Genomic DNA, 54,760 nt, shown 5'->3' on the forward strand with positions numbered 1-54,760 from the left:
ATACTTGGGGAAACAGGAATCCAAACTCCACCTTACTGGCGGAAAGGCATCAGAGGAGGACAGCATGGTATCAAGAGCTGCAAGTCGGTTGAGAACCATGAGGAGAAATAGCGGGCTCTCAGTTGTGACCATTGATAAGTGACCGTTCAGTACCAAAAGAGGAATGGAAGTTAGTTTGAAGCATGGAGCTGTGGGACAGATATGTTTTGATTTGGGTTGCAGAAGCATGTTCAAGGACTTCCAAAGAAGAGGGACTTTGCAGAGTATCTCTGGTGTGTCACATTCCTGGATTACCCCGGGTAGATCATCCAGGTTCCATTTCCTATCATTATGGCGCAATCTTAAAGCCACAATGACTACACAAAGATTAGGTTCAGTTTAGAACGTCAGAAATGCATTTGAACAATAGACCCTGTCGACTGCAAGAATTTACAACACTGTAAGAGTTTACACCATGGTGTGATGTTCAGCTCTCTGGCGTGCCTTTCAGTTTTCCGTGTGTGTGGGTGGTGGGGGTGAGTTGGCGTTTGAGGATTACCCTTATTTGGCTTCCTAATGACTGGTTTTGGCAGCCAGCCTTCCGAGAAGCACCTAATTCGGGTCTCTCAGGATTTCGTCAATTACGTGTTGAAATTACACTACTGTATCCAAGGAAAACTAGCCAATGGCAGCAAGGCGGCATCCCAATTGTTCAATCTCGGTAGATTATGAGTCGGAGTTTTCAATGAGGGGGTCGACGACAGCCTTTCAGAAGGGACAGATGGAAGAGATTGGTGCGTCGTGACACTGGTGGATGGCTAATTATATTATTACCAAACTCCAGATCTCTACCAGGTGGGGATAGCTATAAAGTCTGTTTACACAACGCTTCTCTGCAGCTAGTATATGACCCTGTTGTCAAATTAATTTTAACGTAAGCAATCTGTGTAGTATTTTTAAATACTAACTGCAAAATGCAAGGTAGGATGCTGCATTATTTTAAATTCGATTTAATGATTTTTATTACCTGATTTTAAAATGCAATTGATACCGGATTGCTCCGTGCGGTTGGGTCTGCGGGTTGGATTCGTGAAGAACCCAGACCTATTTTGATAATCTGTTTTCTGCAAATAAATCAAATGCACGGTGCGTGGATGAATCGACAGTGGCAAAGCATAGAGGGAAATCCAGGAAATTATCACATTAACCCTGGTCACCAGGAACGAGCGGAATAACACCAAAGGGCAAATAACCGAGCTGTAAATGGAATCATTTAGTTATGGTATGTTGATGTGTGCGAATGTATACTGTTGCAGTTCTGAGCATTAATTTAAATTGACTAGAGAGATGCGTTTCTTATTTTGCAGTGCTTCAAAAGTAATTCATTATCTTTTAGGCGCTTTGGGACGTCCCAAGATCATCTTGGGCACCGTTCCTGTTTATTTTTCTGATACAGCCCATTGGTAAAGCGGAGGGGGGGGGGGGGGAACTCTTGGGTATTTTTAAATTTACAATTTGCTCCGAAGGCGGGCATATCTAATTGGGCGACGTGTGTTTTTTTTTAAAAAACGCATCAAGATAAGGAGCCCCGCTAGGTTTTAGTGTAACAGGACGGGCATCTCTGGAGAATTGAACGCACCTTAAATGAAGGCAGTGCTGTGATTTGTATCTCAGGCGCCAGGGCGCCCGGACCCGCGACCCCCACCGATCGGCAGCAGGAGAACCACAACAACGGCGGGGATGGTCCAGGAGACGCGGGGAGCTTGGTCGGAGGTAACGTGCGGGGCTGTGCGGGCTGCTCACCATGGAGCTTGCTTCTTGTGGCAGAGCGGGGTAAGTGAGGGCGGGGACAAGAGATCCGCTTTGTAACAACGGCATACCGCTCAGAGTGAGTGAGTGGCCTGTTGTTCCGATCGAATGCACCATCGGGCGTGATCTCCCGTTAATAAGGTTTATTGGGACATTGGCGAGTTTGCTTCCAGAGTCAACTGCGAGACGCTAATGAGGCTTGGCATTCCGGTCACACACAAGCGGTGGGGCTGGCCCGGAGCTGCCGTGTGCGCACTGGGGCTAACCCGAAGTGTTTGTTGGCTCTGGATGAGACTGTTTTGCCATAATCTAGCGTGACTTTGTCTGTACGCACGAACAACAAAGCACTTGGGTTCTCCTGCAGCCGTGCCTTTTGGATGATGTGAATTCCACCGGGTTACAAGATCCACCGTTGAATGGCAGACTCTCAGTGCGTCCGGCGGACCTACAAGATAAATGTTGAGGTGTTGTTTCGAGGCAGTGCAGGCAATGGCGGTGTCTTTAATTGGTTCGAATTTCGCCGGGGATGTAGTTTCCGTGCAGGCTCTTGAAAGTTACCTCACTTAAAGGAGTCTTTAAGTGGAGCCATCGAGTCCCTCTTTGCAAGATACTTTGAGGGACGTAGTCGGGAGATTTTAAGGTTTAAGCAGTGTCTTCAGGATTCACTGCTACTGTGGTTAACCCAGGTAAAGCAGACCTCAGCCAAGACCACGTGGAAGACGGCTTTTCTTACACTCTGAATTCTGGTGCATTCCAATCCCCGGATATACTAACACCAAAGGTAATTCTGAGTGGCAGTGAAAGTGGTCTGTACATTAGCTCTCAGCAATACGAATTCATTCTTGGCATCCGAAAGATACTACCTCAATGCACTCTGTGCTAACTCAGTGTAACTGCACTGTGTAATGAATTGACCTGTACGATCGGTATGCAAGACAAGTTTTTCGCTGTACCTTGGTACAAGCGACAGTAATAAACCAATACCAGTAACAGCTATCACCAAGACCATCGGTGGATAATGTGGTACCAGTAATTTGCCATATCTCTGGACAAGAGATGAGCTCACAGACAGCTGGAAAAGTAGTTGTGTGCTATAAGTGTTCAAGATAAAATTGATTACACTCTGGTTAATTCATTACTCTGCTAGAGTATTGCCCCAGGGATGACAGTGCAGCTTTCCTGCCCAGAGCCATGTCTCCTCCATTACATGGATCACTGTCTTCCATATAGATAACATTGCCACCTTCCATCCTGAAGCTGCTGAGATCCATTCTAATCTCATTAGTCATCCACTGTCCTTTTCCAGCATTGGATTTCACCAGTAACCTTGGTCAGATAACTAGCATCAAAGTCAAGATGGCGTGGTGGGGATCTTTGATGATGGATGTTGCCTTCTTGAGGCAGCGCCTCCTGTAGATACTGCTGATGGTGGGGAGAATTGTGCTCGTGATGTATCGGGCAGGGTTCACTACTCTGCAGCTTCTTATGTTCTTGCATTATGGGGAGAAAAGTGCAGTAGTGGCAAGGAAAAAAGGTGATAAAGAGAGAAACCACAGCATCATAAAGTATTATTTTTTCTTCTTGTGCTAAGTCCAGAGTAGTACTTGAATCCACAGCTTATTGACTCTAGAGCAAGAGCTTTACCTTCTGAGTCACAGGTCCTCCCATTGGAGGAGTCAATAGTTTTAAGAGGTTTGACACAGTAGATGCTGAGTTGAAAGTGACTTTGCTGGAGTGTCTAGTACCAGGGGTCACAATCCCAAAATAATGGGACATCCATTCAGAAAAGATATCAGGAAAGACTTCTTCATCCAGGTGGTAGTGTATCTTTGGAATTCTCTATCCAAGATGCTCTGTCTGTGAGCTTATTGAAGGCAGAGATCAATAGATTTTAAGGGAATCAACAGATGTGAGGGTTATTGCAGGAAAGTGACTCTGAGATAAAAGATCAGCCATGATTTCACTGAATAGTTGAGCAAGAATGTGGGGGTGAATGTCCTACTCCTGCTTCTGCATCTTGTGTAACACTAAGACAGGTCTGACTGGGCCAGTGATGTTTCATTTACACTCAGAGTAGAGTATGAATAACATGTTGGCATGCTTTTCAGTGGGAAAGTAGTACAGTAATCTGCCATGCACAGGAATGCAAGATGGTGTTGCATCTAAACCTGTTGGTGAATTGTGCTGTGGCATCTGTGGTTTCAAAACAAAAGTAATGAAGTTGGGTTCAGGATTTTTTGGGGGATCGAATAACATTAGTTTGAATTTAGAATTTAATTTTATTGGAAATGGTCAGCAGGTCAGATAGAAACTAACATTTCATGTTTATAACTTTTCATCAAAACTGACAAAAGATAAATACTTGTGAAATGAGGGGAGAGGACAGAAGTTAATATCCATGATAGCATAGAATGCCAGAGAAAATAGATGTTATTATGCAAGGCAAAAAGGTATGGTACTCAAACAATAAAGGAAACAAAACTTGTTCAGGGTGAGTGTAAATGAAGGATATAGAATAGTGAATTAGAAACAGACTTGCTCACTCTCCGTGATGTGGTCATCTCTGTACTAGACAGAACAAATGCAGATTGGATGATTGTCTTATGGAACATCTTCATTTACGTGTAAATGTGACTTGAGCATCCAGCCAGTTGTCCCTTTGTTTCTCCATCCTTCTCTCTGTCCTCGGTTTCCTGCATTGTTTCATTGAAATTTAGCAAAAGCTCGGAATAGTACCACCTTCGACCACGCACACTTCAACCTTTTGGATTCACCAGTGAGTTCAGCGATTGCAAAAAGTGAGCTTTCCAGTATTTTCTATGTAATTTCAGGGTCCCAGCTTCTGAGGTATTTAGTTTTTGTAGCAAATGATGGAACTTGCCGCAAAAATTAATTTCCAAGATTCTACAACCAGGTACAATGGTAAGACAAGCAAACCATTCTCAAAGCCTCCGTCTAACCATTTTCAATGGTTTACAGTCTCGCTCCATGTTTTTCCCTTCCCTAGCTACTGCTGCCTCTCTCTGCAGACTCTACTCCCCTACCTTATTGCTTTTCCCCTTTGCTCCTTCTCTTAATTTGCCCTCTGCTCTTTCCTTCTGTCCTTCCCTGCTCGTATTAGTGCCGCTCCTTCAAACTGGCCATAATGCAAGACATTGACCAAGTCCACTGCTTTAAAGTGAGTTTGAAAAAAAATGTTGTTCCTTGTCACGTAATCCTAGTTTTATTGATATATTGGTTATTGCATTATATTTTTGTGTGATAACTGGAATCAAATAGCTTTGCATATAAACTATAAAACCAATAACTACAGTGGGGCACAAATCTATAGAATTCTATTCAAGATGCAGCTTGGGAGAGGTTCATATGAATCAGCATTAAAAGTGGACCACTTACTGACTTCAGAGTTCAAAAAACAAAACTGCAGGTATACAAAACTGCATGTATGCAAAACCTGAAATAAAACAGATTGCAGGTCAAACAGCATCTGTGGAGAATGGGTTAGAAAGGTTGTTGACCTGAAACTTTCATTCTGTTTCTCTCTCCATAAATGCCAATTGACCTGCTGAGCATTTGGAGGGCTTGTCAGACAATCAAAAACTTAGAGGTACAGACAATTTATCTTAAATCAACAATCATAATGAGAAGAATAAACATCAATAAAATAATTTTGTTAAGAATTAAATATAAAGAAGACGCAGGCACCGAAAAAGAAGTCAGAATTAGGACTGAGCTGCTCAAAAATAATTACTCAAAAGCATGAAACAGTAACATAAAAACATTATAATTTTTGAGTCCAATCTCTAAATCAGCTTCCATTTTCTACTTGAATGTATAATTTCAACCAACAAATATAGTAATTTATTTATAAGGTTTGGTACATAATGCTGATGCTTGTATTCATTATAATTGTATCTAGGTTTTTTCAAAAAGCTGATTTTTTTTGGGGGAGGGGGTCTGTTTGATTGAAATGTATTCAAGCCAGCAGGAAATTACTCCTATTTCTATTTTTGTGTGGTTTCTTTTTGATTCAGAAGTAAAAGAGGGGCTGATAAAATATCCACTAACTCAGGAAGAACATTGTGACAGCCATACACAAATATCTAATTAGTCAGGGCTTGCTGTGGGCACAAATCTGAACTGGTGGACAAATGGTCTGTTCTCAATATATCCAACTTGCATGCATTCCTCTTGGACTTGCTCTACTTTCCTGGTAGCTGTTGCTGTAAAGGAAATGGGGAAATACTGGAAGTCTGGAGATACTAAAGTTAATGGGCAGACCAGAGATGTCATGTCCAGGAGAAATCAAGTACTATACCCAAGCCATGTGTTGAGTGTGCATTGAAAAGTATAGGAAGCTAACTGTGTGGAAATTGGAGGGGGAAATTACAAAGGTGAACCACAAGGCGATAAAGGGAGAACAGAAGATTGACACTGATACTTTAATTATCATTTTCTTACCACACTGTAGAGATGGTTATGCTATGAACAGCAATAATGGCATTCTAAATTGGAGCAAGTGTTCTGTGTGATGAGCAGTTACCAATGCTGCTTCACAGGGATCAATGTTGGGACTGTGGGTCTTGGATTATCCAGAGAAGGCTAAAACAGTTGAAACGCTATGCTTTGGAGAACTGTAAGCTTTTGGCTGATCTGATAAAGGTTTTTTAATATTTATTTTCAAGTTCTGGGCCTGGCTAGCAAGGCCAGCAATTAATTACCTTCTTGAACTGCTGTAGACCTTCTGGTGAAAAGTACTCCCACAGTGCTATACGATAGGGAGTTCCAGGATTTAGACCCAGCAATGACGAAGGATTGGAGATGTATTTCCAAAACAGGATGGTGTGGGATTTGCAGTGAAACTACAGTTGCAGTGTATTCCCATGTGCTTGCTGCCCTTGTCTTTGAGTGGCAGAAGTCCTGGGTTTTTGTAACTGCAGTCCATTTTGTAGATGATAAATATCACAGTCACTGTGCACCAGTGGTACAGGTAATGAATGTGTACAGTGGTTGATGGAATGCAAACAAGTGGAGGTTTTGTCTTAATTGGTTATTGAGCTTCTTGAGAGTTGCTGATGCTGCACCCATCAGGGCAAAGGGAGATTATTACATCATGCTCCTAACTTGTGCCTTTTTAGATGGCAAAAAAGATCTTGTGGTGTCAGGAGGCGAATCATTCACTGCAGGATAGCCAACCCCTGACCTGCTCTTGTAGCAAGGGTATTTGAGGTTGACCCTGTTCCATTTCTGGCCATCCAACTAGACATTGATTGGCCTGGGTTTATAAAATAGCAAAGAGAACAATTTGTGTTCCAACTGATAGTTTGTCCAGTTAAATAGATTGGGGAAGATCCAGTGTCACAACTTCTAAGCTGTATGAGACTAAACTTTGCTTAACTATCAGGAAGTGGTTCTCTCACTAATGCATAGTGGACCCCAAAACGTGGTGGATGCTAACTGACCGCAGGTGATATTTTAGTGGCAAAGCTAATATCTTTGCTGTCAAAGGATTGGTACAGAAGCAAGTTTGGGACTGACTGATGCACAGATCACCCATGGAGTCAGAAAAGCAACTTTCTTCGTTTTTTTTGCCAAAATTGGCCTGGGTTTTTAATTTGGCATTACAATCTCCCAGATGATCAAATAATTTTAGGTGAATGGAGAATGTACACAATGTGTTGTAAGCAAACATAGAGAATGCTGGAACCCTTCAGCAAAGAGATAACACATGGAAAGAGAAACAAAGTTAATGCTTCAAGTCAACATGCAAAATTTCAATCTAGTGGGAGAGATTGGATAGACCAAAGGACTTTTACTTGCTCATTCTTGTTCATTAGTCTGGTGTTTGGGGCCTGGGCAGTAGTGGTAAGAGGTGATGGGAGAGGCATGTTGTGTTGCTCCAGATTCCCAGCACCTGCAGTCTTGCTGCTTTCAATGGTCATAACTCAGACTCTCAAAACTTGTCACTAAATATGACCATTCACCATGCAAATCTTTCTCAATTCATATAGAACACGTACAAATTCTTCACTACACAATTGGATGATTCATAACTTTTTCCCATGTTATTTTCATAACCAATAACTGAAGAGGTTTAAAGTAATTGAAAATAAAAACAAAAAATTCCTTCTGTTCTGAATATTGTTGTTCGCTGGGTATCACCAGCAAGCCCAACAGTGCCCAACACTAATTGTTCTTGAGAAGGCTACTGTAAATTACTCTTACATGGTAGGTGAATCAGGGTAGTGTTGATGGACATGTGACAGAATAGAATGAAGGGAAGTAAGTGGGGGAATGGGACTGATAGGATTGCTGAAAGTTAGCATTGACTCAATGGGCCAATTATCCCCCCCCCCCCCCCCCAATCTCATCAGAAAAACGAGAGTCAATGAGGGAATCTGCTTATGTCATAAAACCAACTGAAACAAGAGAACCAAAATAGTTATCAGAAAACATTAACCCATAATTCATTTATTACTAAGACAGGAAGCTGTTTTCTGTTGTACTTGTGAGAAATGTCACAGGACTGTTCTTCACTGGAACTCCTAATTAAGTCACTTTGTAAATCTGACTTTTTCCACTTGTTTTGTTCCTGATGTGATGTACTGTATTCTGATTTCTTAAGCACGAAGGTATAATATATGCCTGTGGTATAGTACTTTGTCATTACTACCTGTGCTTATATTGAATTTAACCAAACTAATTCTGGATAAAGAATATGATCATAGGACATAAAATGCAATATAAAAGTGGATATAAAATGCAATATAAAAGTGAGTCCCCATCTGTGCACTTATTGTGCATATCATATAAGCATATGAATTGGGAGCAGCAGTAGGCCACTCGACCTCTTGAGCTTGCTCTGTCATTTAATAAGATCGTGACTGATCTGATAGCTCACATTATCTTAATGTGCTAAACATTTCACTTCCCTGAATAAACCCAACTAGATCTTCCAGGCCACACTTCCCTGTCCAAAGATTGACACCTATGGTCTCTCCCTGCCTACATTTAACAAACTCGAGTCCCATAGTGAGGTTTCAACAGTGCCGCTGTTCAAGCAGCCCATTGAGTAGGCTCCCCGGCTGAAACAGCTGTAACCGACTTCAACAGGCAGTAAAACTGGGAAGGGGGCTTTGTCGGCTGTAAAAGCTTTAATGTTTTTTTAAATAGTTCTTGAGTATTGCTAACATTCAGAAGCATCTGGTGACAGCCTGGTCTGTTCATCTTCAACGTTCATCCCATTTTCAACTAAAAGTACAAGTCTTACCTGGCAAATATCCATAGCAAATGTTTGGTTTCTGTAGAAACAGAATCCACCAGTGGATACAATGCAGCAAACACATGTTCACCAAGGGAAGCAGTGACATAAATGGGTACAGCTCTGATAATTTGACAAAATTTGATCACAACTGAGTTCCATTTTCTTAAGTGAAAACCATTGGGTATATATTAGCTTCCATTAGTTTCTTCTTCTGTAGAAGACACAGAATAGCATGGTTTTATAAAAGGTCTTTTTATGTAAGTCCTGCCTATACTATTCTTTTTGTGGGATATGCAGAACATCTTACCTGCCAGTCCTATTCAACTACCTTCTCTCTCTTTTTCTGATAAGTGTTGAAGACATTATTGGTGCTGTTAATCCAGACTGGAACATTTCACTCAATTTCCCCCTGTTCTCTTCCCTTCCATCACATTTCCATCTGTATTTCTGGGGATATGCTATCAGTCAGTATCCAACATAAATCCATGGGCTCACAGCTAACTTCACTGCACTTGCTCCTATTCTGCTCTCTGCAAAGCCCCTTTTCCATTCCTCAAGTCTGTCTCTGTGCCAATGAAATTTTCCTTACTGGTGTTTTTCATGTGTATTCCTGTTTCCTCAATGAAAGCTTCCTCTATTTTGGTTGACAGTGGTCCTGACTGTCTCTGTTCCATTTTCTGCACTTGAATCACAATAGGATTACCCTTGTCCTCGCTTTCAACCTCAATAGCCTTCACATTCAATTGATCATCTATCATTTCACTCAATTCCTGCATGATTCTACCACCAAACCTATTTTCCCTCCATCCTTTTTCAATATTGTGAAGGGATTATTCCCTCCTGAACACCCTGCCACATATCTTGGTTGCCAAATAATTCCTCCTTCTCATAACACCATCCAGGCCCCAAATGTTTTGTAAATCAAAAACTGCAGATGCTGGAAACCTGAAATAAAAGCAGAAAATGCTGGAAACGCACAACATGCCAGACAGCAGCTGTGGAAAGAGAATCAGTTAACGTTTCAGGCCTAGAATCCTCCTTTAGAAATGGGAAAGAGGAAAAAAGTGTGAAAGATTTCACTACTTAAAACTAAATTGTCATTCTCCCCTTCTCAGTTCTGATGAAAGGTCCTGAACTTGAAACGTAACAGTTTTTCTTTCAACAGATGCTGCCTGATCTGTCAGATGTTTTCAGCATTTTCTGTTTTCACTCCAAGTATTTTTTTTCCAGGTGAATTAGAGATTTTCTTATTTTTTCAGTTTAGCAGACTACATTAGCTGTTCATGATGTGGTCTCCTCTGCATTGGTGAGGCAGGCAATCATTTTCCAAGACTCCTTAATTGGTCCATAAGTATGATGGTGAGTTTGCAGTTGCCTACCACTTTAATTCACACTTCACTCCCACCCTGACCTCTCTGAATTCCTCCTACAATGTTCCATTGAAGCTTAATGTAAATTTGAGAAGCAGTATCTCATCTTATGATTCATGATTTTACAGACCTCCAGACTGAATACTAAAGTCAATAATTTAATAACCAATGGCCTAACTTTTTCAGACATCAATATTAGTAATTCTCCTGTTGTCCCTCCTCTCGATACAGATCTTATAGAATTATAGATAGAGCCCAGAAACAGGCCCTTTGACCCACTAAGTCCATGCTGACCATCAAGCACCCATTTTTATGATACAAATCCTACCCTAACCCATTCTCTTCTTCTCCCACATCCCCCCCCCCCCCCCCCCCACCAATTCTACCATGTGCTTACATGCTAGGGAATATTTACAGTGACCAATTTACCTACCAATGAACCATTTTTGGGATGTGGGAGGAAGCCCTCGGTGTCATTGGGGAGAATGTGCAAACTCCACACAGACAGCACCCAAGGTCAGCATTGAACCCAGGTCTCTGGTGCTGTGAGACTGCGGCTCTATCTGCTGTGCCACTCTGCTGCCCTGTTTCATTTTGTTTCTTTACATTTCCTGTTACCACTTTTTATTTCTGCTCAGAAGATCATTCAAAAAATAATTAAGACATCCCTCACCTGCAGGGCATATTGGATAACATGTTTATCCTCCTAACAGGCATTCCCAATCTAAAGTAATTCAATTTAACAACAACCAATTTCAAAACCAGGATCAGTACAGTATAAATGCTGATCACCCCACCCATCTGATGAATTTGACTTGCAGGGCCTCACCACGAGGGAGTGAGCTGGCTCTAGGCCATTAGTTGCAGTGAGCTCTAATTGATTTCTGCAAATAATACCCTACAGCTATTGGGGCATTGGAGCTGGTACTTGCATTGCACCAAGTGACTGGCCTGGTCCTGCAGCTTATAATCAAAGCATTTGAGGCATTTTCTGAGGGGGGAACTGAGCTGAGGCGTGATGAATGGTGGTACCTTGGTCATCATGTCCCACTGCTGCTGCCTCTGCCTCTCCCTCTCCCTGCTGTGGCCTCTGTCTCCTCGCTTCCCTCTACTCCCATCTCTCCAGCAAACAACTGGAGTGAAGAGTCTCTTGTGGCTCTGGCACTGTGGGACAACTCTGGAAAAGTTTTGTCTACAGTCTTTTGAATTACAGGCAAAGCTGTCCAATTTAAGGATATTTTGACAATTATCACATGTTCTCCAGTGTTAAGCTAAATCTAAGGAATATTAAGTTAATGTCCCAGCAACCACCAAGTAGAATGTTGGGTGGTGCTTTGGAAGATTTACTTTTGGCCAGTCAGGTGCCTGATATACCATCAGTTGAAGGGCATCACCACAGACTTCCCTGTTTGAACAACAGAAGTTGTGTTTGGGAATGCTAGCAAACTTGTGAATATCTCACCAATCACTGACATTTGTTCTCCTCTTTCTGAAATTTCAGGAGGTCTAAACAATGGAACCAGTGGAGAAATGGCACAAAGACTTGTTCGTTCTCAAGCTTCTGGACAGAAAGTTGAACTCAAAGGAAAATGGGACCACAGGTAGGGATGTTCAATGTACTAGAATGCTATTAGAATAACCTTAATTTGAATAAAAATGTCAATAATATACAGTTTTTGGACTAATTTTAAAAATCGAGACTTAAATTATTTTTCACTGGTCCAAATTTCTCCCATCTTTTCATGAAGCCCTGACACTTCCTGAGTTGGGAAGTAGTAGGTGGTGGGAAGGGAATATCTGGTAGCTTCTTAGCTTCAAGGTGACAAGAGAAAGGATTCTGCTTGCTGAGTCAACTGAAATCAGCAGAGGGAGGAAAGAGGCAGAAATCCTTTTGGATTGAGTAGCTGAGAACAACACTGGGGGTGCATTGCCTCAGCGTACCAGGGATAAAGGGGAATTCAATTTGACTAAATACTGACTACGTAAATATGTGGGGTTGTTCAAGATCCTACTGTGCTGTTAATGAGGTCAGCAGTGAAGCAGCTGCATAATCCTGTCAGGGCTGCTCTATTGCAGGCCAAAGAATCAAACTGAATAAGATGCAGTGTCAAAAACTCGGATTATGGTGCTTTCAGGATAGAATTAATACATCTGTATTATTTTTAAGGCTTTTTTTTCCCTCAGTTTTTCTCTGCCACGTTATATTCAAAAATAAAGAATACCCAATGACCTGCTCTGAAGCCTCCTCTTTTAGATGGAGGTCCATATCAGATGTGAGGGAAGCATAGGAAAGCTTGGTGTTTTTTAAAAAGTGTTTCTCAACAATCAGGAAGCAAAAGGCTGTGAAAAATTCTAGTTTCTCTTCCTAGCTTGCGTACGATTAGCTGCATTTCATTGGTAGATCCTGATGGGTGCTACTTGACCTCAGTTACTGAGCCACATAGGAACAATTTTTTAAATTTCAGAAATAAACTTTATTCATAATAGAATATATATACAAAAAGAACAACATAGTGCAAAAATTATTTTACATTCTTAGTGTTATCTGGTCAATAGATTCAGTAGTGTCGATACTTTTTTTTAAACCATGGCCCCCTGGGGTGATACACCCTTTCCATGTTTGAGGGACTTCCTCCCATAGGAACAAGTGTGTAATTCCCAGGATTTCTTCTCCTGGACATTGCTGTAGAATAGCCACGAGAATAGAGCTTACTCAGAGGGACCACAATAAAGAAAGCAAGGAGAAAAATCAAAAGACAATGAATTTTCTTTTTGGAGCACTTTGACTTTGCCTAGGTGCTCCAATAAAACATTTTGGAATTAGATCTATGGAACAGTAAGCTTTAAGACCAAAACCCTGTCAATTCCAAGTAATCACTAGGAACTGCACTAAAGCATTAATATAATAGATGGTGAGGTATTTTCATATAATAAAAATAAAAGAAAATGCACATGCTCAACATCTGGAACAAAAGCTGGTCAGACAGCATCTGTGGAAGGAGAAACAGCCAAAGATTTTGCCTTAACATAATGCTATTTTGGTTATATTGTGAAGGGAGATGTAGGGAAGTAAATTCAACAGCCGCAAAAATGTGTGCAGTGATCAGATGCCCAGTTCCTGCCTGTTCAGTGCTCCGCATGATGCCTTTATGCTGCCAGCCAATTATAATGATTGAAGCACCCAGTCAGCACTGACCAAGCTATACATTGGTGGTCACTTCAACATGGATCAATATTGCGAGTGGTTAGCACCAGTAAATTCCTTCTGGTTAGTGTGCATCTCTTAAAGGAGAGATGCAATATGGCTGGAAAAGATGCTGCCAGCTGTCTAATGTGACGCTGAGATGATGTAAGAAATAGCACAATTTATTAGTGTAAGCCTTAATGGAAGAGGTAGTTAGGAGGAAGGGTGTTCTAAATCTACAGGGGCATAGGCCATCCTCCTGACACATGCTCAGAAAGTAATGGGATTTGGGTCAATCCAGGCATTTGAGCACCTACAGAAAAGCTCTGCTGCTAGAATTTGAATGACCTCATGGGCTTGATTGAGTCCAGTGAATGGATCTTCAGCGTGTCTTGCCCTGTCTCCCCTGGGTATGGTGTGTTGCAATTCAAATTCCTGCTGATGCATCCAAGGAGCACTGGTTTGTGTAGAAATCAACAGATAGCCATTCAGCACCTGGCATAACACAGCCATGTGTCTGCAACAATGTTAGAAAGCAACAAATGGTTGGAGAATCCCAGCCATTGTCTATTGTTGTGGAAGATTCCCTTTAAACTGTTGAGGTTGGCAATCCTTCCTGTTGAATATGTGCTCTACAATAGGAATGTAAAAGATGTTAGCTGTGACATTAAGCTCCAAAGTGGCAGAGTTGGCATCAATTAACACTCTCAGTTGATCAAACCAGTGCTCTGCCCAATTCTTGTGGTCATTCAGAGCGCACACACCAGCGCTCTCATTGTGAGCACCCTGACTTCAGCCAGAGATGTAGAAGTGCAAAATAGATCCCCAATTGGCTTCCATATTACCCAATTACTACCACCAATCAGAATTTATGTCCCGAGGTGTATAGTTTTGAGGATCAAATTTCATATACTTGGTCCAGTAACAAAAAAAGCACACATATGTATCACCTTTGCTGCCCCTTTCATGACATCCTAGGGGCTTTACAGACAATTAGATACTTCTGAAGTGTCGTCACTGTTGATTTGTAGGAAACACGGCAGCCATTTTCACATGGCAAACTCATTAAAAAAAATGAATATGATAATGACAAGAAAATCTGTTTTTGAAATATTGAGTAATGCTTTGACAAACACATCCAATGTATCTCACAAGGAAAAGGTATAAATAAACTGTTAACAATTACTGTTATCTTTGAGTGATGCATGACAATTTCATAATTGATCCATGCAGTATAATGATATAACAGCATTTCATTCATTGCTTACATTATAATAAGTACCCTTGTGCAAACTGCTCCTGCACTTTTCCAGCAGAATCTATCTTGTATCAATCTTTATCTGTGGCAGGGTGACAAGATGCCTTTGTGTTATGCAAATAAAAACTGCTGGAAACCCAATTAAAAGAAAACCAGAAAATGCTGGAAACACTCAGCAGGTCAGGCAGCATCTGTGGAAAGAGAAACAGTTAAAGTTTAAGGTCCATGATTGGATGATCTGACTAATCCCGAAGAAAGGTCTTATTCTGAGATGTTAACTCTTATTTCTCTTCCCACAGATGCTACCTGTGCTGCTAAGTGTTTCCAGCATATCATCTTTAATGTGTTTTGTTGATATGATATTTAATGACAGGGATATTATTGCACTATTATAGTGAGAAGTATCCACTTCTAATAGTGCAATAATGGCCCTACATTGCTGCATTGTCAATAAGTGGAATTAAGAAGAACACAATAAAGCATCTTGCTTTGCTGGGCAAATCTTCCTGTAATTTATATTCCTTTTGCCTGTTGCTGGTCTTCCTTTCTCAGTATGGGCCTACTCTGATCGAAGACTTCCACTAATGCCCTTGTTAAAAGCCCACTGGAGGTATGAGCCAGTTTCCAGGCAATACTTTCTTTCACTCTCTCATTTGTCCTCTGGCCACACTGCTGCCTCCTTGTTCAATATACCTCAATTCAGAATGAAGCAACTCAAAGCTCCCCTCTACAGTGTCTCCCAGTGACCATACCATGACTGTGAAATATTATTCACCAAGAGTATACATTCCTGATTTAGATCTGAGGTGCATGGCCTCATTGAGTATAGCCTGTGCTTAACATGCAGGCATTATGCTGAGCCAAGTTAGTGTTACCCAGACTGCATGGCAACAAAGTGGAAACACCATCCCCTCCTCCCGCCAGACCAGAAGGTGAATCTAAAACTGGTTAAACCTTAACAAATACAGCTGCGGTTTGGGGTTTAAGTTGAACACAACTGATTTTAAAGTAAGAAGTATAAATAATGATCACAAACTCAATTATTAACTTTAGTGCTTCTTCCTTTTTCAGGAATGATAGCTAAGCACCTCCTACAAGTACTTAAGATCCACGACTGTTTACCATTCTGCATTACTCGATCAGATCGTGGTACAGGTTCGTATTCTCTCTCACATACTGTTGCTTTAGAAAGAAACTGAGAGCCTTTGTTTTGGAGGGTAACTACTGCACAGAGGGTATTGGGCAAATCTATATCATTTCACAAAAGATGGGCTGGCAGTGTAAATATGTATGTATACTACCACAATCCCACTGCTCATGCTTTTAAACAGTTCCTAGGTTTTGTCTTCACTCTACAGCTGCTCCAAAGATGATCATCTATTGTATGAAGTACATCTGTTACTCATTCAAATATGACCCTTGTTATTTTATCAAGAGTTAACTCAAATTAATATTTTAAATTAGTGGATTTGACTCGATGGGCCAAATGGCCTAAATCTGTTCCTATATCTTGTTGTCTGAAGATATATTTCCTGTACCAAGTACTGCTGTATGTGGCCATCCTTCAAGGTTGAAAACTCAGTGTTTTCTTCATAAACCAATCTTATAAATGGACCTTGACAAAAACATTGAGGCTCTTTTCTACTTTCAGTGAAGTGTCCCTGTTTTGATGATAAATGCTATGCAATCTCTTGGTTGGGTTACATCTAAAGAACTGTAACTTGGTGGGGAATTATATCCTACAAGATTTGAAAACAAGTATAAAGTTTCCTTATTGGAGGAAGGCTAATTTTAGTGAGTTAAAGAATCTTGCCTGGGAGGTTTGGACTTAAAAATCAGTAGAAAAAAAGAATTTGAACAATGGGATGCCTTCAAAGAGGAGAGAGTTTTGGTCCAGACTAGACACATCCCACCAGGTGGATAAGAAGGAGGAACAAAGCTAAGGCTTCATGGAGGACTAAAGATATAAGGCAGAATATAGTCCTCACCCACAATTGTGAAAGCCACATATGGGCATTGAACCCTACTTCCAGATGTTCTATTTGGGTTGTAGAATCCTCCACATGGAAACAGGCCCTTCAGCCCACTGAGAAGCCCCAACTATCAACCACCCATTTACACTAATCCCATTTTATTACCCCAAATTCCCATCACCTGCCCTCCCTCCCCACCCAAGATTCTACCATTCATAAAGACATGGAGCAGTACAGCATAGAAACAGGCCCTTTGGCCCAACTTGTCATGCCTACTGAGTTGCACAGCTTGTCCCATTTGCCTGCATTGGCCCATATCCCTTAAACCTTTCCTATCCATGTTCCTGTCCAAATTCCTTTTAAGTGTTGCAATTGTTCCCACTTCTACCACTTCCTCTGGCAGCTTGTTCCACGCACCCACCATCCTCTGAGAAAATTTGTCCCTCATGTTACCTTTAAATTTTCCCCCTTCACCTTAAACCTATACCCTCTAGTTTTAGACTCCCCTACCCTGGGAGAAAGACTGTGACCATTCACCCTTTCTATGCCCCTCATGATTTTATATATCTCAATAAGATCACCCCTCAACCTCCTGCTCCGGGGGAAAAAAGACATAGCTTATCCAGTCCTTCCTTGTAACTCAAGCCCTCCAGTCCCAGTAATATCCTGGTGAATTTTCTGCATCCTTTCCAGCTCAGTGACATTTTTTTCTATAGCCCAATGACCAAAACTGCACACAATACTCCGTGTGGTCTCACCAACTACTTGTACAGTTGTAATATGATGTCCTGACTCTTGTACTCAGTGACCTGACTGATGAAGGTGAGTGTGCCAGGTGCTGCTTTTACCACCCTGTCCACTTTCAGGGAACTATGTGCTTGTACCCTGAGGTCTCTCTGCTCTATAACACTCTCCAGAGCCCTGCCATTTACTGTGCAGGTCCTGCCCTGGTGTAACTTACTAAAATACAACCCTTTGCACTTGTCCAAGTTAAATTCTATCTGCTATTCCTTTGCCTGCTTACACACTTGGGGCAAAATGCACTAGCCAAGTAACCTACCAATCAGCATGTGTTTGGGATGTGGGAGGTAACGGAGCACCCAGGGAAAATTACACGCATTCAGCACCAGAGGTCAGGATGAAATCTCAGGCTCAGTTGCTGGAGTTATGAGGCAGCAGCTCTATTAGCTGTGCCACTATGCTATTTAAATTGAAGGAGCTTAACTTTGTAGAGTACTACAACTTTATGCATCTTTTGCTTTCAACCAATTTTTACCCTGTGGAGGTTAAAACAGAAAAGTTAAAGGAAACTTGCTGTACAAATGGTTCATAATATAGTGGAGAACTAGGATGAAGATATCTTTTAAAAGCACTAACAGACAAACTGAGAAAATGAATATTAATGTCTAACATAAAAGGAAATCCAAGTATATAAACAATAAATTGATTGGTAAAGGAAAAGGGATTCTGATTCAGAGCTCAACAGAAGATCACCTTGTGGAAGCACCTGAGGTACTTTTGTATTTATCTTCACTTAAGAGGCTGCTGCCATTTTAGCAGTAAAGGGAGAAGTGGTTGCAACATTACAGAAGATGCACGTGGAAAGGAAAGATGTTGGCACTGAAAGCAGAAAAATCATCTGGTGTTTATTGGATAATTCTCAAATCATTGAGAGAAGTAAAATTAAAAATGTTAAGCTTGAAAATTGTTCCAATCCTCCTCAGATAAGGGAGCGGTGCTAGAGGTATGGAAGACAATAATTGGAGTCGAAATTAATTGGCAATTTATGGGCTAATAAATGAAAGCCAAATTCAACAAAATGCAAATTGGATTTAACCAACCTCATTGAGTTCTTCAATGAAGTAAGTGGGGGGGAAGGAAGCTTGCTTATATGTCTACATTTTCAGAAGATGTTAGCCAAAGTCCTGTAGCAGACAAAATTACAGATTGAGGTATGAAAGAGATACTGGCAGTGTGGATATGCAGTTGGAATTAGGGTGGAAGCCAGTGAATGGCCAAGCCTACAATTGTCCACCACCACTGCTAGACCACAACTCTTTTTGATGTGTTTATTATCAGAACTTGGGTGTACATTGCAGGAGATACAAAACTACAAAATTATTGTAAAAACTGAAGGATCACAATGGGCTTTAGAAGGAGATAAAATACAGAAGAAGTGAGCAGACAAGGGCAGATGAAGTTAAACAAAGAAATATGAAACAATGCAGCTTGCTGAGAAAAATGAAGACATTTTCTGTAAACTAAATGGTACAATCTTTGGAACATAGAGGCTGGGGCTGCATATACCCAAATATTTGTAGGTGGAGAAGATTACTGGGGGGGAAAAAAATTGGTTGGGGTCCTTGGTTTTGTTAATGAAGGCAAGAAGGTTATGGTAAATTGAGGCTTGAGCCAGAATTTTACCTCAGACTCACCTTAGGAAGGATGTTATGACAGAAGAGATCTTTAAGAATGGAACCAGGAATGAGGGAATTTAGTTCTGTGGAGGGACTGGAAAAGTCAGGGTTCTCCTATGTGCAGGGAAGGTCAAGTAGAGATTTGATGGAGACATTCAAAATCATGAAGGGTTTCAATAAGAGGAAGGAATTGTTTCCATTTCAGAAATGTTGTTGACCAAGTTTTACTGCATAGACGAAAGGAACAATTTGTAACCTGGAAATGTATTGCTCAAAATTGTACCAGAAATGGACTCAGTAGTAACTTTCAAAGGGGAAACAATTGCCAGACCCTGGGAAAAGATCAGGGGAATGGGAGTAGCTGTTAACCGATTTCAAAGAGCTGACCCATATATAATGGGTCAAATGTCTTGCTCCTTTGCCATGCCTTACACTGTACTCTATATGGATTGGTTATAATGTTCAGAATTCATTTAGTTGTTTGCTATTCCCAGAGCATACCTAGAAATTCATATTTGCTGGCTTCTGAAGGAGTACATAGAAGCATCCTAAATATTATGGGGTCATGGTGCGTATGTGCCCCATAACCTCTTATTTAAATCGTTATTGTGGCAGAAGTCTGTGCTTCTGCTTGCTACCCCACCAAGACCTTCCATCATTTCCCTCAACAACCTTCTGCACTTCCCTTGCTATTACACAGTAGCTGAACATGTTTTACAATTACCTTTAAATCACTTGCTTTTTTTTTACCTCATTACTTCACATTTACCATACTCATTCCAATTCACTATCGTCTACCACTTGTACAATTTATCTAATTCATTTTGTACATGCTTGGCTGTCTCTGATTTGACTGCTTCCTTAGGTTAGTATAGTTTGCAAATTTTAAGCTTCCATTAGTTTCTGAAGTCATTGATATGAATTTGGAAACAGCAGGAATCCCTGCAAGTGGCAATCCACTCAGTAATTCTCCCCACCAACATCACTCTTGTAACCAGCTTCTTGGCTAGTTTCACGCTCTCCCTTGGATTGGAGCCATTTTAAGCTTCTCTTGCAACTTTTTGTCATGGATCTGTAAAAGGCTTTTAAAGAAATTTGTATATTGTTAATTTATATATGTTCCATAGTCCACTTGAAAAATGGCCAGGAAGGGGTCACGAGTGTGGTATTTGCATTTTGAAGCCATGCTGTTACACAAATTTTCTCATAACGTTTATGGTCTTACTTTGCTGGAAATGGATAAGGCTGCGGTTCTTAAATCAGCTTTGTCAGTGTTTTTAATAAACCTGTTGTTAATTTGTTTCCAGTGATGTGTCCCTGCAACAATATCCAACAACGTTTATAAATTCATTCTCTCATTAAATCTGGGAGAACGTTGCGCATCTATAGAGCAAGTGAAAAATTGTTCTGCATCCCAAAAGGCACATTAAAGGGGGTTAATGTTTATTTTGTGCAAGTGACTCCTCAGCAATATTCGGTTGTTCATGAGGGCCCAAAGGGTTGTGCACAAAAGAGATTATCTTTGACTGACAACTCTCACTCTAGCTTGTCTATTGCAAGCTCCACCACATGTGTAGTTTTTGGGTTGTAGGATGGGGGTGGGGAGGTGTTTGCGGTTCAAAGAGGCCTGTAGTGGAGAGAAGATTACGTAAGGTGCATTGCAACATAAGTCTTGGGGGGTGGGTGAGGGAGTCGGAGGAGAATAGGAGTGGAATGGCTGGGGTGGGTCACTTGGGATCCTGAGCTCAGTTCAGGGTATTAGTGGGAGATGATGAGTTTTGAGGTCACAATTGGACTGGGGTCTAGTGGTGGAGGGTCCGAAGTGGACCTGCAGCACATGACTGGTAGCGGGTGTGGGAGTGAAATTGAGATCTTGCCCTTACTTATACGAGGATCCCTGGGCTAGACTCCACTCCTATGAACCTGGTCAGACTGGGCACGTTAAGAATATAACAAATAGAAGCAGGAATAAGATGTTCAACCCCCGTTTAATGTTATGGCTGATCTTTTAGTTTGGTGCCACCTTCCTGCACTGACCCTCTTATCCTTTGATTCCCTTAATATCAAACTACACATTGATCTGTCTCAAGCTGGATTGAAGTGGGCCTCACTGTCTTGTACGGCTGGAAGTGATGCTTAAATTGGCCAAGCTGGCATAAGTGGATTTTAAGACATTAAAACACAATTACATGCCATTTGATATCATCATGTGTGTCTGGGTGTGATCATTTATCTGCATGTCATATGCATGGAGACCAGGAATAAATTTGTCATTCTGCTCAAAGCGCACAGTAAGTTTCATTGTGCATTTAGCAGTTAGGTTCTTGATAAAATTCCTTCTTGTAGCCCAAAAAGCTTTGCACTGGGTGGAAGAATTTTGTACATTTTTTTGCTTTGAACCTGCTAAAACTTCAAGCTATTTAGATTAATAATAGGGTCCATTCTATTACCACTGTTTGTAGAAACAGACTTGTCCATGCTACCTATTTCAAATTGGCATCTGTGTTTAGGCCAGAGCTGGGTCTTCTGAAGATCTGCCTATTATTCTGCTCTAGACTCTGATTAATTGTCCCCTGATACAATATGGGAAAATAAACACTAGGATGTTTTCCCTGCCTACTGCAGCTCATGCTCTTCTTATCCTCCTTGGGCTGTGTGTTCCTGCTTATGTAAATAGTTATACCTGTGAAAGGAATGGTACTAACTTGACTATTCCTTTCACAAATATACCTGTTTGCAGGACACGTGGTTCTGAATGTTGTGGTCATCCTTCAGTAGACAAAAATAAGTGTCATTCATCATTGGCACCCTGTGCATCACAAAATGTTCACATGGTTCTGTGGATGTGCATATGCCCAGAGCATGTCAGGCACAAAATATTGTCATAACTTTCTGTGCATCACACATTTGATGTCTCTATGGCCATGTTAGTCTGTGCACATGCAACAAAGAAATAGTGTATGACATCCAGGCAGATCATAACAGAAGAAAGCAGCTTCATTCCTGGGCTACAGAAAGAAAGACACCAATACTTGCATCCTCACGGGGAAGTCTGTTTAAGCAGGCATAGATGGGGTCAATTGAGTGGCAATGATGTTAATTATTTGGATATAGCCACCTTTATTTTTTTGGATGCTGTGTTTATTGATCTACTCTCGATGTCTTCATCCCTTCCACCACAGTCACAAAGTAAGTGATGAAGAGGTATGGCCTCCTGCACATCTCCATTGTTGAACTTGTTTTTGCACGCAAGTAAATTTATACCTGAAAGTCTAGGCATTCAAATGCAATTTTTATAACCCCTCAAATTAGATTCTTTCCCTAGCCTGTGCCCAGTTCTTTCCCACTGGTTGCTGATTACTTCTGGTTTAGTGTCCTTGCCAATGATATCCCTTAATCAGTGTCACAGCAACAGGCATCCTTTTGGTGTTTCAGAGAGCTTTCTCATTGGTATTGGTTTATTATTGTCACTTGTACTGAGGTACAGTGAAAAGCTTGTCTTACAAACCGATCATACAGGTCAATTCATTACAAAGTGCAGTTACATTGAGTCAGTACAGAGTTCATTGATGTAGTACAGGTAAAAACAATAACAGTACAGAGTAAAGCGTCACAACTACAGAGAAAGTGCAGTGCAATAACGTGTGAGGTCACAACAAGCTAGATCGTGAGGTCATGGTCCATCTCATCTATAATTGCCTGCTGCATTTCTCTACAATGCAACAATAACAACGTTGAAAAGGGCTTTAAAATTTATGACCAACCCTTTAGACTATGCTATTCCTACCCCAAGCCCCCAAACATATTTCCCACAGCATCACCTGCATTTCCTGCAGCTGAGAGGAAATATTTAAGATAAGATACCTTTATTATTCACATGTACATCGAAACACACAGTGAAATTCAGGCTACCTGATCTTTGGCAACTGGGAGCCTGTTGGTCAACAAATATAAAGGAGGCACTGCCATTAGTATCAGCTGGGCTGCACAAGGAGATATCCAAGTCACCAGCCTTTCCTGACACCAAGGTACACAAATAGCATTGAAGCCCCTTTTAACTGTAGTTCCTGTTGCACTGTAGAGAATTGCACATTACTCTAGCATTTGGAATAGGCTTTAAAATTCCTATCAAATGCCTATTTTCTAGCTCATAACTACTGTCACTACTCCCCTCTGCTAAATCCAATGGAAAAGAAATCCTCAGATTATAAAACAGCTGCTTGAATGCTCATGCAGTATTCACACATGGTCTTGCTGTTCAGTTGTGTCTGCACATCTGTTAACTCCTCTATCACTCTTTCACTTCTAAGCACCACTCTAACACATTTGGAAAGGCTTCTCTATTCTGCCAGTGTTTTATCTTTCTGGCTGCAGGTTTTCCATTCTTTAAATATGAAAATGGAAAATACTGGAAACATTCAGAAGGTCAGACTGCATCTGTAGACAGAAAAGAATAGTTAACATGTTGAGTGGAAGAGACTTCTATCTTCTTTTCCCCTCTTGAGCTACTTAGGGTTATGCCTACGTTGTCTCAATGTACAAAGCATTGATATTTCTTATTATTTATTCTTAGCATGTGAGTCAGGTTGCCAAGGTCGTGTTTAAGTGGACCTCTCTTGTTGTTCTGGGAGGTTCTGGTGGATCTTAAGGGATCTGGAACAATAAGCTCAGTCACTTCCTTTCCTGCTTTGTTTCATCTATTAAGTTTCTATTAAATCCTCTTGTATTGAATTTCTTTCAGTTTACTCGCATTCTTATTGCATACAGTTTTCTGTTGCTATAACAGCCTTAAACTCAGACAACTTATTTCAAATACTTTAATACTCACAAACAGAAATCTCAGGATAAATGTAACTCTTTTTCTGTATGTTAGCGATTGCAGAATCCGGCATTTCTTCTTTAGACAATTTCATTGCCACCACATTACAGGAAGAGTGCACTGACCCAGAGAGGTTCCAGGGAGATTTATGAGCAAATTGGCAAAGCTATATAGATCTTAGAGAAAAGAGTGCACAGAATAAGATTATTTTCTGTAGAACAGGAGGGAGACCTAATTGAGGCATATAAAATTATGAGCAACTCATAGAGAAAGTAAATAAGTGACACAAGAAATTCTGCAGAAGCTGGATGTACCTGAAGCAATACACAAAAAGTGCTGGAGGAACTCAACAGGTCAGGCAGCATCTATGGAGGGAAATAAACAGTCGACGTATTGGGCTGAGACACTTCATCAGGACTGTATGTTAGCAATTGCAGAATAATAAGTACCTCTTTCCTTTAGCTGAGGGATCAAAAAAACAGGGCCATAGATTGAAGGTAATTGGTGGAAGAATTAGAGAGGAGGTGAGGAAAAATGTTTTTGCCCAGTGAATCTTAGCTTGAAAAACTGGCAGAGGCAAAAACCTTCACCACATTTAAAATGTACTTGGATGGTGCTTGAAGAGCCATGGAGCTATGGACCTGGTGCCATGGACAGGTGGGATTAGGTTGGGTGGCTCTTTTTTGACTGGTATGAAAATGATGAGGTGAATGGCCTCTCTCTGTGTCTTAAATTTTCTCCTAGGCATTGCCTTCCTTCCCATTCCCCTTCCTCCTTCCTGTGCACTTCCCTGGCGTATCTCGCATGCATACTTCCTCTTTCTATGTAACACACCTTGCTCCTATTTGCCATAGTGTGTGTATGTTTCATTCTCTCCCTCTCAGCTTTTACTCTTAGCCAATCTATTGCATTTTGTTGGTAACAATAATAAATCCTTTATTTGCAAAGGCAAATGTGACCTGCACAATTTAATACTGGATTCTGAGGTGCAGCCAATCAAGCTTCAAGCTGGAGATAGCTGTTGTTTATCTTGCTGACGGAGACATAGACAAGTGCTCGAAAGTAAATGGCCACATTTCAGGCAGATCACTTTGCTGCTTTTGTTCTGAGACACACACAGTACTCCTCGTGTTAATGTTTAGCCAGGAACTTTGTTATAGTGCTGAACACGTGCTGCATGGTTCTTAAAGTGAAAGGAAATACTCCGAATCACGGATGTTGCAGGGCTTGTGGCAGTGGGTTTGAATTGCCCAAAGTTTTGTTGCAAAAGTGAAGATGTGCATATTCTTTTCAAGACCTGGTGTTGGGCCAGAAATTACACTATTTACAAAAACTGCAGTAACTGGTGCCACAGGAAACCCATCAATTACTGATTAACTGTTGGTAAGAACAAGATTCTTTGTATAATATTTTCTTATTTTGGGAAGAATCCCCTGACTCTTCCCTCAGTATTCAGGCTCTTCCAAAGATGGCTAATCGTCTGATTGGCAATCTTGCTTCTAATTTTTGACTTTCTTTGAACTTTCTCTCTATCAGCCTGAAGTCTTTCTTGTATATCCTTCTCAGTTGCTGCTTTGAACCTTATTAGTTCTCAGTGCTCCATCTATCAATTATTCCTCTTTCCTGATTGTCAGAATTAAGATTCATTAGTAATAAAACCAGTAAGTGCTGAGAATGCTCAGTGGGTCAGGCAGAATCTGTGGGAGAGAAACAAAGTGAATGTTGCAGATTGATGACGTTTCGTTAGATTTCTTCTACAATAATGAGTCATAACACGGTCTCTTCTTACATTTGAACTGCAGATGTAGGCTGTGATACTAAAGGAGAGGTGGAGAGGAAGGGAGAAGGTGAGGAAAAGAAGAGGTTTCCCTCGGGCTCTGTTGAAATTTTCTCAGGCAGACTGTGAGCCTGGTTGGCTGTTGGGAGGTCAGCCTGTGGTATCAAGCTCTGACCAGCAAGTCCAGAGAGTGGAGAGTGAGATTAGGGGTTAATGTGGGAAGTGTCAAAGCCGGACTGAAGTTCAGTGGTCAAAGGAATTGCATAGGGATATGAAGAGTTCAGGGTTTAGAAATGCCAGCGATGGCCTGGGTGAGAGAGGTTGGGGATCAATGGACCATTGCCGAAGGTTGGGTGAGAGTTGCCCTAAGAGAGTAGGGGTTGGGCCAGAATTGATGGGAACTGGAAATGTTAGAAAGGATCAGGGAGGAGAGTAGACTATAGGGGAGGTGATGGGGGCTGTGTTGGGGGGAGGGGGGTGCAGAGATTGGGAGGGGACAAGAGAAATGTGTGGAAGGGGGCTAAAGAGATATCATTGGAAGGAAAATGATGATGGGGAAAGCTGGAGAAATTAGGTAGAATGGCAGAAGGTCTTGGTGAGGAAAAGGCAGGATGCTTATGGAGATTAGGGGGATAGCTGGTGATCCATCGAGAGTGTGGGGAGGACATTACATCTCGAGGAGTTGGCCTCCAATCTTTGGGGAGGTTGACAGGGTTACTTTGTGCGGTCTATGTGCATGTCCCTGACCTACAGTCCCTGGGCAGTGCCGGAATAGCCCTTACCTCTCTTTAGTTGCAAGGATTCCCAAGTTCAGTGGTCAAAGGCATTTGAAAGGGGTATGAAGTGTTCAGGAGTCAGAAATGCCATCAGTAGCCAGGGTGAGACCTTCCAACCCTCCCCTTCCTTATTTACAACTCGAAGAAGCCACACTTCCTGCAGCATGGGCTCAGGTTTGCACATTTTTACATGTTTACCTTCCATCAAGCTACTGTTTCTGGAGGTTGGAATTCTATCTATAACATCACATAGTCACTGTTAACTGAGTCATATATCTTCTCATTTTGCAGCCTCCACATTAGTGGATAACTACTGCCCTTGGCTCTTACCTAAGTTACTCCATTTAAAATGGTTTCTTTTTCTACTCCCAAGAAGTAATTGATTTGAGAATATTTTCCTCCTATGTGATTTCTAAATATTGTGGTCATGAGAAACACAGATCAAAATTTCAGGCTTGCTTTTGTCTGGATTGGCTGAGGTGATTGAGGATGGGAATAGAACTACAACTGCTGGCACTCTCCTCTAAAGTAGGGACAGGGAGCATCAGCCAGGGGCAGTTGCTGAAAATTATATCTGTGCAAGGATGTTGACCCAATAACAGAATTGATTGTGCTCGACCATATTGATTCCTCAATAAAGAAAAGAGCCACAGACACTATGGTTATTTCTGTCAGTAAAAGCTTAACACCTGGGATCTTATTTTGAAAAGAGATGGGAAAGGAGTGTCCTAAGGTAGGTCTTTAAAATTATGAACAGGCATGAGAGAGTATTTCCAGTGGAAATCAAGAGGTCATTGATATAACTGGTCAACGACAAAAAAATCAGAAAAGGAATATTTTAATTGGACTGGTGAGAAGGGGGCCTTCTGTTGCGACAGAATGTAATTGAAGGGAACAGTTAAGATGCTTTTAAGTGTGTGCTGGATAAGTATATGAGAGAATAGAAGATTATTCCAAAATGAGGCAAGATGGGTGGAGGGTCTAGTGAAGCATAGGCTGGATGGGTTGAACAGCCACAGTCTGTCCTGTATATTCTATGTATATTCTGTATCTTTATCCAGGCGCAGCTGGCTGAAGAGAAGGAACTGCATTGGATATTCTTAGAGAAGTGAAAAGGTCAAGCCTACTGACTAAAAATCTGAAAGGGGAAAAAAACCTCAAATTAATAAAAGTAAGCAAGAAGAGAAATTGGGGAAATGGGGAAACTAGGTGATCATCCCTAATTAAAACTGGATTTAATTTTAAATTATTATTCTTGATATTTGGAGATTGTAGGACTGACTTTATATAAAAACAAAACTGTTCCGGATGTTTAAGAGTCAGTGCAACAGGGACTTAGATGGATGGCAAAATGGCTGATCCACCTTTGTTATACAGCCTTGGAGACTTCCATACCAAGGCCTCATCTCCAGCAGCTTCCAGTGGGATTAGTCCAGTTTTTGAAAAGCAGTGGGTTCCTGTGGCAGAGCTCTGAAATGGCCTGGCCAGTGGTGCACTGGGGCAGATGCTGTGTTCAGGGAGGGTAACCTATGTTTTTCTCAAGTAAGTTGTTTAAATAAAATGTCATTTTTCTCTCTGGCACTGTACCCTCTTTCCTTTGGGTTGACCATGATTATAAAGGCGGCTTCCTGAGCAGATCTGAAGAGCATATTTGCAGCGGCCTTAAATGACACCTGGTCCTTCACTGCATCAGTTTATATCCTGAGGCACCTTCTTTAGCATGCACCATTTCACGGAGCTTCCGTTGAGATGAAAAATGACTTTTTTTAGCTGAAGCTGCATTAATGGACAAATTTGAAACATGCCAGAATATTACCCATCATTAGTCAGAAAGAGCTGAATAAATACAGAATCATATTCCCTACTCAGCAGACCTTGTATGTACACCTGAACAAATATTTTAGGGAAATTAATTACCAGCAAATATTGGGAGCAAAGAATGAATACCATTGCTTTTGAAAATATTCATTCTTAAACTTGGCAACAGTGGTTACCACAATCAATCTGATGTGCAAGAGGGTCATCCAGACTTTGGTGTGTTGTTGGATTTCTGTACACCCAATCTTGTGTTGTTGGATTTCTGTATAGCCGATGTCAGTGTGTTGTTGGATTTCTGTACAGCCGATGTCAGTGTGTTGTTGGATTTCTGTACAGCCGATGTCAGTGTGTTGTTGGATTTCTGTACACCTGACCTCGGTGTGTTGTTGGATTTCTGAACACCTGACCTCGGTGTGTTGTTGGATTTCTGAACACCCGACCTCGGTGTGTTGTTGGATTTCTGAACACCCGACCTCAGTGTGTTGTTGGATTTCTGAACACCCGACCTCGGTGTGTTGTTGAATTTCTGTACAGCAGCCAGATAGGCAATGGAGTATGAAAAAGTCTTCTGTTCTCTTGTTTTTAGTTGAAGCTCTGCCCCAGTACATCAGATTTGCCTGCATTCAGCTGTCTAGCTTGTTTTTTTCCCTACCTCTCTAATAACCAGTGGCTTGATCATTTCTCACAGAGGCCCTTTGCATCACCAGCCAATTAATCTCTGCTTGTCTTCGATTATTACAGGCTGCAAATTTATGGGGAATGTCTACTTTGTTAGAGAGATATGGCAATGAATATAAATTCATTTGATAATTTTCTCTTATCCCACAGGTTCATGCCCAGACTTGGGAATGAGTAGAAGCGAGCGACCCGGCTACAAGCACATAACCATGACCTCGACCCCGAAGCTTCCCGTCCGATCACACAGGCCTCTCTGTTTATCAGTCTCCTCGGACGGCAACGGGAGATATGTGGCTTTGGAATCCCAGGATTTTAAAAGCAGCCTGAAATCCCAGGTATGTGCAGTGTTGTGATACACAAGATATTTTTCATTCTCAGTGAAGCGTGGTACTTCTTGCAAAGAAGCATTGTCAGGTGTGGTCAAGGATAGGGGTGTGGCCATGAAATGCAGTCTAAACTCTGAAGAGGATTAGATATTTCAGCGAGGCACAGGGTAGGGTGGGGAGACAAGATAATGGTACCTGCTGTTGATATTGATGGGATGAAGTGGAGATGGTCCTAACCTTCAGTAACTAAGTCTATGCACAATAGACTATGCATGCTTCACTGAACTTGTCATTTAAACTCCCATACATCAGAAAATTAATTTGCTTGACAAAGTCATCACCGTTGTTTATTTCAATAATAGAGATGAAAGGAAGATTAGAACTAATGTGCTCTGTTCCATTTCTCCGACTTATAATTCCTTTTAGTGCCTTGTGGTATTGGAGGCTGTTCAAAAGAGATTCACTAGACTAACTCCTAGGATCAAAGGATTTCCAATCACAAATGGCTAAAGAAATTAGATCTATATTCTTTCGAGTTTAGAAGAATGATGGGTGACCTCACTGAAACATATATAAGATCATTTGGGGGCATAGTTACAAGATTAGGGGGTGGTTATTCAAAATTGAGGTGGAATGCTGTGCCCCAGGGAGTTGTGGAGGCGAGGTCGTTTGGGGGAATTTGAAGTTGACAAATTTTGAAAGATCAGGGAATTGAGGGCAATGGGGATCTGATGCAGAGGAGCAGATGAGGCACTGATCAGCCATGATCACATTGAATGGCAAGGCAGGCTTGAGGGGCTGAGTGGCCTACTTTATTTTAAATGTTCTTATGTTTTCTGAGGATTGTCGTTCATGTTGTGGTTGAGCCCTGCAACTTCTAGCAGCCCCTAAGCCCATCACAACTTTCCCTGTGTGGATCCGGGCCATGGTGTCAGTAGAGTGTGGCATGATGAGGCGTGGGTGGATGAACAGGACCTCTGATCCTGTTCTCACCTGACACCCTGCAGTCCACTTTGAGGTAGGGCCAACTAGACACAATTAGGAGTAAGAAGGTTGGCAGTTTATGTACGTTGCTCAAGGCCTTCTGCTGCCCAGCTGAGACCACCAAACTCATTTTTAAAAGCATGGAAGTCACCACTTGTTGTTCTTGGATCACTTGCACAGGAGGTGTTATTGTAATCAACCAAAGTTGTGGGTAATTATCTCAACAAAATCAAGTTTGGCAATCCTTTCTCTCCTCCTTTGTAAATACTTCACAACCAAAACAAAATGCCACACTTCATCTCCTACAAAATATCACAATTGATAAACATTTGGAAAGAATGCTTTCGAAAAAGGATTTGGAAACTGTGAAGAGGAAATGAACAGGTATTTGGTGGGACTCCCATCAGAACCGTTGAGAGTGGGTGAGATATTTATGAAGTGTTATTCTGCCTTTTCTCTTGTGAGATGTCGATGAACTAACTGGGGATAATTTTGACATTGAGTGACATCAGCTGCCTATTGTTCAACCTGGATAAGTGTGAAGTGATACACTTCGGGAGATCAAATTCGAAGGCAGAATACAAGGTTAATGGCAGGACTCTTAGCAGTGTGGAGGAACAGAGGGATCTTGGAGTCCACGTCCATAGATCCCTCAAGGTTGCCATGCAGGTCGATAGGGTTGTTAAGAAGGCGTATGGAGTGTTGGCCTTCATTAGTCGGGGTATTGAGTTCAAGAGCCGCAAGGTGATGTTGCAGCTCTATAGAACTCTGGTCAGACCACACTTGGAGTATTGTGTTCAGTTCTTGTTGCCTCATTATAGGAAGGATGTGGAAGCTTTAGAGAGGGTGCAGAGGAGATTTACCAGGATGTTGCCTGGATTGTGAGGCAACAAGAACTGAACATGTCTTATGAGGATAGGTTGAGCGAGCTAGGGCTTTTCTCTTCGGAGAGAAGGAGGTTGAGAGGTGACTTGATAGAGGTGTACAAGATGATAAGAGGCATAGATCGAGTGAACAGTCAGAGACTTTTTCCCAGTGCGACAATGGCTAACACAAGGGGACATAATTTTAAGACGATTGGAGGAAGGTATAAGGGGGATGTCAGGGGTACGTTTTTTACACAGAGAGTGGTGGGTGCGTGGAATGCACTGCCAGCAGAGGTTGTGGGGGCAGATACATTAGGGACATTTAAGACACTCTTAGATAGCCACATGAATGATAGAAAAATTGGGGGTTTTGTGGGAGGGAAGGGTTAGATAGATCTTAGAGCAGGATAAGATGTCGGCACAACGTTGTGGGGGTACTGTGCTGTAATGTTCTATGTTCTATATTGTATACATCTCTTGGTTTCAATTCCCACTGAGGTCAGACTTGCCCTCCAGCACCATTCCCTGCCACCTGTGTATTTTCAGATACACTCTATTTTTCTTTTTACGTTTACTAACACAGAAACACTTAAAGCTTAGATAACTTTGCAATTTTACTTGCAGGTTTTCTAAGAGCACATCTAGGGTTTTTTTAATTAAACATCAACACTTTTTTGTTCAAAGTAATACCCATTTTAAGGTTTATTGAAAAAAAGCAAGTATTTCCGGAAAGACTTTTTATGAGAGTTTTTGTAGGGTTGATTATTGCATACTCCTCACAATTACACAATCTAAAACGTAGGAACGGGAGTCAACCATTTGGCTCCTTGATCCTGCTCGGCCATTCAACAAGGTCATGGCTAATCTACCTCAACACCATTTTCCTGTCCTATCCCTATATCTCTCGACCCCTCTAATATCCCAACACTTAATAGGCAAGGCATAGAAGGATATGGTCCTAACGCAGGCAAATAGGATTAGTGGACAAAGGTTTGGCATGGAGGTGTTGGGTATCCCTCATTTCCCCCGGTGGCCGTCTGGTGGGCAGTCTGAGGCACGGTCTTCAGAAGCTGAGGATGGCAGTCACAAGTCTCTCAACACAGAGCAGGGATTTCTGCGGCCTGCCTCCACTTTTGCTGAATCTGCAGATGTTCCATCTCATAGAAGCAACATAAGAAGGAAGAATTAAAATCTAGAATCGTCCAAGTGTGTGCCCACGGGTATGCTATTAAAATGCAAAGTCTCTGTTTTATATGTGAGCCATATAGTTCTTTCTTACAGGGCTTATTTGTCCTTTTTTTGTTTGTGGGTTGGCAGGTGTAATTTTCTAGACATGATGATGAACGGGAAAGTATGAATTACTGCAGGCTAGTGTGGAGCTGTGAAAGAGGTGCTAGATTGTGTGCAGGGCTGATTGTGCGCAAAGGTAGGTTGGGGCACAGTGGGTTTTATATTTGGTTTCAGGTGACATGTATTGGTGCAGCCTAAGAGAACCACAACAGTGGGCATCCTGGGCAAGAATGTGGGCTGTAAGTGGTGCATTGCCTGCACCATCTTCTGCTGCTGCTTTTGTCTTCTGTTATTCCTCCTCATTCTCCTTTTCTTCAAAAGAAGAAGAAGCCAAAGATGCTTTGTTCTCTGAACCATCTCACTCCTGTGCATCTTAGCCTTGTTATTGCAATTTTGTGAAGAGAGAACACGCTGCAGTAATTATCCATATCCCATCTGCAATGTACAGGAGGGTGCCCTCCGATCAGTTCAGGTTACTGGACTCTGTCTTCAGTTTGCTTTAAGCTTGTTCAGTAACACAACTGGTGGTCACATGGCATTCACTGACATAATTCTGGATATTGTGCATTGTTTTAAATGGGTGTCTCCCAGCTGTTTCTAGATGTAAAGAGATCGGGCTGGGTGGACTGCAACTGGACAAAAGCATCATAACACTGTCTGGGAATCTAACACGTCTCAGCAGGGCAATGATGCAGGGGAAGCCCTTGCAATTGACACTTGATCTTGTCTGATCTTGAGGTGCTCTAAGTACCTCAAGCATGCAGTTGGTGACATCCTGCATCAGTGAGAACCAACTAGCACTATAAACCCGAATGCAATCACAGATTTGCTTGGTCAGTCTATTGAACCCTCACTCTTTAGAAAACCAGTGTTGCCTCAAAAAGAATAAAGTATTAGAACTTTTACCATGCAAAAATCATCCAACAACAAAATTTAATCCCCCCCAAAAAAATCATATCTTTCATTACATTATTTTAAATCATTTTTGAGGGTCCTGTTAAGTTTAGCTGTAAGGAGAGGTTGGACAAACTTGGATTGTTTTCTTTGCTGTGTCAGAGGCTGAGGGACGACCTGATAAAAGTGCAGAAAATCATGAAAGACATAGGGTAGAGAAAGTGGAATTGTCCCAGGGTGGAAATGCCAAATACTAGGGGGCATATCTTTAAGGTGAAAGGGGGAAAGTTTAAAGTAGATTTATGAGGCAAGTTTTTGTTTACACAGAGTGACAGGTACTGGCAGGGGAAGTAGTGGAAACAGATACAATAGCAGTGTTTAAGAGGCATTCAGACAGACACATGAACAGGCAGGAATGGAGATATACAGTATAGATTATGTGCAGGCAGTTGGGATTAGTTTGGATTGGCATCATGGTCGACGCAGATATCGTGGGCCAAAGGGCCTGTTCCTGTGCTGTTCCGTTCTATGTTCGATGTTGAGAATATTTTGTTATGATATTTTCCCTCACAATTTCACCGTCTCTTTCAGATGGACAAGGCCTCCACTACTGGAGCTTCTAGCAGCACGGGATCTTTGGAGAGAGCTTCCCTCTTTTGTGCTTCTGGGTCAGCCACATCTACGTCAAATTTATCAGGTTCCAATGAAACGCTGGCTAAGACCAAGTCCTCCAGCAGGTTTTCTCTATTTTCACCACCTTGGAACAGCAGCTCGGAATCGGACTCCAACCCACCCTCGAGGTCTGGGTCCAAAAAACTTAAGAACCACAGTCGCAAGACCTCAAGCAAAACAGATAGTCCAAAGGATTGCAAGCGTGGCATCCCTGAGCAGCTGCAGTACTCTGAACCTGTCATTGCCAAGGTGACCGAATACATTTATGTGGGGAATCTCAACGCCGCCTACAGTGGACGTATCCTGTGCAAAAACAACATTGATAGCATTATTGATATGAGCAACCTCCCTGGAGAGTTGAACATATGTCTAATCCCATGTACCTGCTCCAAGAATGTAAAGCACAGCTGGTCTCGTCTCAAGGTCAACATCAATGACTTTTTGAATGAAGATGTTTTCCCTTTGAAAGAACACTGCTTTGAAGACATCAATGGGTGCATCAGCGCATCAGCTGAGAAACAAAAACGTGTCTTGGTTCATTGCCGGGATGGGTACTCCCTGGCACCAACGTGTATCATACAGTACCTCATGCTGAAGCAAAACATGCACCTCATGACAGCTTATGAATTTGTGAGATCCAAGTATCCACTGAATATCAAGGAATGTCATCAGAATCTCTTAGTAACACTTGAGAAGTCACTGAGGCCTGGAAAAAAGGACCCTGAGTGTTTTAAACAGGCACTGTCTCGAAAGATAGCTTGGACTTAATCTAAAGTCATGTATCTTCACAGCCTGTCCAAATAAATGCCTTAACGTTTCTCTCACAGTGTCTATTAGTCAAAAGTTAGAAAATGGAAACATTTGCGTGCAAGTTTGTTTGGCTTGAATATTTTGTTTCACATACAAAACTTGGACAAACTATTTCCTTCCTGGAGTATTTATGTACACTTTTATAAATTGTCCATTTTCTTTCTGCATTAAATTTTTCCCATAAATTATTTGCTTAATTTTCCAAATGAAATAAATAAAAGAGTGACAAAATATTGGATTGGACCCATTTAGGTGCATTAAAGTATCATTCCATGCATCACTGCTGCTTGGTTGGGTCACCCTTTTAAAAAAAACAATCACCCCTTCTGTTAAAGCACACCTACCTGGGAAGAAGTGGCAAGTCTGGAGCTGTATGTTTCCAGTGGAGGAGCTCGCAACTGCTGATCACTGGCAAGAGCATCACACACACACACACACACACACACACACACACACACACACACACACACACACACACACACACACACACACACACACACACACACACACACACACACTCCAGAGCAGTTAGAAGCCAGTTACATAATAGGCTGCTGTGGAGGTGTGGGAAAAAGTGGAGGGAGGAGGGGGACACTATGATCTCCTGTATGTGCACGTGGGGGGACACCTGCCCAAGCACCTGTTCTGATGAAGTCGCATAAAACAGGTGGTCCCATGCCACTGCTGGGTGCTGGCTGACCAATGTTACACTGAGGAGGATAAAGTGTAAAAGCTGTAATGATTGATGGATCTAACAATAATAAACTTGCAAGTATCTAGAGTAGTGCAAAGTGAGTCTGGCAGGTGCTGTGTGCAATGGATTGCCGTCGGAATCAAGATCCTTTCATTCACATCTCATTCGCGATTTTCAGCAGGTTTTGCTGCTTGTTTTTGTGACTGTCAGATGATAGTTGTTCTCTTGACATGGGAGGTACAGTTGTGGATGGTGAAAAGTACAGTGCTGAACTTGTGATGTCTTTGTATCTGATAACTTATAAAGCTCAGCTGCATTAGTGTGGATACCAATCAAAGTGCCCAGTTTAACTTTGGGACAGTCACAATTTTACCCAGAAATTATTTTTAGTGCAACCTACTCCAGCTAAAGTAGATTTTTGTGCACTTAGCACCTAACAAAAGAGCGCAAATCAATTCAATCAGAGTTTTATTTGTATTGAATTTAAAGCAATATTGAAGCTTAACATAAACTGATGTGGCTGCAGCATTGTAACAACTGTAGGCAAGATAACTGGCTTTTATAACGAGTTCCTTGCACCATTCTTGGCCCCAGAATGTTGGGTCACTGTTAAAGTATAGGCTGGCACTTAAGGACTGTGACATATGGCTCACAAGCTAAAATACTGGACTAACTATAAATCAAACTTTGCTGAAGAATGGAAAAATTTTGAGTGTGTGTACAAATTACAAAAAATGAGAACTGGTAGGTGTGTATATAAACAAAAATTGAACAAGAGAGCTAGCTTTTAGTTGCTATAAATGTTAGGTTCAAGAAGTTCCCGAGCAGTACATTCAGTCCTGGAAGACTGGAGGGTAGTTAATGTTGATCCCATATTGATGAAAGCTGGTAGGGATAAGCCAGAAAACTGCTGGCTGGTGAGCCTTATGTCAGTAGTAGGGAAACTATTAGAAAAAATTCTTGAGGATAGGATTTATGATCACTTGGAAAGGCAGGGACTGATTACGGGGAATCAGCATGGTTTAGTGCATGGGAAATCCTGCCTCACAAATCTGAGTTTTTTGTGGAGGTTACTGAGAAAATTGATGAAGGCAAGGCAGTAGATGTGTTATACATGGACTTTACCAAGGCTTTAGACAAGGTCCCACAAGGTAGGTTGGCCCAGAAAGTTAGGACACATGGAATTCAAGGTGTTTTGGCAAACTGGATTCAAAATTGGCTTAGTGATAGGAGGCAGAGTGTAGTGGTGGAGGGTTATTTTTCTGACTGAGTCTGTAACCAGTGGTATACCGCAGGGATCGGTGCTGGGACCTTTGTTTATCATTTAAATAAATGACTTAAAGTGAGAATGTCTGTGGCCTGATAAGTAAATTTGTTGATGCCACAAGGATTGTAGATAGCAAGGATGGTTGCCTAAGGACCCAGAGGGACAAAGATCAGCTGGAAAGTTGGCAGATGGAATTTAATCCAGACAAATGTGAGGTTATGCATTTTGTGTCATCTAATACTGGCCGGATATGTGCAGTAAACAGCAGGGATCCAGAAGCATTGATGTACAGAGGGGCCATGGGGTGCAAGTTTATGCTACCTGAAAATGGTGACACAGGTGGAGAGGGTAATAAAGAAGGCATTTAGCTTGCCTTCATAGGCAGCGCAATTTGAGTATAGGAATTGGGACATCATGTTGCGGCTTTACAAGACATTGGTTCGACTGCACTTGGAATATTGTGCACAATTCTGGTCACCACACTATGGAAAGGATGTGATAGCACTAGAGTGTAGAAGAGAATCTCCAGGATGTTGCCTTGAATGAAGGGATTTAGTTACAAGGAGAGATTGAATAGGATGGGATTGTTCTTACTGGAGTGCATGAGGTTGAAGGGTGACTTATAGAGGTTTATAAAATTATGAGAGGCATAGAAAAGGTAGATCGGCCACTAAGGAGTTTGATTGGTAGATCGGTCTGTAAGGAGTTTGTACATGCTCCCCATGTCTGCGTGGGTTTCCTCCGGGTGCTCTGGTTTCCTCCCACGTTCCAAAGACATATGGGTTAGGAAGTCGTGGGCATGCTATGTTGGCGCCGGAAGCGTGGCGACACTTGCGGGCTGACCCCAGAACACTCTACGCAAATGATGCATTTCACTGTGTGTTTTGATGTACATGTGACTGATAAAGAAATCTTATAGTCACAGTCTTTTTCCAAGTGTAAGGGATTCTAAAAGGACGTTGGTTTAAAGTGCGAGGGAAAATATTTAAAAGAGATCTGAGGGGCAAGTTTTTCTACACAGGATGGTAGGTATAAGGAACAAATTGTCAGAGGAAGCGGTAGAGGCGGGTACAATCGCAGCATTTAAAATGCATTTGGACAGGTACTTGGATGGAAAAGAAATATTGGCCAAATACAGGAAATTGGGATTAGCATGGATAGGATCTCAGTCAGCATGGACATCGGGCCGAAGGGCCTGTTTTTGTGCTGTTTGACTCTGTGGCTTTAATCTTGGAAATTGTTATGGTTATATGGTAGTGCTGTCACAACAAAGTCCAAGCAATACAAGTATACTTGCTGGAGATGGTCACATGTCATCATTGCAATTTAGTCAAATCATATACCCTGATCCTGAATTATACTCTGCCTGTTGCATTGCTGTGCATCTGAAATCACATTATTTCAGTACAAAGTTGTATGGTGGCATAATACCTGACTGATTTACTTAGAACAAGTATTGTAAGCATGCTAATCCAAGACCTGGGGAGTAAATGACCACACAGCTCCACTCAATTCACCAAGTTTTTCTGGTCTTGTTCTGGTCAGTGAGCAAGACTCAGTGGCGGTCTCTAGTGGTTATTGCCACTTACAACAATCCTACAGATTTTCCTTTGTTTGAATTCAGGGACAGGAGAGGCTAAGGACTTCCTTAAATGTTTTGGGGAACACTCCAGCTTCTCTTGGCCCCAAAAATTGCTCAAAACCCCTCTTGTGGAGCAAGCTACTTCCATCAACATTTCAGCACTAGATTCCAAATCTGTGTAGCAATGACCAGTTTTAAATGCCCCTCCTCTCCATTCTTAACCAGCCCAAACACCCAATCCTTGCCTAGTGTGGGCAGATTAATATCAAGAGCTGTTTTGTCTGTTAGTTTCTGCAGCTCTTGGCTCTTAAGGCAAGTTGTTTCAGCAACCTCCACCCTCAAACCCACCTTCACTTTTGGAGTAATTGTCCTTGCAACAAGAACCAAGAACCATCAACTGTGAAATTTGTCTGAGGAGTGAATGGTTAGATTTTTACTCTCCCTTGGCTGGATTATCTCGGTTTTATCATTTCCAGATTCATTTTATTCTTTGTTTACTTTAATACCTGGTTTTCATAAAAGGAACACATTTTTTGTGAAATAAGACAGAAAAAAATCTTCTATTAGAATATGCTCTGAATTGCTTTTCTGCAATTGATTCTATTCTGGATTTTCATTGGCTGTTTGTTTTATCACTCCCACAATTCCTGGTCCATTGGAAATCTCATATGGTCCCATTCGGATGAAGACAAGGGGAGGAGATGTGTGAAACATTGGGCATTTATAATCAAATCTAGTCCTCTCAAAGGAATTGCTTACATAATTCTAATGGATTTAATATTACACTTTGTCATGATGGAGTAAAAAGGTGTGGGTTATTTTCAAAATCCAAGAAAAGATGATAAAATATACTTTAATGTGACCTATTCTTCTGGATCTGTTCAAGAAAGCAATGTACCTCAGCAGCAAGAACAACATGAACCCTCTGAAGGAGAAGCAACATGGTGTCTGATGTGAGAAATGAAGAAACTTCAGGCTTTGTGGCAACCTGAGGCAGGAGGTTTTCACCATGCACCTCTGCATTAAATACTTGATTCTCTGTTCAGTCCCCAATTTTAACACATTTTTTATAACGTGTTAATTATGTAAAACAAATATTGGTGAGCTATGAATAGAATTCTAAATTATGAACATTCCTTGGACTGAAAGAGTACAGCTAATAGACCAGTCTAAGCTCTGTATGCCTGGACCTAACTCTATTGTGGAATTGTAGCATGTAAGGTAGACTAAACTCATCAACATTGCTCCATTTAAATGAGCTCAGCATTGCTATGGCAACCACCAACTCTTAATTAGCAGTATCTTACAACATTTGAAGTATAGAAAATAAATCAGATTTTCAGCATCAAATTGTGGGTGTGACTCAAAATATCCTTGGGAGCACTTTGAACATAAAGATAATTCAATGTGTGTGGTTATGTTACATTATTTCCCTTGAATAAACCATTTTACTGTACTGATTTCACCCTTTCTCATCTAACCATTAATATTTCATCACTTCCATTCCAAGAGTCCCCAAGTCTTGCAACTTGCCAAACTCTGCTTGAGTTCTCAGACTGAGAGTCAGTGTTTCTGCCTTTGGGGCAAGTAGCAATCCAATCTTCATCAGAAAAACAGAAGCTCCACTTTAATGGAGTTCTCAGCAGCTTCTTTCAGAAATTCTTAATTTATTTTCACTCAGTTAGTTAAACATTGGCAGACAAAGAAGTACGTATATAATTAAAGCCATCATTTTGAAAGCAGTGGGTGGATTTTCCTGGTTGTTTTGGGGTTAAAATTATCATTAGCACAACATTTTTCCTTTTTAACTTCACCATATTTTTGACAAAATCAGTGAGCAATATGATGTGAGTTGTCAAAATGAGTCACCCTTGCAAATGGGATGTACTGGCCCCACCACTGTTGAGTTCACCTCTCACCCAGCACTCAGTTACCAACACTCTCTATCAATCAGTGCAATTCATATGATTTACCTCAACATACAAACTCAGCAGAGTTAAAACCCACAACTGACAGGTTGCACATACTTGCAACAATTTAAATTGGCTAAATTGGTTTATTATTGTCACATGGGGCAGTACTGAGGGAGCTCCACACTGTCACGGGGGTAGTACTGAGGGAGCTCCATACTGTCATAGGGACAGAGGGAGCTCTGATCTTGGGGTCCGAGTCCATAGGATGCTCAACGCGGCTGCGCAGGTTGACTCTGTGGTTAAGAAGGCATATGGTGTATTGTCCTTCATCAATCGGGGAACTGAATTTAGGAGCCGTGAAGTATTGTTGCAGCTATATAGGTCCCTGGTCAGACCCCACTTGGAGTATTGTGCTCAGTTCTGGTTGCCTCACTACAGGAAAGATGTGAAAGTCAGAGAGAGGGTGCAGAGGAGATTTACAAGGATGTTGCCTGGAATGCGGAGCATGCCTTATGAAAGCAGGTTGAGGGAACTCAGCCTTTTCTCCTTGGAGAGACGGAGGATGAGGGGGGACCTGATTGAGGTGTATAAGACGATGAGAGGTATTGATAGGGTAGATAGTCAGAGGCTTTTCCCCAGGGCTGAAATGGTTGCCACAAGAGGACATAGATTTAAGGTGCTGGGGAGTAGGTATAGAGGAGATGTCAGGGGTAGGTAGGAGTGGTGAGTGCATGGAATGTGCTGCTGGCAATGGTGGTGGAGGCGGATACGATAGGGTCTTTCAAGAGACTGTTAGATAGGTACATGGAGCTGAGTAAAATAGAGGGCTATGGGTAAGCCTAGTAATTTCTAGGGTAGGGACATGTTCGGCACAGCTTTGTGGGCTGAAGGGCCTGAATTGTGCTGTAATTGTTCTATGTTCTATGTACTGAGGTACAGTGATAAACTTGTTTTATATCCTATTCATACAGATCAATTCATTACCACAGTGCATTGAGGTAGTACAAGTAAAACAATAACCGATGCAGAATAAAGTGTTATAGTTACAGAAAAAATACAGTGCAGGTAGACAATAAGGCGCAAGGTGCAAAGTAGATTGTGAGGTCAAGAGTTCATCTTATTGTACTAGGGGACTGTTCAATAGTCTTAGAACACCAGGATAGAAGCTGATCTTGAGCCTGCTGGCATGTGCTTTCAGGCATTTGTATCTTCTAACTGATGGGAGAGGGGAGAAGAGAGAATGTCCGGAGTAGGTGAGGTCTTTGATTATGCTGGCTGCTTTACCAAGGCAGCGAGAAGTATAGACAAAGTCCATGGAGGGGAGGTTGGTTTCCATGATGTGCTGAGCTGTGTCCACAACTCTCTGCAGTTTCTTGCAGTGCTGGGCAGAGCAGTTGCCATACCAAGCTGTGAACCATGACAACTACAGGTGATGCAATCCTTGCCGCCCCACTTTGAGGTTGTAATTTGGTGAAAAAGGTTGTAATTAAAAGGTTGTAATTGGGCAGGCATGGTAGTGTAGCAGTTAGCATAACACTATTACAGCGCCAATGACCCGGGTTCAATTCTGGCCGCTGTCTGTAAGGAGTTTGTACGTTCTCCCCATGTCTGCATGGGTTTCCTCCAGGTGCTCTGGTTTCTTCCCACATTCCAAAGATGTACGGGTTAGGTAGTTGTGGGCATGCTATGTTGGTGCCAGAAGCGTGGTGCCACTTGTGGGCTACCCCCAGAACACTCTACGCAAAGATGCATTTCACTGTGTTTCGATGTACATGTGACTTAATAAAGAAATCTTATCTGTAATTGGCAGTTGTGAAGTAAAGATACCTGCTGCACTGATCAGCACTGCAGATGAGGTAAAAAAAAGTAACTCTCCTACTGACCTCCTGTTTTGCAGTTTCATTCCTCCTTTCCTGCTGGCAGCTCATCCTCTCTTCATTTGCCTGTCACTCTCAATGCCCAGTGGAAGCCCCACCAGGCTGTTCGTCTGCCGAAGAAACACTTTTGATTTTTAAAAGATCAGAAAGCTGCTTCAAGTCCAGCTGGATCAAGCTACCAAAACCAGATGAGTATAGGGAAGATGCAAGCATGCATGCAGCCTGTAAACATAACCCTGTAGAAATTAATGGTCCCTGTTAATGACACTGCTTGCATCTATTTGCCATAAATGTTTTAAGCTATGTGAGAAGACATGGCAATAGTGAGAGTGTCCATTTCAAAAACAGCACATTAGCATCAAGTCACTGTTATATATGAGCATGGAATTGTAAGCTTTTTGTGGGCATCACCCAAATGTTGTCCACCGTCATTTTCTTTGGAAATGCACAAGCAGATCTTGTGCCTCATTTTTAAATTGTATATGGAGTCAGAATCAGAATCAAGTTTATTATCACTGACTTACAGGTTGTGAAATGTGTTGGTTTTTGAAATTTGTGTCTTAAAGATGAGAGGTACATTACCCAACGACCGACCTTTTCCCCCTGAGCCCCCTTATTCACCTGTAATGTGCCACCCAATACACATTGAACCAAAGGCCTGAATTTTGTAGAAGTGGAGGCAGCAAAATTACTGGCATTTGTTTTGTTATTTCAGAAAATTGAAATCTAATTTGGGACCTCCTCACATGTAGATCTTACTGGTGAATCCCGAAGATGCTGTCAGTGCTTCGGCACTTCTCCAGAGGTTGCACTATTTGCATCCTTCCTCATTTAATCAAGTGAAATCATTTGATTTGTCATGAATTTCAGACATTTATGAACCAGTTCCACAGAAAAATACGTTGCAAATCTTACACTTGGTTACGTGAGATCTAAGTGAGTTTTTAATAGTTTAGGAAATTGAAAATCTAAATTGATATATGTACGACAATTTCCTTACATGAATATTTCAAAACATAATCTATTTTAAAATAATATAAAGGTTCATTTACAATACTTCGGCATTTGCTTTTATTGCGTCTGGATGTTGAAATCTTTAATTAGCGATCTGTATAACATTTAAAAATTAAAAATTGTTCATTTTGTTTCCAGGTAGACTGGCTGTGGGAATTCTTTAAAATTACTAGCTGCTCACTTAGTGGTTACATCACAGCTGTTGAATGCCAGGTATACCATTTGGAAAGATGTTTCACATCATTTCCATGTCAGTTCCCACATACTGAACTATATGAGGCACAATTAAGAAATATAAACTTTAAAGATGATGTGCTGAATTATGGAATATGACGTTAATTTACAGCAAAACATGTTACTGTAAAAGCACATTTTAACAATTGCAAAATACCCAATCATTTCACCACATTACATTAACAACTGTGATTGGTCATATACAACACAATAAAAAAAACATTGTTAGATATGACCTTATGGAATGTAGTGAATATCAACAATAACAACAACTATAATTGATGTAACACAGTTAGCATAGTAAAACTTCACAGGGAATATCATAGAAATGTGAACAAACATTATCTGACATTCAGCCCCGTGAAGTGGTATTAAGGTAGGTGAGTACAAGCACCTTTTAAGGAGAGTCAAAGGAAGAAGGAGAGGCAGAGAAGCAGAGAGATTACAGAAATTAGAACCGAGGCAATTGAAGACTCAGTTATGATATTGCCATGACTGAACAGCCAACAAATCCTAAAAGTCCTCATTTACTCATGAAGGATTAGGAGCATAGAAGAACATTACTGGGTGCATCCATTGCCTAGATTCTAATAAACTATCAATGTCATCTATATGTCTATGCACACCAGATGATCTAGGAGTATTGGGACTGATATTGTCCATGTGAAGTGGTGAGGCTCCTTATTGCAATGTATCCTGGAAGCCTTCTTTTCCCAGTCTCCCTCCTCTCTATTTTCTATCTCTGTTCTCCACTCCCTCCAGCAGGTGCTTCCTTGGGCTGCAATCTGGTTCCACTTGCACAGGCTGCCCTCTGGTATATCCCCCAGGTCTCCTTCTTTCCATTATCCAGCCAGCTCTGGGAAGAAACACAATTCAACAGAGGTGATAATATAAGGTTTTATTACTTTCAGAAGAGCCTTTGTGGTACTGTGAGGGGAGGGGGGGTTTCAAACAAGGTATTGCAAAAAAGTGGGTCACAAACCACCCATAAAAGCGCCAACAACAAAGGGAATTCCTTTCCTAATTTCCATGTTTTCCTGGCCAAGATGAGTCTACTTTGGGAGCCCCAACCATTCCAATGCCAGCTTGAGGATGTCCCATCTGTCACTGGAGATGTATAACACCTTTTCCCAACATACATTATGCCACTTAAAGGAATTGGAAACTGCCTCTGTAAGAATTCCTGCTAAGATGGAAGTTAGTATTTCTTTATGCATTCACTCTTAAGTATTGCTGCAGTAATGTCAATCTACATTGTATGCTAACTGTCATCACTGCTACGTGCCTGGTGGATTCCATGTGCAAACTGGGAGAACAGCATTAGAATATGGCCAAGCTGGTGCACAGAATTGCCAAATGTATTTCGTTTTCATATAAAAAAATCTTGTGAGGCAATGTGTGATTGAATTTCCAGCCCAAAGTATAAAATGATTGCACTTTTATGCTATGCTGTATTCTAATTACTCCTGGATACAAGTGCTCTGAAGTTCACTGCCTCTGTTAATATGCAGTCTCATTTCCTCTGCATTAAAATAACTCTTCACAGAATGTGAGTGGTTGGCTAGAGCTCTCTCTTGTGGTGGGATTTATATCTGCAAGAATTTACTTCTCCACCTGCCAACCTCATCATCTTCACTGGTCATTGCTCTGCCTCTCCTCTCACCTCTATATTCGCCCTGTATGATGGAAATGTATTTATGTGAATTTCTATACCAGACTGTTATACAGATTTTTATAAGATTTTTATATGATTCTGGGAGCACCCTTTGTGTGTGCATTTTGAACCTGAATGATGAATGGGGAATGATGCCAATGACACCACTGTCGTTGGCAGAATCTCAGATGGCGATGAGGCGGTGTAGAGGAGTGAGACAGATCGCTGGTTGAGTGACGTCACAACAACCACCTCGTACTCAACGTCGGAAAGACCAAGGTATTGATTGTGGACTTCAGGAAGGGGAAGCCAGGAGAAAACACACCAGTATTCATTGAAGGGTCAGCGGTGGAAAGGGTGAGCAGCTTCAAGTTCCTGGCTGTCAACACGTCAGAGGATCTATCTTGGGCCCTACACATTGATGCAATCATGAAGAAGGCACACCAGCGGCTCTACTTCATTAGGAGTTTGAGGAAATTTGGTATGTCACCAAAGACTCTTGCAAATTTCTACAGCTATATGGTGGAGAGCATTCTGACTGGTTGCATCACTGCTTGGTATGGAGGCTCCAATGTACAGGATCGAAAGAGGCTGCAGAGGGTTGTAGACTCAGCCAGCTCCATCATGGACACAACCCTCGCCGCCATCGAGGACATCTTCACGAGGTGGTGCCTCAAGAAAGCGGCATTAAGGACCCTTCCCATCCGGGACATGCCCTCTTCTCGTTACTACCGTCAGAGAGGAGGTATAGGAGCCTGAAGACCTACACTCAATATTTCAGGAACAGCTTCTTCCCCTCCACCATCAGATTTCTGAACGGTCCATGAACCCGTGAACACTACCTCATTATTTCTCTTTTGCACTATTTACTTATTTTTGTAACTTTTAGCAATTTTTATGTCTTGCACTGTACTGCTGCTGCAAAACAACAAATTTCACAACATATGTCAGTGATAATAAAACTGATTCTGATTCTGAAAACTGTTTCCCCTTTTTGGTCTGAAGAACCAGCCAGCAAGTATCAGGCTTCCAGTGTTCTATTATTCTATCTCTGATCTTGTGTAGCGTTAGATATTTGGTGGGCCGCTGGGGTGGAAGAAATTGATCTGTCATCACTAATGCTACATGTATGTAAGAGTATCACCCACTGGTGTCACTCACCCCTCAAACCTTTGGCTTGAGGGAACCAAATATTAATGGGTGTTCATTTGGTGGCCAATAGTCACACACGGTTTAGCAATGTCCTCTCACTAACCTTGCAAGGGAACCAGTCAGTTTCTTTTACAATTTCCTGATAATTATATAAGTGTCAATGCCAAATGTCATCTTTGACACATTGTGCTTCAGGCTACCTTGATTTTCCAGTATTTCCTCTACACACCCTAGATTCCATTCACTTAACTTCAATATTCTGGAATTGATTTCCTTTTCTGCTGATCTCAAATATTTATTGTGGAGCACAACCTATTTTGTGTTAATACCAAAAGGATAATGTATGGGTGGCATGGTAGTGTAGCGGTTAGCGTAACGCTATTACAGTGCCAGCGATCAGGGTTCAATTCCCATTGCTGTCTGCAAGGAGTTTGTACGTTCTCCCCGTGACTGCATGGATTTCCTCTGGGTGCTCCAGTTTCCTCTCACATTCCAAAGATGTATGGGTTAGTAGGTTAACAAGGGTGTAAATGGGTGGCACGGGCTCATTGGGCCAGAAGGGCCTGTTACCTTGCTGTATAAATAAAGTTTAATGTTTTAAAGTAATTGCAAAGTACAAACGTAAATAGAAGTTAGAGTAGGCCAGATTCTCTCTTCTGCCATTCATTAGGACCATGGTTGATTCTATGTCTCAACTCCACTTTCCCATCCCATCCCATCCCACCCCATTCCTAACCTTATAATATATCGAGTATTCAAAAATCTATTCATTTCAGCAATAAATACATTCAAGGTTGGATCATAGCTCTCTGAGCTAATGAGATTTAACACCATCTGCATCATCAAATCTCTCTTCACCTCAGTTAAATGGCCAACCCTTGTCCCAATCATAGACTATCTAGCTAAAGCCAACATCCTCAGTGTAATGTTCTCAGAAAATGGTCAGTTCTATTTCTCCTGAGTGAATATTTCAAGTGCGTGAAATGATTTGTGAGAGGAAAAGATACCAGTTAAAACTCCCATGTGTTTTCTGATGTCTTGAAGAATTTTGGATGTCAATAAGTCCTTTACAGTCCTGACTTCATCATGTACCTTAAAGCAGATGAAAGTTTCACTTTTTGTTAAGAGTTTGCTTCTGCTCAAAAGTTCCTTGAAGCTGCCTTGCAGCTGATTTATTTATACTCTAGAAGCTCAGCTTGGGTATTTCTGGAGGCTGGAGTCTATTGGTCTAAGGAGAACTCATTGCCATAAAGAGAAAGCTGTATTTTGCTGACCCATCACACAAAGCAATTTATACCGCTTGCTTTTGAAAACTGCCTGTGGCTTACCAGTCTTCACCCCTCTCTCCAGACCCCCGTCTGCTGTTTGCCTTCTTTGTTTCAGGTGAGCTTTAATTCTGACTTTACAACTCTCTTTCCTAATATCCTCCTCAGCTATCTTTCTTACTTTCTTGCTTAATTTCAACCTGCAATTTCTATTTTTTTACAATTGCCATTAATATGTCTTATTAATATATTTGCTAAAAGTATCCAATGTTGTCTTCTGTGTGTCAATGAAATAAAGCAAAACATTTTCTATGACTGAGTTAATTATATATATATCAATAACAGTATTTCATTGGTCTGTTAGTTACTTTTATAAAAGATGCCCAAAAATTATATCCATTTCTGTATATCATTATTGTTTTAAAATCATTGCATATAATGTTGGATTTTATAGGATGATGAATATTCAAACAATCTTACAATAAATGCATTATAGACAAAGACTTTTAAAAGTTAATGTTTGCCAAAAACTATTTCCTTCAGCAGTAATTTAACGCAGAGGTTGAGGTGGGTGGAGAAGTTCTCCAGTTTTGCAAGGAGAAAGCTGTCTCTTTCACAGTTGTGTTACTGCCACCTGACACTGGTCTTAAACTGTGCGGGCTAAGGAATGACTGACATTAAGAAGCCCTTCCATCAAGCATCTGCTCCCCTTCATGTTCCAACCAAATTTAGAAACACTTTCTCAAATTAATTTCCAAATGCCAACCATTCTAAAGGATTTGGTTTCCCCACAGCTAATCTTTCCCTCTTGGGTCTAGTTTTGAAAACCATTACAAGTGATCAGCATTTTGTTATTGAGATTTTTTTTCCTATTTCCATATTGATTACATGAAGGAATATCAGCAATGTGACCAACATCAGCTTTGTTCAAAAAAAAACATTATAATTAAGGCTATTTGCATTGAAACAAGTCATAAAATAAACAGCTGAGGTTAAGTCTTTAAGTTAGTAATTTAGTTGTTCTTTATTCACAGGGTCATAAAACACAACTGTCACAATGGGAGAGTGAGTATTACCTGAAGCTTTAAATAATTTATTTTGATATGTACAGTTGCTGATTTAATAGGCATGTAATTGGCAAATAAATTTCAATTCAGCCTATTGTGAGGTGGTGCATTTTGGCAGGAAGAATAAGGAAGCCATGCAGTCCTTGGATAGTAAATGTCTGAATAGGGTAAGGGGGCAAAGGAAAGGAATCTAGAGATACAGAAGCACAGGTTAATAAAGGGGTAACTCAGGTAAATGAGGTCCTAAAAAAAAACCAAAAAAAAGAACATTTCTGGAAGACTAAAATTGGAGGGCAGAGAATATATGTTAAACTTGTATCGAACCTTGATTAAACTGCACCATGAGCGATGTGCCTACAGTTCTGATCTCTGCTTTAGCAAAGGATATGAGGCCTTAGGAGAATATGCATAAAGTATTCATAAGGATGATGGAAGACCTGAGAAGAAATACTTATTATATAAGGGCAGGCACGGTGGTGTAGCGGTTAGCGTAACGCTTTACAGCGTCAGCGACCCGGGTTCAATTCTGGCCACTGTCTGTAAGGAGCCTATACGTTCTCCCCGTGTCTGCGTGGGTTTCCTCTGGGTGCTCTGGTTTCCTCCCACATTCCAAAGACGTATAGGTTAGGAAGGTATGGGCATGCTATGTTGGCATCGGAAGCATAGCGACACTTGCGGGCTGCCCCCAGAACACTCTACGCAAGAGTTGTATTTCACTGTGTGTTTCGATGCACATGTGACTAACAAGGAAATCTTATAACAAGCTGAGGCACATTTCTTTTGAAAAGCAAAGGTTGCAGTAAGGATAAACATAGGGAAAATATTTTCACGTGCAGTATTTAAAATTTGAGCCATAAATACAATACAGCCATTAATACATCCATTAGAACATGCAAGAGAAACTTTATATTTTATGCAGAACATGCAAGTACAGGGACTGAGAGAGGGAAATAGCACAGATAAAAATGCTGGTTAAGCGATGATATGTTGATAGATGAAGAAAGAGGAGGGGAGACTTGTGCGGACCATGAGCAACTCAAGCTAAATGGCCTCTTTCTTGTTATTGGCTTTATGGAACTCTGTGTAATGGTTGAGTTTTCTGGTAGCCATTAACTTAGTATTAATAAACAATGAAACGTGGAAAATCTGGAATTTGCTTGGATGCTAATGACTTGCTATTTTTCTTTACAGTGACGAGGTATGGTGTTGGATGCCAATCCCAGGGCAAATTGTGTGATTGCATGATAATGTGAAGCTGGTTCTAATATAATTTTACTCCTGATTCAAGGGTCACATTCACTGTGTAGCCTAAAGCATGCCGCATTCATGTTCGGCCTTCCAACATAGTTTCAACAATGCTCTCACTAGGGTATTTGGGAACCCTTATACTAGGCATGTGAAATATTTCTGCCAACCGGTATGCATGGCAATCTTGCACCCATATTATCCACAATGGTGAGCATGGGAAGTGTTTGTGCTCTTTGCACGTGACCCACGGGTAGATTAATGGGAAACAGCCTTCTGGATATGGGGTTGGCCTGGAATTACATTTGCATAGGTGAAGTAAGATAGGTCTGCCACTGGAGACAGTGTTGAGAGGGGCAATTGGAGGTGATGAGTTATGAACAGCACACATTGAATTATATTATCATGTGTGAGCTTTTTCTAATATTGATCACCAGACAGTAATAAGCCTAACGGCATTGGATGTAATGTCATTTAAAATAGAGCCACGTAAGTAAAGTTATGTTTATTTTTCTAGGTCTGAAGGAGAAAGTAGGATGAAGAAAGCAAAGTAAAAATAATGTTGACATAGTATGGATTCTTGACCCTTGTTGCAGCTGCAGCCACCGAGGCAAACAGCAGCTCATGAGCCGTGCCTCACAGGTGCTGGCAAGATTTGAGGAGTCTGGGCATGACCAACTTTACTCACGATTTCTAATTTCAGACCTGCTCTGTCAGCCACAGAATGTGTGTGACTAGTACAGGTGTTTTCTTGGACAGTGATGAGCCCCAGGAGTTTGTGATGGACCTTGTTAATGTGAACGCCACTGAATATCAATAGGAGGTGGTTTGCCTCTTTCTTACTGGGTGGCTGCCAATTTGACCATTGGTGAGCAAGTTAAAAGTATGTAGACCTGTGTGTAAAAGTATGTGTTGCTTGGTAGCACTGGGGTTACTCATTCCATCATGGTTCTGATGATTGTGAATAAGCTGATAGATGTCAGAGTGTCAAACAAGTCCAATGTGGTTGTGGCTCAGGAGTCATGTTCAGGCCAGACAGGGCAAGAATAGCTAGTTTATTTCCCCAAACAATTTCGGTGAATCAATTTATATGACAACCCATGGAGAAATTTATATTTTTGTTTATTAACTGAATTTAAATTTCCACAGTGTAATTTGAACATGATAGTTTAATCATGGTAATAACCATATTGAATTAATCAAAAGTGCTTTGGATGCTTAACTGATGGTGAAACACAAGGGTGGTTGGATGGGCAAATAAAACTACTTTCTTTAGAGTAACTGAGCATGTATTAGCCCATTGTTTTCAATCGAAAAACATTGGCAGCGTGGGAAGTCTTATTATGCAGTGTTCATCAGCAAAGCAGGGGAGAAACAAGGGCTGAATTAAACCAAATGGTTGGTTGGAATCAACTCTTGGGTTTTAAAATACCGTGGGTTTTTGGAGGAAAGTTTGCTCTAACAGCTGAACTGGATGTTACTGCACAATAACAGCATGTCCCTCTGCTCAAGCAGTCTTTTACAATAATCTGATTTCAACTTCCCTTCCTATCCTTCCTCACATTCTCTGTTCATCTATTACTACAGAAAAAATCCAAGATGACCTCCTCTCGCAGAATGCATCTGAAGGTAGCTTTTCAGTTTATTGTGCACTTTCCTTTTACTGATTGTAAGTTTCCCACTTAACTGATCTCTTCATTACATCTGTGTTTCAGAGCTTGCTGCTCTCACTTGCTAAAGCTGCGATTGAGAAAGAAGAAGCAGATCGGAGAGCAGAGAAGGAGAGTTATATGGCAGAACATTGTGAACCTCTGCAAGTTCATGGGCTTTCAATGGCAGAATTACAGGTTACTTCAATATCATTTTCTTAAAACAAAATCTCTCATTGGTTGCTCATAGGAGTACACAGCTCATACAATTGAAAGATTTTTATCTTGGGAGCAAAGATCAATGTGAAAAGCGTTCATAACTTTGGAAATAATCTGTGCCAGTAATGAAAATATTTCTTCATGTATCAATGATGTCACTAGAATTGAGACCAAAAGACATGACTTCTATTTTCACTTGAATCAAGACATGACCCAATGCTTGAAATTTAATATAATTAATCACACATGTCACACACTCCTACATAAAATGTCCATTGGCATTTTTCTTGTCTATACGTCACTTGTTCTGACCTTGATTCATTGTAACATCTTCCCTCGCACCCTAATTGGGGGAATAAGCCTCCAGCCACTTTGTAGGGGTACCTTCATTATATTTGTTCTCTGGATGGATCCCTTTCTCACAAATAACACCCATGTCTCCTAGTCCCCAATCCCAGGAAGCTGCTGCCTTTTGTTAGAAACAATCATTTTATCCTTCCCTTTCAGTGGGGCATTAACTTCACTGGAGATGTAGTGTAAATAGGATTTTCTGGTCCACTTCTGTTGGTCATGGTGTTGCAGCAACAGTATGACCAAGAAAACTGAGGACTGATGAGAAACGTTGAATAACAATTCTTCTCCTCTATTTTGATTTCTAGTAGACTCTTCCACAACTTATCAATGCCAACTGGGAGTGGAAGAATTCAAGCAAGACTTTCCAGTCAAGCAGTTATTTCTTCCCATTTTAGGCTTTACTGGTCTTTCCAGTGTAATTCACAGGCCTGTTCATCAATATCAGTGACAACGAGAGTGCTCTTTAAACTGCACTCTAATTACAAAATGAAAGCAAGACACAGTGTCACCAGAAGGTTAAATTTTCTTATTATCTGTCTCAACAGGAGATCTGCAAAAAACTTCATGGGAAGCTAGATGTGGTTGATGAGGAGAGATATGACCTGGAAACCAAAGTTAATAAGACTGCCAAAGAGGTAATGGCACCTCTCCCGAATGTGTTTAACATATTTTGTTCCTTTCTGGTGTGATATTTTGCATGCTTTGAATAACGAATGGAATATGAAGTTGCCAAAGATTGTTTAGAATAGATGAAGTAATGAATATAGATAACTTCAAGGGGAGGGAAGAGAATACGTGAGGGAGAAAAGAACAAAAGAGTCCGTCGCTGAGGTTAGATGGTGGGAGGAGGCTTGTGAAGGTAGCGTGGATCAATTCAGTGTCTTTATTTGCTGTAACATTGTATAATTATTTGTAAGCAGTTTAACAATAGAAACATTCCTTAACTTTTAAACCTGTAGTCACATCTGTGTATCATATGAAATAGGCCACAGATTGAGCTAAGACTGAACAAAGGAACCTAAAGCAAAATCCAAAGATATCAACAGGAAAAGATATCAATAGTAATTCACAATTTAAGCATATTGACTCCATGAGCACAAAATTAGTCACTGTCAATAGACCAAAATGGACTGAAAGGGAAGCAGCAGCTCTCTTCACACCATCACTTGTTACCTAAGTCACCCAAATCTGGTGTTGATCAATTTATTTCCTCAAATTTGTTATATGGATCAGAACAAGAATAAATGGAATTACAAATGCCACTCAGTTCTTTATTCACCCACTTAATCTCCACAAATAGGTATTGATTATCCAAATGTATTCAAGTAAAACACACATCTATCCTCACACTGCCTTCATTTAACTTAAGCTTGGTACCCAAACACTTCCTCGAGGGCTCACAATTGGGGAACTTTCTCTTCATTGTACCTGAAGGGCAATCAGTACCAGACTAGGAAAGATGGGGTGAAGACCCATTCCATCAGGATCCCTTTCCATTACACGTCACCAGGATTGCCATGGCCTTGGACATATAATAGATGCAGAGCCGACATGGGAACATTGCTCATTTGACCCAAGTAGAGGAGATCCCAAGAACCCTGGGGAGGAGGACTTGCACCAAAACTGCAAACAGACCAAGGGATCTGTGGGATCTTGCAAGCATTTTGGAAAGTATTTATTTTGAATCTATTGATTCACTCTGATCCTTGGCTTCAATCCAAGGGCAAGGCTTTATTGAGGCAGAACTGTGTCCAGAGATATAGGCCATGGCCTGACTTGTGGATGGATTCCTCCTCCCCCTTCACTCACTGCGCCTGTAATGTACTGAGCAGAAGCCTGAAAGGGAATTGGACTTGCTGTGGTCCTGTGTAGTGATTCACCCTCTTAAGAAAGGTTGCAGCAGGGAAGGAGGTCATTTGGCCCATTTAGGTCCATGCCAGCCCTACGCAAAACCAATCCAACCTGTCCCATTCCTCAGCCCTCACTCCATAACCATATATTATTTTTCCTATCAAGTACTTAGCCAGCTCCCTGTTGAATGCCATGATTGAATCTGCCTCTGCTACTATCCCTGATAGTGCATAAAGATCCTAACTCTGTATAAAAAAGATTTCCCCTCATGTCACTTTTGGTCCTTTTGCCATTCACTTTCGTACTATGTCCCTTGGGGTTTTTGACCCTTCCACCTATAGGAACAGTTTCACTCTACCTGCTCTATTTAGACCAGTCATGATTTTACATCACTCTAATAGATCACCTCCCAGTCTCCTCTGTCCTAAAGAAGACTACCCTCACTTCTCTAGTCTACCCACATAACTCACCCTCCATCCCTGGAATTATTTTTGTGAATCTCTTCTGCACCCTCGCTGAAACCTTCACATCTCTTCCAAAATACGTTGCACAGAACTAGAGAAAATATTCCAGCTGTGATCAAGCCTGTGTTTTATAAAGGTTCAAACTCAAAGCTTTTGGTGTATAATCCCTCTACTTACATCAATATTTCCTAGGTTTAGTAAAATAACCCAATCAAAACTTTCAATGTAGTATATGGTAAAGGCTCTGTTAATAGATACGGGCTTCACACTTTAATATGTAAAGTAAGAAAGTTTA

At 41.2% G+C, this 54,760-nt stretch overlaps 2 protein-coding genes across 3 annotated transcripts in view; both read left to right on the top strand.

The window, feature by feature from the left end:
* The first annotated feature begins 780 nt into the window (after positions 1-780).
* Positions 781-35,068, top strand: LOC127577877 (uncharacterized). 2 transcript variants are annotated; one of them, XM_052029512.1, is made up of 5 exons: positions 781-834; positions 11,924-12,023; positions 15,936-16,019; positions 29,273-29,457; positions 34,074-35,068. In XM_052029512.1, exons 2-5 carry the CDS (start codon positions 11,936-11,938, stop codon positions 34,920-34,922), a joined length of 1,206 nt encoding a protein of 401 aa, XP_051885472.1. In that variant the 5' UTR covers positions 781-834; positions 11,924-11,935; the 3' UTR covers positions 34,923-35,068. The 2 variants fall into 2 exon arrangements, with proteins under 2 accessions (XP_051885472.1, XP_051885473.1); XM_052029513.1 differs by lacking the exon at positions 781-834 and adding an exon at positions 1,751-1,812.
* A 13,605-nt stretch (positions 35,069-48,673) lies between these two features.
* The window catches only part of tnni2a.1 (troponin I type 2a (skeletal, fast), tandem duplicate 1), an 11,085-nt gene continuing 4,998 nt past the window's right edge, over positions 48,674-54,760 (top strand). Inside the window, exons 1-5 of the mRNA XM_052029689.1 lie at positions 48,674-48,681; positions 50,525-50,654; positions 51,516-51,557; positions 51,644-51,775; positions 52,696-52,785. Of these exons, the coding sequence (XP_051885649.1) occupies positions 48,674-48,681; positions 50,525-50,654; positions 51,516-51,557; positions 51,644-51,775; positions 52,696-52,785 (402 nt within the window). The remainder of the gene's footprint in view (positions 48,682-50,524; positions 50,655-51,515; positions 51,558-51,643; positions 51,776-52,695; positions 52,786-54,760) is intronic.

This window comes from Pristis pectinata, chromosome 14, assembly GCF_009764475.1.
Source record: "Pristis pectinata isolate sPriPec2 chromosome 14, sPriPec2.1.pri, whole genome shotgun sequence".
NCBI lineage: Eukaryota > Metazoa > Chordata > Chondrichthyes > Rhinopristiformes > Pristidae > Pristis > Pristis pectinata.

What these genes read in the sequence shown, in the direction of transcription:
- LOC127577877 (XM_052029512.1), top strand. Translation starts at nt 11,936, where the DNA reads ATGGAACCAGTGGAGAAATGGCACAAAGACTTGTTCGTTCTCAAGCTT. An exon ending in AAAGGAAAATGGGACCACAG is followed by an intron (nt 12,024 to 15,935) that starts GTAGGGATGTTC and finishes TTCCTTTTTCAG; the next exon opens with GAATGATAGCTAAGCACCTC. An exon ending in AAAGCAGCCTGAAATCCCAG is followed by an intron (nt 29,458 to 34,073) that starts GTATGTGCAGTG and finishes CGTCTCTTTCAG; the next exon opens with ATGGACAAGGCCTCCACTAC.